Genomic DNA, 72,089 nt, shown 5'->3' with positions numbered 1-72,089 from the left:
TAAATTATGAAAAATGAAAAAAAAACTTATAAAAGATTAAATAACTAGCTTATCGAAATTAATTTAATTGAAATAAATAACAATTTCTAATAAAGTTAATTAAATTAAATACAAATTTAAATTAATTTAATATATCAATAATTTAAGGTGGCCTATTTAGAAGAGCATTTGAAATATTTATTGCTTCAAGCCTATGTTTGGACAAATTCAAAACAAATTTATTATAAAATAAAAAGAATATACCTTTTATTGTTGGAAGTCATAAAAGATAAGATTAAGTTTGTAAAAATTAATTAAATTATCACAATATTTTATAATTAACACTTATAAAATAAAAAGACTATTAATCAACATAAATGTTTTTATATAATAAAAATATTTTCAAGAATTGGATAATTGATTTTAACATTAAAAATTATAAAGATAAAATGATAAAAGGATTTGAAAAGTATCATTCATAATAATTGAATAAATAAAAATGTGTCCTTGAAAACGTATGCTATTGAAAAAATATTCAACATAATAGTTACAAGATTTACCAAACTCAATGGTGGTTCTAACTTTCTATTTTTGAAGCCTAAGGTAGCATCCTTTGTAGGGTTTTTGGTGTTGCCTTTAGCATGTTCTAGACCATCATGAGTCTATCTCAACATGCCAACAAGCTAAATTGAAGATCTTTGAGGCCATAGAGGCAAACAGTATGCAAGTCATTAGCACACCATTTGACTTGATTATCTTCTATTTTATTCTTTATGTTTTATGTTTTTATAATTAGTAATTTGGAATCACACTTGGTAATTCATTGTAGGATGAAAAAGTTTTTTAAAAAGTAACCCTAAACTTTGAAGTTTTTCATATTGATGATGAATCATGAAATATATTTCATAATATTGCTGATAAAATTATTTTACACAATCATATCCATAAGTTAATAAAGATAACTAAAATGAAAAATATTGCTAATAGATTCATTTTAGACAATCATGTCCATAAAAACATGTTAAATACTCACCTACATAATATACTCATGAGTATGAAATATATTTCAAAATGTTAACAAAAAAATCATTATCACGAAATATAATTAAAAATATTGATTAAAAATTCTTACATAATCACAATACAAAAGTTAATCAAATCAACAATAGATGGAGTGTGGAAATCTGATAGGGAGATAACTTGGAAAATTGAACTTGAAAAATATAAGCGCTATGAAAATATGATAGGTAGAGATAACTTGAGGAGTTGAAAAATTCCTTTGTTGGGAAGCACTTTCGGACCACCCTAGCAATTATTGTTTCATGATCAAAAATCCTATAATTATAAGAAAAATATGTTGAACCCCTTAATGATCTATGTAATTTTAGAGAATGATAATATTCATAAAATACTCTTATCGGCTTATTCCTTGAACCTCTTATAGATACAAGTGCTAGTTTAGTCATTCAAGAAGAATGGGGAAGTGGAAGCAAGGTTGCTCAAATGCTCTCTATCCCTTTTAAATAGAAGGGAATGTATCAATGGAATGAGCGTCATTGTACTACAAGCAAAGGACTGCTTCTCTGACATTATAACATACGAATTTCTTTTTTCAATTAATAATTTGCATACTTTATTAAACATTAAAAAGGATTCAATGATCAACATTTAGCTTTATTTTATTAGTCCCTGCCTATTTATAGGTATGGGGAGCTAATGTTTTCATTTGACCCCCCTACTATTAATTAGCATGACAAACAAAATTCAAAATTCTAATGTTTGAATGATAATATTTATAAAATCAATTTATGAAACACAATTCTTTTTTCCAACTGGTTGAAGATATTTTTGTTGGGCTTTTTTTTTTTAAGTACAAAATAATTAATTATGCTGTCAAAGATCACCAATTATAATTTACTATGAGCAACTCAACGTCGCTAAGCTAGTTGAATGCGTCTGCCACGTGACCTAATTGAACGGTTGGTCTATTTCTATATCAAGTTGACAGATTATCAAAATTAGACTCACATAGGAAGATAAAACTTACTCAATTAGCAGATTATCACGAGGTGTCGATGTTGACAAGTCATGTCATCATTCCAATAGTGGAAAAAAAAAGTTGATCATAATTGCTTAATGGAAATTAGTTAAGGGCATGTTTGGTTGTTGGAATAGGAATAGAAAAGTTGGAATACATTTTCCATTTTTTGTTTGGCTCACCACTTGGAATAGGGAATAGGAATACGTATTCCCATTTTGCCTCTAAAATGAGCTTATACCCATTCCAAAAAATCCCTGTTATTGGAATAGCCATTCCTATTCTCAATATTACATGCCTATTCTCCATTCCTATGCCTGCGACCAAACAGGCCCTAAGAATGCTTCCCTTGGAATATGTAATGCCTTGTACCATTTTTTTGCTGTCCACAAAAAGACAACAAACCATTTGAAAAATTAGATATTCGCAAAAAGGGGCAAAAATTTATTAAGACATAAAGGAATACAACAAGGAGAGCTCAACAAGGAGCTCGATCCTGAGCAACAAGATCATCAAATTCTTGCACCATCTCAAAGGACAGTTGCCTCCTATCCCTAATATTCCAACCCGAATCATGACTAGATGCCCATTTGGCTAAACAATCAGCAGTTCTGTTCCATTCGCGAGGAATATACGTGAACCTAATGAACTGAAAAGAGGAAGAGAAGAAAAGAATTTGCTTAACAACAGTAGCCAGCTGCCAACTAACATCCTCAAGCTCTTGCGAAGAAAGCATGTTCACCACTACCTGGGAATCAGACTCACAGATAATCTTACTCCATCCCCGCAAGCAACACTGTTCCACAGCATATAAAATAGCCTGAGCTTCCATGAGATTGTTAGTATAATCACCCTTATGAACTAAGAAGAAAAATTTAACATCCCCAGAACTACAATGAGCCACTCCGCCAATACCAGCCGGACCAGGATTCCCACGGGAAGAACCATCAGTGTTAATTTTCAGAACTCCACAGGGAGGAGTCCAGTGCCCATCCCGGTTAACCCGACCCTTCCTCTGATGATGAAGCTGCCTGGATATAGAAGGAAACCTATGAGTTGCAGCCCCATCCTGCAAATGAAAATTGAGGCGATTACAGATAGCAAGATCAACCGGATCCATACCCCCCATCAAGCTCACACTTCACAAGAATAGTTTCCTGAAGAGAATGTGATATTTTCCACCAAAGATGCAAAACACCAAGCCGAACATCTTGGAATATGTGACGATTCCTCTCCAACCAGATATGCCAAAGCATGAAAGATGGGCCAGCAATCCAAGCAGCATGGAGAAAAGAAGACTTGGAGGGAGCAGTACCCAAACAGGCCCAGAACTCAAGCAAAGAGGAAGCATGCCGACAAGAGCAACCCCAAGCACGCCACCAAAGGTGCCATATCTGAGTAGAATAGGAGCAATGGAAGAACAGATGGGAGACAGACTCCTCTCCATTACCACACAAAACACAATAAGAGGGGCCCTGAAATCTACGTTTACAAAGATTATCCCAGGTAAGACAACGGTTGTGAGCCACTAGCCACATGAAAAAATTGCACTTGGACCAAGAAACTTTATTCCAAACTTGCTTCCACCAAGGGACCTCAGCATCCCCAAATAATTGTCTAGTTATCTCCTGATACCCAGCAGAGACATGATATTTACCAGACAAGGTACCGCCCCAAGCCAAAACATCTGGACCAAGCAAAGAAGAACACTCTCTAGAGGCCAGAATTTGAGAAAGCTCCCGACGATCCATGTCTGTACCTCCAGGAGGCCAATCAGAAGAATGCTTCCATCTGTAACCAACAACAGGTCCCAATTGATAAGGAGTCTTGTAATGAGCCACTTTATCCCATCCAGCGGCAAGAAAATAGTCACAAAGAGGCTGAAGATGAGGGTATATGGATAAAATGGAAGGGAATCCATCCCAAGCATCAAACCAAAACAAATCCTGAGAACCTCCTTTACATATCCAAAATAGACCCCTTTTTACCAACATCGCACCTATCTTCAAAGTATGCCAAACCATTGAGCCACGACCTTCAAGAGGAAGTGCAGAAACAGAGCAAGGATCAGCACTATGAAAATATTTATGAGTGATAATACGAGCCCAAAGTTGATGTTGTCCAGAGCACCATCGCCAATAAAGTTTAGCAGCCAAAGCTTGACTACTCAATAGAGCAAATCGAAGACCAAGACCACCCTCCTTTTTAGGCCTACAAACAGTTGCCCAATTAACCAAGCTCCATTTAGTACTACGCAAATTACCACTCCAAAGGAATTGACGAGAAAGAGCATCAAACTCTTTGAGAAAGTAAATAGGTGCAGTGTGAACCATGCTTCGATAAGTAGGAAAAGCTTGGATAACAGCTTGAAGAAGAGTAACCCGGGCAACAGTAGAAAGCCATCTATGAGTCCAATGATTTACCTTTATCCTGAAGCTTGGTAATCAATTTTTGCCAGAAGAGACGTGGCTGCCTGGAAACAGCAATAGGGATGCCAAGAGAAGTCAAAGGAAGTGATCCTATCTGAAACCGTAGGATACCAACAATCCTGTGCTGAATAAAATCAGGAGTGTTAAAAAAGTAAATGGAAGATTTGTGCTCATTAACTTTCTGGCCTGAAGCTGCCAAATAAACGTCCAAAGCATGTCGAAAGGCTTCAGCTTCCTTGATCCTAGCAAGACCAACAAGAGCAGAATCATCAACAAATTGAAGATGGGAAAGAGAAGGTAAGCCATTACCCCACCGCCAGCCTTGAATAGAATTCTGGGACACCTGATGCTTAATGAATCTGCCCAAGCCTTCAACCATGATGATGAATAGATATGGGGAGAGAGGGTTACCCTGGCGAAGGCCTCTAGAAGCACCAAATAGTTGAGAAGGTTGACTATTAATAAGAACAGAAAAAGAGGCAGAAGTAACACAACTCATAATCCAACTCACCCAGTCAGAGCTAAATCCAAAAGAAAGAAGAATACTCCTTAGGAAGCTCCATTTAACTCTATCATAGGCCTTAGCCATATCCAGCTTAACAAACATGGCTCTCTCCCTTGAAGTAGCCATAGAGTGAATAACCTCAGTAGCAATAACCACCCCATCCAAAATTTGTCTGCCAGCAACAAAACCACCTTGTTCTTCTGAGATAATAATGGGAAGCCACCTTTTCAATCTCTCAGCAATCAACTTAGTAATAACTTTGTAAACCACATTACATAAGGCAATTGGTCTTAAAAACACCAATTGATTAGCACCCTCTCTCTTAGGAATAAGAGTCAAGAATGTAGAGTTCAAAGCTCGAAGCATCTGCTTGCTAGCATAGGATTCTGTAACCACCTCCAACAAATCATGATTAATGATGTCCCAAAGTTCCTGAAAGAATTCAACTAGAAAGCCATTAGGACCAGGAGCCTTCCCCTTAGGCATGCCAAAGACCACCTCCTCCAGCTCTTCCAAAGAAATAGGACACATGAGATAATCATTCATTTCCTGAGTGATAAGGGAAGGAATACAAGACAAAATAAGATTTTCTTCATTATCAGCAGAAGGAGAGTCCTCTGAGAAGAGGGTAGAGAAGTACCAAATAGCCTCCTGGAACAAAGCTGGCAAGGAATTCAGTTGGATACCTTGAGAATTAACAAAAGAAGAGATAGTGCTCTGATTCCGGCGAGATTGCACTGTTTTATGGAAAAAGGCAGTGTTACGATCACCTTCCTGGAGCCAATCAACTCTAGCCTTTTGCTTCCAAAAAATTTCCTCTTGAAGTTCCCATTCTTCTAGAACTGTAGAAGCAAGGGATTCAGCCTTGCCAAGATCCTCTAAGAAACCTCGATCTCTAATCTCCCTTGTGATGACATCAAGATCTTCTTGAACAAGCCTCTTCATAAAGTGAAGGTTCCCAAAGCATTCCCTATTCCATATCTTGAGTTGCCTTTTAACATATTGAAGCCTTTTAGAAAATGAGAACATTGCAGTACCATATGCAAGAGCACCATCTTTCCACCAACAGAAAACACAATCATGAAGAGAGGAGTCCCGAAGCCACATCAACTGGAACTTAAAAGGAGGATGCTTCGGAACATAAGCCCCTACAGCGGAAAATTTGATTGGCCAATGATCTGAACCCCTCCAATCAAGGATTTTTGAAGAGATAGTAAGGGTGCCACTAACCCAAAAGCAAGAAACAAGAAATCTATCCAGACGTTCTGAGATAGTAGCAACACCAGTCCTGCGATTATTCCAAGTATAAAGACCATTAGAAGGCTTAACATCAGAGAGATGCAAAAGAGATATATGTTGCCGAAGAAGAGCAGAAGAAGGCCCCAATCTAGCCAAACCACCATGCTTCTCCTCCAAACTTAAAACTGAATTGAAGTCCCCTGCTAACACCCAAGGATGATAAGGATGACAATTTCTAACATATTGAATATGTTCCCAAAGTTCCTCCTTTCCCACAAGATCAAGAGGTGCATACACATTAGTAACCATGATTACCTCTCCTGAGTCTAGATCAGAAGCTACCATAGAGAGAGCTGAGCAAGAAGACATCCAGCCAAGAGGAGAAATTTTTTGAGGATCCCAAAATATAGCTAAACCACCCGCACTGCCTGTTGCCCCAACACACTGGCATTGGCCACGAGACCAAATATTAGAGGCATGTTGGACCATAGACTCCACAGAGAGCTTAGTCTCTTGGATACAAAAAACATCAGGGCTATGATCAACCACCAAGTTATGAATAGCCTTTTGTCTAGGGATGCTATTCAACCCCCTTACATTCCATGAGAGAATAATCATCATTGGGTAGAATTGGGAAAATGAGAATCCAAAGGTTTCACTGAACCAGACTCAATCAATATATCTCCTGTGAGTTTAATCTTCTCTTGGTTTGTTTTGCGCCCACTCCTTAGAGGAGGAGTAGAAGAAGCCCGCTTAAAGGGTCGAGACATCAACCCCAAGGGGAGAGGAGAACCCTTGCCCTTACCTGATGGTAGCACATCCTTAACCAAATCAGCTAAAACAACATCATTATCCTCCAACACTGCAGGAGTCACCAGAGCCTCTGTCACAGGAGCTACAGGGACCTCACAGTTCTAATATACTATACAACTTGGGATGCCCCACAAGCATCATTAGGAACAGATCTCTCATCTGGGCAAACTGGATCAGAAGAGATAGGAGGAGGAATACCCTCCTCTAGAACCATACTATCCAGCACCTCAAAGCGGTTAAAACCTGAATCAGATAATCTTTCTTTCAAAGGCCTCTTTTGACCACGACCCTTAGCACGAGGGCGAACAGGGGTAAATCCATCCTTATCCTGCATTTGAGCCTTACCCTTACCTGTAGCATCTTGCGGATTCATCCCCTTAGTAGTATTAGCCATTTGAGATTGTCATTTCCCTGTAGTATCTGCCAAACAACCAGTATTGCCAGCTGTAGAACCATCCACTCCTTTGAAACTTGAGTTACGGGGGCACTGACGCAGTAAATGACCATACTCATGACAAATCCGGCAACGGAAAGGAAGAGATTCATAATCTAATTGCTGCACCCAAGAAAAATCTCCCATACAAATTTCCAAAGAATCTGGTAATGGGTTATTCAAATTAATTTCAACACAAATTCTAGCATAAGAAATAACCTTTTTATCAAGGGACTGATGTGCGATCGCAGCCGGCTTCCCCAACAAAGCAGCAATTTGTCGAAGGATGTCTTCACGCCAAAATTCCAAGGGAAGACGAGGCAAGCGAAACCAAACTGGCACTGTTGAAGGGAGATCCTCAGCAGAATTAAAACCTGAATGCCAAGGTTTGACAAATAACCCCACATGGTTGTAGAAATAAGAGCCTCCTTCAAAAACACGATCCCGATCAGACATGCAAGAGAATACAACAAAAAAAAAAAACTATTCCCTGCCAACATAATCTCCATATCGCCTTCCACCTGCCATGAGCGGCGAATCCATACCTCAAGAGCGGATAGAAAAATCCGGATTCCAAGAAATTTGCATATCAAAGCATGCTTGGTCCAATAATCAATGTCCTCCATTACAGTTGTTGGAGGAATAACCAGAACAGGGCGATCATGGCTACGCGGAAAACAACCATTAACTTTTTTCAGCTTGGAGCTCTCCCCTGAATAAAACGATTCAGATCGCATTGCATGCATAGTTGGAGAAGAACCATCTGTTGTCACCAACGGAGAAGAAATACCAGGCCCTGCCATGCAAACAATAAAACCCCAATCCAAAATTGACTGCAGAAGAATTCCAAAAACACCGACGCAAATTATGTCCAGTAGCTAGCAATCCAAACATAACAGAAAAATAGTAAAGATCCAACACGAAGAACAGGCTAGGGGAAAAACCCTAGCCCAGCCGGCAGCCAACGCTTCTCCACATTCTCTTCTCCCCAAACACCAATTTGAATCAAAATTAGATATTCAATAATGGTATTTTCAAATATTAACAGATATTTAAATTCATGGCTGAAATCCACAACGATCACGATTTAAATGGTAGTGTTAATAGCGATAAGAAAATATACAAAACCTTTGAGATGAAACAAATGAACTACTAAAAAAATCAGGTCAATGTAAGAAATGAATTAAAAATGGGTTTGCAAGGTTCAAAGGATCATTTTTTATTTGATTTTTGAGCTCATTTGTCAAAAACAAGTTTATTTTAATATTTTTTACTATTGATGACAAGTTTAGTTTAATGTTTTTTTACTATTGATAAAGGGAAATTTTCTTCAGTCATACTAGGAAAAAAAACATTATTATTATTTTTATATTTCTTCACAAGTTTAGTTTAATATTTTTTTACTATTGATAAAGGGAAATTTTCTTCAGCCATACTAGGAAAAATAACTTTATTTTTATGTTAGGACAATTCTAAACTCTATTTTTAATTATTATTAAATATTTTATTATTGATCTAAGCTATTCTTAGATGTAATGTGTTCAAAATACATTAACTATTTTGAATTTTAATACTTATTTAATAAGTCTTTATTTTACAGATATTAATGTCTTCAAATATTTTGTAAATAAATTGAAGTTTGAATTTATATATAGAATTGGTAAAATTTTAATAATAACTTAAAAATATTATTTTTAATTAGATACTTGTTTCTATAATTTAATTATTTAATTATATATTTGTCTTTAATGTTTGTTATAAGAAAAATCGTATTTTATAAGGAATGTGATTGATATTTTAAAAAAATAGAGAACAAAGTTAATTATAATAATAAGAATTATCTCTCGTCTTTCTTATGCTTCCTATTTTACATGTTACCTATAAAAATTATATAAAATTTTCTTTGCAATGGTGATTTTTGTATATAATAAATCATTGATAGTTGTTGTCAACACCTAACCACGTGTACTACTTCACTACGTTCCAACCCTTCCACAAGACAGGGACTCGAGAGGGACTCGAGCTCTCTCAGAGCTCTTGTTTTATTTTATTAAATATGTTTTGGTGTTGTGACCTCTTTCGTGTCAATGTAATGGTGGGCGTAGTTTGGCCAGAAGGCCAAATCATTTTGTTGGATACTAATGCAAATTGTAACGCAACTACGTAGTTTTTCCACTTGTCAGCAATTTCGGACTGTATTTAAACATATACGCTTGAATGAAGAGAAAGTGGGAAAACTCCAATGAGGTTATGGTAAATTGTGGACGGCCCCCGTTGGACCAAGCGGTTAAAGAGGCATTTTTACTTCATATATATAGTCATGGCTTAATTCCTTATCTTGTTCTCCAATTTGCTATTGATAATGACAGTTAATTTGAGTTTATCAGAATGACAATAATGCACTTGTAGTCCAGGAAAGAAAATTTGAGAGCAATTAACATTGAAAAGTTGAATCATTATTACATCTTCTACATGAATTTTGGGCGTCATTTCTCTTTTTATGCAAATCTATTTGGCAGCAAAGACTATCTGCTGGGATTTTTTGTGTTTAATGAATATCTTCGCGTCTTAATTTTCATGTTTTTCCCTTCCGAATCCCGTGTTCTTAAATTTCATTCATATTTATCGTTTGTCATTAGTACAAGGTGACTATGCTGTAGATCCCTTAATGTATAAAATCCGGTTTTACAGAGAGGAATACCAGACTAGCTTGAGACTCGGAAAACTTTCGATTTATACACAGCAACCGTATACTCCGAATGCGGATGGCCATTAACAATCTCAATTAGTACAATGATTATAAATTTTGAAACTTCACGTAGTACCTGTTCGGACTCTGAAATTTAATAAAGCGCCATCTTGATTTTCCATCTTATCTATATGACATAAACCAGCACTAGATATCAGTTAAAAAAACTAGTCATTTTTTCAGCAAGTTAACAATTAAATAGGTCTCTAGACAGCAAGACACCTGTCTAGGAATGCAGACGCGGGTGCTACATTGGAAACACCGGTGCTACATTAGAAACAAAGAGTCCAAAAAACAGATTTAAAGTCGGGGATATTGAGGCCAGTTCGTCTGATTGTATGACGGATATTACACGAAGAATTTATCAAAATCCCAGAAAATATAATTATTTTAGATATTGGAAGCCCTGATTGTTAAGGGCTTATACCAACAGATTTGACTATGTTCTTTTCGTAAGGTAAAGATAAGTTTTTGAAAGCGCCCGAACCCATCGTACACCAATGGGTCAGAAATCAAAGGGACTCAACGCAAACCAGCCAAATAACGAAGCTAAATGATACAGAGCTGAGAACAACAAACCATAAAAAACAAATAACAGAACCTAAATTAGACATCCCGTCAACCAGATCTAGATTCTTCAGCTCGAAAGGAGTAGGAGACATAATGTGTCACCAATTTATCGAGTGTGTTTCTAGGTTGTATCCTAACAGTCTAAAATAAACTGGAATTCTTAAACATGAAATTCATTGTTTCTAGTTGTCTACTTGACATTCGAATGTTCTATCTGTCCAACTACGTGTAATTCAGTTCTGTCCATTTAGAGTCGTTCCAGTTATCAGCCACTTTAAATTATTTCTGGCTATTACAACCGTTCCATTTAATTTTAATTTATTCTAGCGACACACTTGCATGTAGATTATACTCAACTTTCTAATACATGAGATGAATTCATCATAGTCTATTATTATTAACACACAGTAAGACAAATGAATCAAATAAACACCATCCGTTCTTCTATGTTAAACCCCTTGAATCTAACAACGTTCTAATTATATGGATGGGCCATAGTAACGAGACTCGCCCTCAGTCAAGCGAGTCATCCGAGTCGGCGAGTCAAGTTACCTCAGCTGGGTCATTATGACAAAGGCTCGGCGGGTCAACTCGCCTGACTCGCCTGACGCAGCTGGGTGACTCGGCTGACTCATCTGACTCGGCTGTTTTTTAACTTTTTTGCCTTTGTAGTTACGTAATCGACATATGTTACATATGTGATCAAATTACCTTCTATTTTATGATGTTATTGTGTTTTTAATCTTTATTCAAAAATGGGTCCATGGAATTAATTTAAATCCAAAAAAATCTCCAAATTTCAAGGGTTTTATCACTTTGCTGAGTCACTGCCGGGTCACGAGTCAAGTTACCCTTGCTGAGTCCGAGTCTCGTTACTTTGGGATGGGAACATTACAAAGACTTTCAATGCATGGGAAAAGGTGATCAAGTTACCTCAGCTGGGTCAAAATGACCCGTGACAAAGGCTCGGTGGGTCAACTCGGCTGACTCGCCTGACTCACCTGACTCGCCTGGGTGACTCAACTGACTCATCTAACTCTGCTGTTTTTTAATTTTTTTGCCTTTGTAGTTACATAATCGACGTATGTTACGTATGTGATCAAATTACCTTCTATTTTATGATATAATTGTCTTTAATCTTTATTCAAGAATGGGTCCATGGAATTAATTTAAATCCAAAAAATTCTCTAAATTTCAAGGGTTTTCACTTTGCTAAGTCACTGCCAGGTCACCAGTCAAGTTACCCTTGCCGAGTCCAAGCCGAGTCCGACTCTCGTTACTTTGGGATGGGCACATCACAAACACTTTTAATGCATGGGAAAAGGCAAGTCAAGTTACCTCAGCTGGGTCAAAATGACCCGTGACAAAGGCTTGGCGGGTCAACTCGACTGACTCGCTCAACTCCCCGGACTCGGCTGACTCCTCTAACTCGGCTGTTTTTTTTATTTTTTTGCTTTTGTAGTTATGTAATCAACGTATGTTACGTATGTGATCAAATACCTTCTATTTTACGATGTTATTGTGTCTTTAATCTTTATTCAAGAATGGGTCCATGGAATTAATTTAAATCCAAAAAAACTCTAAATTTCAAGGGTTTTATCACTTTGCCAAGTCACTACCGGGTCACGAGTCAAGTTACCCTTGTCGAGTCCGAGCCGGGTCCGAGTCTCGTTACTTTGGGATGGGCACATCACAAACACTTTTAATGCATAGGAAAATGAAGGAACTGGTCAACAAACATCCATCCATTTTCCATTTAAACTCTTTTATACTCCAATCCTAGTTGTAAACTCGCTCCCCACAATGCAATGCATTTCCTAAAAATAGAGCAATCTCATTTAGTCTACATAAGAATTTCTGGATTATATGTGATTGCGTATTGGTATATGCATTTAAATCTTGTTTCTGGCATTCAACCTTCTATTTACCAACAATATCCCACATTGTTTAACTCCTAGATGCTTTGAGCTTTTGATAGGTCTAGAATGATAATGGTCACTGATAGATCATAGAATGTCCACATATAAATAGACCAGGCAACCATCTGATCAACACTGCAATCCCATTAAAATTATCTATTTAATACCATCTTTCATTTCCATTGTTGTCCCTCAAATTTCTTTATAGAAAGAGGTCATATTTGTTTTGCTACATAGAGGTATCGCCATGACCTAGCCCAGCGACCAGCAGCCCTTATTTTGGGTAATTGGGCAAGATAGGGCAAGACTAATCCCCCAAGGGTGGGATCATCCGCCTGCAAACCGTCTCAACTCCTCAATCCTGAAGCAGATTTGAACCCTAAACTATGGGAACTACCAACAATCTCAAGCCAACTTTGCCACTCTTACGGGCTAGAAGCAAATATTAATCAAAACAATAAAAATAATAATACAATCAACACCGCTGCCAAGTGCAGACAGGGTACTGGACAGAAGGGACCAAAAGATTTAGTTCCTTGTATCAATGCTCATCAAAATGTTACATGCTTGGTATGGCTCCATTATTTAGCGCCTAATTCCCAGTTTGACAATTGTGAGCAAGAGCAAAATTTAGAGGATTGTGACAAAACATTCTCTACTATTTGCACCTTTGACAAAAATCCTACCCATTGCAGCTTCCCAGAAGGGACAATATTTTTGTTCAGTAGGGAGATGTACAGGTTCAGCTGCCAGTGCTTCTTTGGCCTTGTTATTGAAGCTCTTAATACTTTTGGGTAAACTGCACAAAGTACATTTTTTCTCCATTGGCAGAGTCTGTCATTACTGTGCAAAGTACAAAGTACAGCTCACTGATACTGGGGCCTAACTATGGACAAAATCCCACATTGCCCTAAGAAGCAGTCACATCCAAAATTCTACTACCAAATTAACAAACAAATGGAATTAAAAAAAAGAGACCAGACTACTAATTGCTCTCACAGAAAAGTTCTATTTTTCGAAATCTTTTACTTCCATCATATCCATAAAACTACTTCAAAAGGAATGTGGCCACTGGGGCAAGTATGGTGATTGTAGAAATGATGTACACAATACTTTTACAGCCCTCTTTCCTACCACAAATAAACAGGCTGCTGGACGGAAGGGGGCAAAAGATTTAAATCCCTGCAATGTTGCTCATCATAATGTTGTGTACCTGGTATGGCTCCTGAAGCTAATCTTAGTGCCTCATTCCCCGTTAAACAAAAGTGAGCTAGCGCAAGACCATTATCAACCAAAGCATTAAGATTTGGCATGGAAACTGACTGTCTAAGTTTTTGGTGCAATCCTCTAGACCTTGTAGTGTTATCTCTATCATTTGGAACTTTGTACAGATCAGCATTGGCAATAAACCTTTCTGTAGCAGCATCCCATGATAATTGGTATTGTTGTTCAGCAGAAAGAGGTGCAGGTTCGGTTGCTAATGCCTCTTTGACCTTATGAACAAACTCTTCAGGGGTTTTATACATCAGGCAATTAGGAAATGATCCGAAAAATTCATTGGATGGATGATCTGCACAAATAACAATTTTCCCCATGGCCAGAGCCTCTGCTGTTGCTGTGCAAAGGACATCACTGATACTAGGATTAATAAATACTTTATAGCTGCACAAACACAAAATATGTTAAGGGCATCAGTTGCCAATCAAATTCTAGTTACAGAAGTGAAATCTTGTAGAGGTCAAATTAAACATAGGAAAGAAGAAAGATTACCCGTGGATTAATTCATCTGCATGATCTCTCCCTTGATGAAATCTCATATTCAATGCCAGCTTCTGTGCTGCTGATTGAACCTCCATAGAATCTTCTCCATTTCCAAAAACATCAATGTTGAACCCATTCAGTTCATCTTTTTGTTTTGCAAGCAGATCCACCAGCTCCCTGTAACCTTTTCCCCAAACCATCTTCCCCAAAAAATATGCCCCTTTCGAAAATGATTGCTTCCCACCTTCCCTATCCATAGCCACCTTTCTGCCAACTTCTAGGAATTTTGGACAAACACCATGTACATTGCAAATTATAGATTTTGGAAGATCTTGTGTTGAAGCTGACAAGCGTAAAATCTGCACATCACCACCAAAGAATTAAGGTATCCAGTAAAAGATATAGGTTATTGGGAAAATGCAATATCTATCCCAACCGTTTAATTATGTTATAAAATCCCATCTCAATGATTCTGAGATATGGTGATTCTTATGAATATATGATCCGCACCTTATGACAATATGCACGGGAAACCCAATTGTTGATGTGTTTTACCAAAAATGCCTGTAAAGCTCCATTTTTCTCTCTTTTGATATATTCTAAATAGTTTGTGTGCACCACACCAACTACATGGCTAAACTTATCTGTCCATCGTTTTCCATGATAGTACCAGTTCAAGTGTTCAGGCTCCTCCAATACTGCAATATCAGCTTCCTTATCTGGAATAAATTGTGAAGTATCACCAACAGCTATTATACTCCGTCTCTGCCTAGAAAACTGCAACAAAAGATGGCATGCTTTTATGAGCCAAATAACCGATTCCTTGTTTAAAATTTACATTCAAACACATCTGCAAATAAGTAATAGGAAAAAAGTTCAATATTGACAAATAAAGAGGAGATACAGGTAATCGATAGAACCTTTCCAGGATAAAAAGCTATCTTAAAATCGGATTTGAATCCAGTTCTTGCTTCCAACCAATTCCGAACATAAGCTTCCTGCTCCTCTGGTGAGTCAAAAGTCAATTTATTTGGGTATACTATTTCTTGATCTTCTTTGCAAAGCCAAGGAACAAGCAAAGTAACATTTTGCTTTGCATTTTTAGCCAAATATGCAGCACGAAAAAGAGGATTAATAGCCGTGCCAGTCATCCAAGGTAAACTTGCAGTTGTAATTATTGCTACATTGCGCTTTCCTTCTTCCAGATTAGGTTTCATGCTATCATTCCATGGGCCTGCTTGATAGCGATACCCTGTGCTTTGTAACACACTGGCTATCCTATTATCAAGCTCATCAGTGCTTGAATTGCTCTCCCTTGTGGCTATGTCAAACTGATCCCTCCTCCTATAGTTGCATAGCAAATCCACAGCTTTCTCACATATATCTGAAAACAAGAACAATATCATTCTACATTAAATGTCACAATATAATGAATTTGAGCAAAAAATCCCATAAGATGCTACTTAAATTTTAAATATATGGAAGTGTGAAGTAAGCAAGGATATTTATTAGCCTGTCTACTTCAACAAAACATAACTACTCATGCTCCCTAATTGAGCTTTTTCTAAATGGGACTGAAATCTGATTCTGTTACTGTTCAAGTTCTGATTCTTCACGGATCCCACCTGGATTCTGGCGGTGTCCCTCACAGCCGGAATCCAAGTGGAATCCAGCAGAATCCACGGGCACCAAGGCTGTGGGTGCCCAAAATCGGGCCCCGCATGCCATTTCTACTTTATTTTGAAATCTAAAAACCTTCTAAAACTCTAATTTCTACCATAAAGACCTTGTAATTTGTAATGACATTTTGCGACTTTTGTAAAGTATGAATACGATATAATCATATATGAGGTATTTTATTTATAATTTGACTGGCAATTATGGATTTATGAGTATCATGTTTCTAACAGATTATTATCATGTGTTCAAGGTTTTGAACCAATGATGAATGAGCATTGAACACGTATGAATCTATGATGTATATATAAAAGATATTAATATAAATACACACACACACACTTACATATATACCCACAGTACCAGAACCTGCCCAAATTTATTATTTTTTTGCCAAATCCACGAGAGAGAGATCTTTAGCTAAACCATCACACAAGGCTGCAACCAAAAATGTCAATGATAAACTCTAATCACATAGATCCTCATAAAAAACATAATTCGTGGAATCACTCAACATGAAACACTTGCAAGAATCACAACCAACATACATCACAGACTCTCTCAGCGTGATGTTGTCATGGACTCTTTCAACAGGACAAACCTACAAGGTTCATACATCACAGACTCTCTCAATGTGATGCTGTCATGGACTCTCTCAACATGATGAGTTAGTAAGGTTAACAACCAGCATTTTATCACAGATTCTCTCAACGTGATACAGTCACGTACTCTCTCAACATGACTTCCAACTTCCATCATCTCTCAACGTGATGACATCATGGGCTCTCTCTACATGATGCTCACTACAAATGTCTCATAAGTGAAAGAGTTATCAAGTTGTCCTTACAATATTAATAATTTCACCTAAATAAGAACTCATAATCAACAAGAAAAGAAATTACAGCTGACTTGTTTCCAACAAGAGTCTCAAATTATACAATATCAAAATATTAATAGCATAGATAGGAATGGCGGGGATTCCATAAGAACTCCCTCTCAATCCAGAACTACTTTGATCATCGCAATAGGATCATGGTAGTATCTTCTCTCAGAAGCTGAACATCTCCCTCTAAATATGTAACATCAAAGCAATACCCCATCTCATTACTTCTTGTTGCACCCTCCAACCAAGACAGATTAAAAACTGATAAGATCAATTGTCATAGAAATCAATAACCATACACAGATTCATGATCAATACTCAAAATAAAATACTTCTCTTTGTAGTATAATCTTCTTTTTCATGTGCAAATTCCCCAATATATCCTTCTGCTTTGGAAGTGGGGAGTGTTTTCTGAGTTCTCATATTCAGACAGATTTATCACCACTTCAAGAGGCAAGCAAAGAGAGAGCTCCTCCGCTTCCGCTGATAGATTCCATGTTACACTCCATACTCTGTCTGAGAACCCTTTCAGAACCTCAACCTCAGTTACTCCGCTCCAATATCCTTTGATATCATCTTTGCCTTGTTTCCAAGCCTGATATAATATTGTTCAATGCCCAGAAATACTGAAACTTTTGCGCTCCATCTTCACAGTGAATGCTGATTCAAATAATACAATCTGGCTGTCAGCACTCCTGAAATCGCAAGACAGCTGTGAGAGATGCTTCTTGTAAAGCCAGGATTTGCAAGCAGGTATTGTTGTTACTGACATTGCATCTCATCACAAGATTGAATCTCAACTTGGGTGAGATCCCATTAAACCTACTTGCTCAAGAAAACTCTATGGACACGTCTTGGCATTTGAAGATAACAGTGTCTATAGCCATGATGGTCCAGAGAAAGTACTTCTATGGGTTAACTGAACAGAACTATTGTGCATGAGACTTAAGAACCATACATGGGGATGAAAAATCAACTTGCACATCATATCATAAGACGATATGAGAAAAATGCAGTTTCGGGTTACAAAAGTGAAACAACATGAGCAAACATGAGAAGACACCAGCATAAAGGAAATGGTCATGGAGAAGAAGGCGAAAGAATAAGGGAGACAAAAGACGGGAAATACAAGAATCCTGCATAAATATTTGCAAGAATCCTCGCACAGTTCAGGCAAGGGTCCACAATATCTTTACTCACAGTATACTGTCCATGAGCAAAGATTGAAAGCAACAACTCCCATCCAGAAAACAGTTGCCAAAAGCTCTCAAATCAATCCTCAACAATAATAGTTGGCCCCAGATTTTACAAACATGGATCGGGAACAAGCTTATAGATTTAATCAAAATGAACGGAAGCAGAGAGAGATTAACTAACCAAAGAAAGAACGTGAGATCATAATAAATCTCCGAAAGAAACATATGGAAAAAAATGGTTGAAAAAGGTCTTCACACCAGACATGACTTTTGCACAAACCTGAAATAAATATGCCTGCCTTGATCAAATTGCTAAAAACTACCACATTGATTAGAAACGATACAACCGAAAAGATAAATGTTACACTAAAAGAACAACTCACGTATATAACCAGGAACATAGACACCTCTTGTTGTTACAACAAAAGCACCTTCATTGGGTGATTCTTACCGTACCTACCTCTTCATCTTGGCCCGGAACAGCTGAATGATAAATTATTAATATTGAAATCATGTACTTAAGAAGTTCCTTCCCCTTTCAATCTTCCCCAACAGTCTCTGCCTGACTGATGTTCCCACATTCTTTTCCTCTGCTTCCAAAATGATGTAACTGTTTATGAAAAACAGTCATGAGTAATCAAAGCGCCATTGATTTGCTTTAGAAATCTATCGTATCATATCTTTAGCCTCCGATAAAAAACAAGACACGACATCAAGAATAATACTCCAACAGTGAGGATGAACTCAAACACATGCCAATACGAATAGAACAATAACAGTCCAAAAACTTGAAAGAAACTGCTAAGATAAAATAGGTGCACGACATACAAGAAGACATTAGGAAGAAAAACTCTTGTAAGCATGAACTGACGACGGTAAATTTAGAGATAACCAAGGCATGCGAATTTAGCAAAGATTGGTGGATGATCACTCAATGTTTTCCAGCAGTGACTGTCGCAGAGTCTCAAACCCATAACGGCTCGACACCAACGTATTTGGCGTGGAGATGGAATAATGAGTGTAATGAAAAAAGCACGGGCCACTATAAAGAAGAGTAACCGTCAACTGAAATGCTTGCAGAGCTTGGTGTTCATCGGTATTGATCTGTCCAAACGGTGGGTGAATGATCGTTGTTGTATCCTCTGCGAGCAGTATTTGCAGCACTCACTCCTCCGCATGATGTAGGTTTGAAGGTGCTTGAGATTACTCCAAAACAACTCTGCAAATTTCCTCTCGTGATTGCTTGCCTCCAGCGATGACACAAACTCCAACATACCAACCAAGAATGGTGCTCAATCCTTTTCAATGCCTGGAACAACATTGTAATCCTCAGCAAACATCACTATAGTAACGATGAGTCCAATGGTATAGGCTACATCTAAACTTATTTTTTTCCTACAAAATGAACATCCTTGGGAAACTTAATCACAAAAGAAAACTTTGTTCCCAGAAGAAATTTCAAACATAAAAACTTCATGCTTGCAACACGGTCATTTTTCCAATCTCTAGTCTCGCGCCTCCTAGAGTAGCCAGCGACCTTGATTGTTATCTAATTAGGCTCTGATGCCATGTTAAGTTTTGCCCAAAAATAAGAAATAAACAACGATAAGTAAAACATAACATGCAACATACGCCAAAAGTTACCCTGGGAAAACCCTTCCAAAATGAAGGGACAAACCCAGCCACACAACAAAAGATCACTTTATTGATAATAAAAATGTTCAAGTGTACAATGTTCTTTGCTTGACGCGATATTTATAACAAATAGAGAGACTCTTCACATTACAACTGAAGGTCTCTTGAATTTCCCAAAATATAACTCTTAAATTTACAAATACACAACTCTTCGTATTTCTGAGCCTCAACACATGTTGAATGACACGTCTTTAAATTTTATAGACCAAAACGATAATAACGTCCTTATTTCTAGAGATAAAGATCTCTATCACAGCTACAATCTTCAACAAAAACTAATCTGATAAATGCAAAAGGATTGATGAAAATGTGATGAGGTGAAAAATATCATTCACAAGTCATCACATCTCTTCAAGGAGGACGAGGCTAGATACTTCTTCCACCAACTCATATCTAGAGGATGACGATTTGGATAAGTGTCTGCTACAAAAGCTACCATTAAGGGTATTTAATGAGTAGTATCAACCTTTTTATGACAAAAGCTTTTTCTTAGCTTCTAATTCAAGTTATGGTATTTAGAATAGTGAATCACATATGCTTCTAGCATTGATATTTCTCTTCACGATAGGTTGATCCTATCAACTGTTACTAATCTCTCTGATATGCTTCCAGGACAGATTGATGAGCGAAAGGATGATGAGAGATTGCATTCAAGGGAGGAAGAGCTTGACGCATCCTGTGAGGAATTCATGCAAGCTGAAGAATGGAGACACTTGTTGTCATAGGGCTGAGTTGGTGGCACATACATGGAGACATCTCTCTCTCAAAGAATCTGTTCAGATTGTCTTGTAATCAGTTCTTCTAAGAGGAGGACATGACATTCAAAGGGAGTTAAATTCCGAGAATTCAAGGCACAAGTTGATAGCATTAAGGTTCTAAGATCAATAGAGGGGAGTTCACTTCTAAAAAATTTCTTTGCAATCTCTGAGGCAAAGATCAAGAGGGAGTTCTAATAAAGAAGTAAAGATGTTAGCCAAGTGGGTTGCAGTGTTGCAAGGCCATGTGCTAAAGTCTTTGGAAAAATTAGGGGAAAAAACTCTTCAAATGCATAGAATAGAATTGTACAGTCAATCTAGATTTGACATTGGTAGCTCCACAAACTTATTCTGAGTAGAGTGATCTAGGATGATTTCGAGGAGGACAGTCCTAGTCTCTAGCATGTCAGAAGTTTCAAAAGTGTGTGGTGAAAGCCATTACAGGCAATCTTGAACGAGGAGGTCAAGAGGTTGATACAAGTGCTTGAAGCTTCAAAGGGAGTCGCATCATCATGAAGATTTCTTGCAATGTATATTTCTCTGTGAGAGAAATATGAGGTTAAAGCTCCTGTAGTGTATATTTCTCAGCAAGTGAAATATAAGGTGAAAGTCCTTGTAATGCATATATCTCTAAGATGGAGAAATATGAGGTGAAAGCCCTTGAAACATGTTGCTTTTCCACGCATGGGAGTTGCCATGGTAGATGTCATGTTGAGAGATTCCATGACGACATCATGTTGAGTGACTCCATGATGTGAGCTCATGTATATGATTATTTCCAAACATAAGTGTAGCCATGGTGGATGTCATGTTGAGTGATCCCATGACATTGTCATTGAGAGATTTTGTGATAAAAAAATATTTTTCCACAAATGGGTGTAGCCATTGTGAATGCCATGTTGAGAGATTCCATGACGTTGGTATTTGAAGAAGATACCTCCTTTGCTAAGAGGGAGACTTGGCACACTGTCTCTGTAGGAGTTATCTTTTCAATTTTTCATTGAGAACTGCAGATTTAATCATCTTTGTAGCAGTAGAATCATAACCTCTGATTCACCTGTATATCTCCTATTTGTTTTACTCCATTACTAGATGTATTGGTTTTACTTTAAAGGCAAATGGTTATCATGTTATGTTCTATCACCTAATGACAGTACAACAGTTCTTGTTTTGGCAACTCTTGGAGTGGCATTGCTTGGTTTGGCATCACTGAGGTTCATGACGCTTCATGTATAACGGAAGACTTCTCCTATTCCTATTCAAAAGTTTTAATTCTAAATTATGGTTGACATTTTATATATTCTGCAGTTGCATTTTTTGATTGTTGTTGATGACATATGAATGATATTGTTAGGCATTTTGCGAAGAAGTAGGCAATAGTTGAGGTTTAACCGATCTGTCAATATGTGCCAGTGGGATGGGAGTCACAGGCAGTCTTCTTGCGCGTGCTCCAATATAGTAAAGGGCTTTCAATACCGGACATGGCATATTATTGTAGGGCTACGTTATTGTCTCAAACATTTAATGATGTTGTGAATTAGGTTTTGATACATGGTATTGCTTTTGTGCATTCAATTGTTTTTATGAGTATTGTAAAATGAACTCCTATTACTATTCAATAAAGTAACATTTTTTGGCATGGTTGGGGTTTTCCCCTTAAGTTGGAAGGTTTTCCCACGGTAACTATTGTGTCTTTTGTTTTGAGTTATATGTTCTTTGTATTGTGCTATTTCTGCTATAAAACCAAAACCATGATCATTATTCATGCTATAAGGGCACATAAGGCAATAAGCCAGACGACTGTGAAATGGACTGAGCTGATTTGTCAGAGCTTTGAAAAATTAATGATTACTCCTTGAAGCATGCCTATAGAGAAGCCAACAAGATAGAAAAAATTTTGTCCAAAGAAGAGGTTGAGCAAAATAAAGTTTTGAAATTATCTAGCAATGAGCACGCCTAGGACATTCTAAACATATTCCTACACCAAGATCAAGGATCTTGTTGATGCAAGTTTTGTTCCATTGCAACATGCAACATCAAATACTAAGTATTCCAAGATGAAATAAAATTTCCATCTCTCTTAAATAAGGATGCTCATAGGCCAAACAATGTAAATCACTTGGTTGATCAAATGAGACAACCCCAAGGTTCCTTCTAATTGTGGACTTACACTCAATATTATAATGTAATATGTTAGTTATCACAAAGGGGCTTATGTTGTTCATTCAATGGATACCAACATGACTTTAACTTCTTCAATCATGTCCAATGAAACTGCATTGGAAAGGGTTTAGAAAGCAATTCTACTCCCAGAATGCAAGAAACTGTAGATGTCTTTGTTGCTCTACCAGACTTAGTCTAGCGAAAGACATCAACCAAACTAGTGAAATTTCCTAAGGTAAATGTAAGATGTTCAAACTACCACCATTCCATTAACACCATCCATTGATGCATATCAAAGTGCAAGCATATATAGAAGTTAAGTTCATAAATAAGTCATTTAACCATGCAAAACAAACTTAAAATCAGCAAGCAGCTAGTGGTTTGGTCTAAGCGACTTCACCAAAGATGCATCCAAAATATCTTTCATTCAACTAAGCACTACTTCTACTCAACAAGAGATGAAATCCTATTCAAAGTGAGGAAAAGTAAAAACCATGCAATACTCTAAAGCAACCCACTAATTCACCATGGAGATCAACAATGAATCAACAAATACTTTGATGGCATTATGATGACAAATTCCAAAAGTCTCTTCAACCCTACTCTCTAGTCTATTCTCCTCTAATGAATCCAATCTCCAAAGCTCATGAGTTACAAATGAGAAAGCCTTTACCTTTTATGGTTGCTCAATTACAATGAAGGGCCAAGATCAATTTAAGATCACGGGCCAAGTTTATGCCAACACTGTCCTAATCTGCCTAGCTTCTATAAACTTTAAATGCTCATCAAATTACATGGAGGCACCACTCTCTGGGCCAATGAGAAAATTACAATGTTTTTGAAAGCCAATGAGAAAATAGATAAGGTAGAGGCGCTAGATGCCTTCCACATGTACATGTGTAACTGGAGCCTTTTGATTGTTTGAAGACGAGTGTGTGCCACCTTAGCATCCTTATCTCCTAGACTTGATTAATTTTTTTGGTGATAAGAAAATATCTCTTGATAGTCAACATTATCAAGCCATTAATTATGATGGTTCCCAAATTGCTTCATCTTCTCAAATTTTCTCCATCTTTTGAAAATCTTCTCATTACACTTGTAGGTTTTGGAAGTCTTGATTTTCTTGGCCATGATCTACTTGGTGATGATATCTTTCCTATAGCTGGATCCTTTGAAGTGAATTTGGATTTCCAAAGGAAATTCAAGTTTTGATAATTTTCTTTGACTTTTAGGCTTGCAAATTTTTTCCTTTGTTTTGAACTCCATCTTGATCTTAATCTCTGAGTTTGCATTTTCAACTTTGAGCTTTGACCTCAAACTATCTTCTTGCTTAAAGTTTTGAGCTTGCTTTTGTCATCATCTTTGTTCTTTAAACATCTCCTTGCTCCATATTTACCATACAAAAATAAAATTGCAATCTATAAGTTACAATGTTTCGAGTCCACATAAGGGATTCCAATCTAGTTTTCCCCTTGAAACACATTTTATTCTTATGGCAGAAATCCCAAGATCTTGGGGTCTACAATCTGATTTGAACTTGATTTCCTCTTCGTTTGTTCACAAACTTGCTCTATCCCTTTCCCCCTCATCAACTTACCCCTCTAAGCGTCCTTTTCCCAAAAAATTCATGAAAACCCTATCTTTGGTTGGCTAGGGATTTGGAAAATTGGGAATTTCGCAAGAGTGTTATTCCCAAGATCTTGAGCATTCTAACCCATATCTTGCATGTTCATTTCACCATTCTAAGTTCAATTCATGTTTGGAATGTCCTCAAAGTTCACTCCTCTACGAATTTCAATCTGATTTTGCAATCCAAGTTAGTTGAAAGGAGGTACAATTTGTTTCCATTTTCAGATTTCGATATTTTCTCCAAGTGTTTGGGTTGATTCCATCATCTTTCCCTCAATTTCGTTTTTCTTCATTGGCACTCAACTTCCTAGGGCAAAGATTTGGGGAAGTTGGGATAAGACTTGGGTAGAAATTCCAAGATCTTGGAAATTCCAACCCTCACTTAGCAAGTTGAGATTCCCAACCCTTCTCCCTTTCCCTACTTGTTTCGTCCATCAAATCTTGTCCAAACATAAAATTTCATCATCTCAAACTCAAAATCTCAGGATGCTCTTTGACTCCCTAATGGACAAAGTTGCTCAAACTCAACTCCCTGGTTGGGAACTTTGAAAATTGCTACCACCTAGGATCACTACTCTTACTACCAAAGCAAAAAGAGGGGGTTCCCATTTGCAACGGGGTGATGGTGTAAAAACCTCACAACAGGTTTAATCATAGATTCAAGGGACGTGCGAAACTTGGATTTGAGATATTGTCCCAAATCTCCTTGATTGCTTGTCATGCCATCCTGTCGATAAAGATCAAAGACTTTACAAATAAGGCACTCCACAACACCAATATTCATAAATTTAGAGCGAAGAAGAGAAACCATATTTCCGTGTTTCATCTAGAACTATACACAAATAAGCCTAAAAGAGAAACTCCAAAGAGTATTCACAATACAATTTCTCTAATGGCAGAAGCAATCCATGTAAAAATAACGGGAAAACGTTTGCTCCAAACCCATATCCATGATGCTACATTAACGAAGCTTTTCCTAATAACACACTTAGAACCCTAAAGACTTTGATCAAAGAGAAAAGTGGGGAATAGAATTATAGTTCTTGACTTTCAAATCAAATATATAAGGACCATCGCCAAACTACACAGAGGTCAAACGGAAGGGCTGGTTGGCTATTCAGTCTACATTTCTACAACATGGAAAAATGAAGACATGAAGCAAGCCATCCTACGGATAAAAGGGGCTAAGTGTGAACAATATGGAAACCTATGTAATGGCTCATCATAAAAGTCTCTTCTTTCTAGCATAGATCGAGTGACTAAAAGAAATAATAGAAGGGTTTTGCACCTCTTCTATTGTCAAGCAACTTGGAAGATTAAAAATAAGATTGGCAATACACATGAGAATCGATATTAGGCAATATGTATGAAAATAGATGTATTCTTTATATATAGTAATAAAATAGGAACTAACCCCTTGCTAGCAACTTGCAAGATTATAAATAGATAAAAATACAATTTACAAAACATGTTTGAAATTGTGTTTTATATCTTTCTATGCATAAATTATTAAATATATGTATAATTGCCATATCCAACCATATTTGTAACATGGGATCTTGAAAATCCGCCAAGTCTGTATCTGATACTTTCATTGTTTTGTGCAGTGAAGCTAACTGTCCTTGTGAATAATTACATAAGGATTCTGCTGACTTTGTGCTGAAGTAATCGGAAATATTCTTCACTCTTGGAATGTTAAGACTTAAGTACTTTTAATTACACCATCATATATATCTTAGCTTTCTAGATTCAATCTTTAAATCAAATCATAAAAGAATAAAACAATATCAAATATCTCTGCCATAGGTTACCAAACTGAAATATCACATTGAAGCTTCTAGCAGTGAGCTCTTTCTTTACCTCTTCTTACACCGAGTTGATCTAGTAATGGCTCAGATTGCTTAACAAGACTTGCCAAAAGCTCTGGAACATCCAATGGTGCCACATCCTGAACCCATAAGAGAATTTAAAATTATAAAATAATTTGCAAATATCTGAAATGAAAACAATATAATTTATTGCCCAGATGAGAAATCAATTTATATTGTGCAATAGCAAAGAAAGAAAAGTGAGCTTTTGAAAAAGGTCACATTGATATTCATTTGATTCTGTATTCTAAGGTACAACCTAAGGTGACTATTAAAGTGATATTGTACCATTTAGCTTATAATGGTAAATTTAAGTCATTTAAGCAATATAGTTAGTAACTTTCTATTCTGCATGTCAGTCAGTTTTAGTATCTTTCATTTGTGTTATTGAAAAATCCTCAGTAATCTTCTATATAAGATGTATTCCTTTCCTTTGATATTAAGAATAATCAATTATTAGAGCATAAGTTAGTTTTTGGTTATTTTTGCTAATAAAATTCAGGGTCCATTATCTATCTAGAAATTTTGAGGAAATTTCTTAAGTCTTTTTTTATTCATTTGTTCAAAAACAAAAATTGTGGGGTTTATATACAGGTTTTGAGAAAAAAAATAAGTGTTTTACCAAAAAAAAAATGCAGTTTTTGACCTTGGTTGACCTTGGAAAGCGTGGGACTCTTAATTCTTTTGCAATGTTCGCAAATTTTTTTCCACTTGTGGAGGTGTTTGCACCCTGATTCTTTCATGTTTTCCTGTGATTTTTGGAACAGAAATTTATTACAAAGTAGTTGGAAAATATTTGCTACTTATTAACAGTGATCAAGAGATCAATTTATACAAGAGACTGAATGATGTTTCCTTAAGAAACAATAGTGAAGAATAGAAATATTCTGTTCTAGAAACATACAACTACATATTAGAAACATTCTAATATTTACAGAAGATTACAATAGATAACCATTAGATACTAAACAGAGATAATAGAAACTATCTATTATCGTAATACCCTCCCTTAATGGTTAATCTATCTAGAGCACGAAGCTGTCAAAAAGCGTAAAAGGCAGATTTTGTCTGCTCAAGGTGCTCCGCACTATTCACTGTGGGCTGCGAACCAGATTGCTTAGATAGGGCAGCTAAGCGCTTCCGACATTCAACCTTCATATGCCCAAACTTATGGCAATAATTGCACTGAATGTTTTTCTTCCGGGAGCTTTCTGAATTTAGAGCAAAGGATGTTTGCTTAGAAGACTGCTGATGGTACTTTGGATAATGCTCCAAAACAAACCACAAAAAGCCATGATTTTTGAGGTGAAAAATCAATCAAAACCCAACATGCGTGCCATAATTGCAACCGTTGAACTTCTGATTTTCCTCAAGCAAAATATTAGTCAGAGATGCCATAGCACATTTTCCAATGAAAAACGTATCTATGAAGACACGTTCTTCGAGCCAAAAAAGGAAAACCCACAAAATTTGAAAGATAACCCAAAAGAGAGCTCGAAAAACCCAGAAAGAATAAGTTGTTGATTTTTGGATCCATTGGCTCAAAAATCGAGGCACGAAAATCAAGGCACGCAAAAAAATAGACGATAACCTAGTTGAGAACTCAAAAAACCCACCAAGAATCTGTAAATTGTTTTTAATCCCGTACAAAAAATTAGGGTTTGAACAAAAACGGCCCTACTGCAAAAAATGGGAGAAATGTGCAGAAAAAACAGATGGATTTGGACAGAAATGGGTTGCAGAACCGAACCAGAAGTCGGCGGATTCAAATCTCTCAAAACAGAAACCCTAGTTGGATTATAGAGTGAGTTGGAAGCAAATATGCATGTAAATAATTTCGAAAATAAAAGGCAGATAATTTCAACCAAGAAATTATATTTATTTTTGAAAAAATTTAAAGTATTGGCTCTGATACCATATTACGAAGTAATTGGAAAATATTTGCTTCTTATTAACAATTATCAAAAGATCAATTTATACAAGAGGCTGAATGATGTTTTCTTAAGAAACAATCGTAATGAATAGAAACATTCTATTCTAGAAACATAAAACTAAATATTAGAAACATTCTAATATTTAGGGAAGATTACAATAGATAACCATTAGATATTAAACAGAGATAATAAAAACTATCTATTATCGTAATAAAATTATGATTCCTACAGATTTCCTTTTAGATCCACACAAGTTCTCTATTCTTGTGACGGAGGGTACTTGTTTTTCTGGCAGAATTTTCTCACAAAAATTGTTGCTTTCTACAATTGGTTTTTGCATGGCTTTTTTGATAAAGAGGCTTTTTCATGAGTTTTTCCCAAAAATTGTGGTTTTCTTTTGCTGGATTTTGACAAATTTTCTGACAAAATCATGGGTTTTTTTATGATTTATCATTTTTCTACAAAGCAAAGGTTTTTGTCAATTTTTCCCCACAATCATATCTGATTTCAGCATTGCATCTAGGGTTTAACAATTTTTCCACAAAATCATGGTGCTGTTTTGTAGCAGCATTTTCTACCAGTTTTTAAACAAAAATTGTGGGTATAAAGTATTTTTGCACGATCATTTACAAGAAATTGTCGGTTTCAGATTTTGCCAAGTTTTTATCAACAAAATCACAGTTTTTGAGAAGCTGATTTCTATCTTGGTTTCTATGTATCTGGATAATGAGAGGGATGGCTTCGTTACCAAACATCGTGTTGGAAGGCACTCAACCTGTTCTTGTTCTTGGTCATATGACAAAGTTCTGCAGAAATAAATTGGTTGATCAAATATCCAACCCGGGAGGATCTCAACAGAAGACTCATCTAAGGGTAGTCAGATTTCTATGAGAAGTAGTCAGACTTCTATGTATTTATGACCAAAAGACCAGAAAAATCTGCATGGTAGGTAGCAGAATGACCATTAAGGTTGAGTATCAAAAAAATATTGTAAAATTTAGCCTATAAAGATCATTTAAATCATTTGAGTAGTTTAGTTAGTAACTTAGCTTTCTGCACATCAATTAGTTAGTTTTAGTAACTTCCATTTGTGTCTTTAGTTCTAGATCATTTCATCATGGAAAGATCATCTGTAATCTTCTATATCTCCTTTGTTAATAAGAACAATCAACTATTATTTCAGTGACAAATGATACATTCACAATGTAGGAATGGTAACTTCAGTACCCAAAAGATATTTAATGCCATAATCTTCATTTATAGCAGTAGCCAGACTGTGCAGGTAACTGTCCTGATTAGCCAATGTTTCTCAATTTCAAAAACAGAAAATATAGATGGACAAGAAAAAACAAGAGAAACAAATATACCTTTGGATCTTGGTAATCTGTCAGAGTAATTTTCTGTAACAAAAACAAATATAATTAGAGAACTGTTGAAAAATGGATATCACATAATCTCTAGCTGCATTGATTGCAAGTCTTCTGAATGTCTAGCTGCATTGCTTGTAAGTAATTTGAAACGAAACATATCTATAATTAAAGAACTGTTGAAGAATGAGAAGCTATTGCATAATGTCCATTGCATTCTCCCCTTTCTACGAGCAATTATAGTTAAAGCACAATAATGTTAACTGCAATTGATAGTTTAATTGAAACATAACAATAAGCCTTTAACCAAATATTGATTTCCAAATATCAAACTGATTGTGCTGATTACATCATACATTTGTTGAAAATTTAAATAAGAATATGAAGCCTTTGAACTACCACAAAGTATTTTTCATAGCAAGTACTAAATAACCACACTGGATGCTAAGATTTAGTATACTAAAAAAGCATTAGGTTATAATGAAACGGTCTATATGCCGGAAATAGGATACTGGAAAATAAGAATTCAAATATTCAAGTCAAGTCACATTACAAGAGAAAACGCTATTAGATTGAAGACTCCTTTGTAGAATCAAAGAAAATTCACAAGAAACTAACTTTTGCTGTTGTGCAACACTGATGCTGTCTTCCTTAAAATATTGTAATGAACAAGATTTTGGATTTCCATGGGATGCATTCATCTAAAAAAAGAATATCATTATCTCCCATCAAATCTTGAATAATCGTTCAATCTTTTGTGCTTGATGAAGTCATTAGTTACATTTGAGTGTTGGAGCCGAATTGTCTTTAATTATTTGCGATATATATGTATTACTAAACACACCCATAACATAATAAAGAGAACCCGTTCTTATGAAAAAACAATCATAGAATGATAACTCCTGTGAATATCATGAGATATTTGTTACTGTTATATTTGAATCTGAATCATGTGATATTTGTCAGTCTTAATTTTGATGTAATGTTACTCAATATAAGTTAAAACTTATCGAACTCTCTCTCTCTCTCTGCTCTCTCTCCTGCCTTCCTGCCGTCCCCATCCTCAATGCAATGGAACATAGTAGGAAAGACATCTCCATCTGCTATGATATGGCCTCATTTTCTGGACAATACAGAGTACTTAACTATTAATAACTTCAATAACGGTAAAATGCCACTGGCTGTCAATGGAATTGTTTGTCTGCTTTTTCTCATTTCTTTAAGAGTTCAGTATCCCATCATAACAACCGTACCATAAATATCACTTGCTCATATTGAGATTTAGAGGTCCAATAACACCAATAAGCCCTTGTTTGGGTTCCCAGGTTCTGGGGATCTTGATATACTTCTCTTCATATCATGCACATCGTTGTCAGGATACTGGTTCTTGAAACACAATAATCTCTTCAGAAATATAGATTCCTTGTTTGAACTTTTCCAATATAAATCATCTTTCAAAAAAATATCTTCACTAAGACAGCTAGAGACTACTCGAGAAGTCTAGTCAACACAGTATTTAAGTTTTCCAACATTTTGGATTATTTTGGAGTACTCATCAGTAGGTTCAACTGTTTAAATATTGAGATTTACAGGTCCAATAACACCGCTAAGCCCTTGTTTGGGTTCCCAGGTTCTGGGGATCCTAGCATTCATCTCTTCATACCATGCACATCCCTTGTTAGTATAAGGGTTCTTGAAACACAATATTCTCTTCAGAAATATAGATTCCTCATTTGAATTTCTCCAACATAAATCACCTTTCAAAAAAAAACTTCACTGAGACAGCTAGAGACTGCTCAAGAGAAGTCTAGTAAACACAGTATTTAAGTTTCCCAACATTTCAGATTATTTTGTAGTACTCATCATTAGGTTTACCTATTTAAGAAAGAAGCCTATGCATCAACAGAAGAGGAGGATAGTATAGTATGCGTATGCCATGGTGTAAGGTATGAGATCAACCTAGGCAAAGGAATGTTGAATGAATATTAAATGATTAGTGAATAATTAGAATTAATAATTTTATTAGTTAACTTGAAAGAACTAACCTAAATTTCTACTATGAGAGAAAGGTGGAGCTAAATACCAATGGAGTACTTTTCAATTTTATAATTTATTATGACTGTGCGAGAAGGTGATTGGTAGACTCAGGACTCCTATGGGCTTTTCTATTCCGATTCAGAGCACCATTGGGGTGAAGCAGGGTTGCCCACTTTCTCCTACTCTATTCGGATTGTATATTGACAACCTTGAGGATTTCCTTGTGAACTTCTCACATCCTAGTGACGGGTGTTATTTGCATCAAGTTTTGATCTCCATTCTGCTTTTTGCTAATGATGTTGTTCTCTTGGCCTCTTCTTTTGACAGTTTACAGAGACTCCTTGATGGTTTGGCTTCTCTTTGTGATCAGCGTCAACTCGTGGTCAATCTCGCTAAGACTCATATTATGATCTTTAATTGCTTAAAAACCTCTCATCTTCATTTCTTTTTCTAAGGGCAGGAGATTAAGATCACTTCTTCTTACACGTATCTCAAGGTAAAGTTTTCGAGACCCCGATTAAGTTTGAGACCGTTTATTCAGTCCAGAATTAGTAAGGGCATGGGTTCTATGGACATGCTTGAAAGGTGGTGTTTCAAACATCATTTTTAGGAAATCTCGTCCAAGTTGTCCCTCTTGGACTCATTGGTTAGATCGACCGTTCTTTATGGCTTGGTGGTTTGGGCGACTTCTCTTCTTGCTTCTGATTGGGCTTCTATTGAGTGTGTTCAAACATTGCTTTTACGGCACATCATTAGTGTTACAGACTCACCCCCCACAGCATTGCCTTAGCCGAGTTTGGAGCTCATCCTTTCAAACTTGCGGCCATTTTTTACTTGATTTGGTTTCTCCATTGGCTTCGTGGATTTATGGATTATGATGCCGACCAACACAGATACCCTCATCTCGCATACTGTTCTTCTATTCATATTATGAGATTTGACACTAGCACTAGATCTCGCTATTGGTACACCCAGGCCACCTATTTGTTGAGTTTGATTGGTATAGACATTGATAGACTTCCCCCATACCAATTCTCACTTCATGCTCCTGCTCACCTCCTCCCCTCTCATCAAGAGTTGAACGAGGATGTTCGACAGGATTTCTATAGACAGTACATTATCACTACTTGGAGTATTCCTCCTAGTAGATTACATCCTAAGATGGCCTTTTATGCAAAGAATTTTCTTGAGATTCAGAATGGTATTATTGTGCGTCCTGCTTATCTTTATCGGCATTGGTGTCACGCCCTACGATTCTCTTTGGACTCCTTCAGAGTTGGCTCTCATCGTCTTCAAGTCCGGACTGATTGTCATATGGCTAGTGAAGATTGATTTTGTAGACTATGTACTTTGGTGGAGGTTGAGATTGAGACCCGCTTCATATTCCGTTATCCTATCTGCTACGAGATTAGAGGAAGATTTTATTGTCTATTCAAAGATTGTTTCTCTCTTTCAATGTTCTTCAACTATGTTGACCAGTGATGTCTTGCCCTTTATCTTCGGGAGGCCACTCAGCTTCGTGAGCATACCCTGCAGTCAGTCATACCTCAAAGCCATACCTTGGACCAGCTCATCACCACCTTTTTCTCCCCCTTGTCTCCACCACGGGGTGTGAAAAGGCCATCCAGCATCATTCCCTCCAGATCGGTCAAACATTATACCAGTCTTTCCAAGCAGCGGCACTCCTCCAATGGTTATCGGCGACAATCCATGACTTTGAATCATCCACGTTTATATCCTTCTATGACTGATTTCTTTGTACCAAGGAGGGATCCTTAGTCCTTACCTTGGAGTTTTCTGGCCTTGTACCTTATTTTGTTTCTTCTCAGTCACCGTTTGGTGCTCTTGTTTTTGCTGGCTCTTTTGTTTGTATGCTCAGTCCCATAAACCCTTGTGGTTTTTTGTTGGACATTAATATTATTATCTTATCTTATTATGTAATGATCCCATCTTTTGGCCTTCACGTTCTCCAAAGTCTAAGTGGAGGATAAGAAAAAATTAGGGCCAAAATGAAGTTGATTTACTCAGTTTCAGGCATACTTACTATTTTTAGTAAGTCGACAGGACACAGTGCAGCTCAATTTTGGTGATTGGATTCGATACTCCTCGGTGAGAGCTTTCCGATGAGCTATCACTCGCATTATTCGGAGTCCAATTGCTAATACATTTTAATGCCTGAAGTTTTATTAAAGTAACGTCTAATTTAATTGTAAAATATTAAAGTGTTACTTTAATATTTATTTTTATGGTGATGTGTACCCAAGGGAGACATAAGGGGTATTTTAATATATGTTTTATATATTACACATCTTTTATCCCACATTGCCCATATGAGTTGAGCGGACCCTTGGAAATAGAATAAAAGGAAGCATTTGTGGCTTCATTAAGCAAGTTGAATATGAGAAGAAATTGGTGTGTGAGTTGCAGCTTTGTTCTTGGCATTTGAAGACGTCTATCCTCTCTTGTAACATTCTAGACGTCATTCCCTTGGGGTTTGGCCTTTGGAATTCTTTCTTATTGGCTTCATTATCAGGCAGTTTAGTTGCATTTCCGACTACAGGCAGATTTGATATTTTGCTCATATCTTCTTCACTACTTGTCCGACGCTTATGCCGCTTGGAGGGAATGGTATTATGAAGGTAGTGGACTGATTGGAAGACAAAGTATTGTAGCAGCAAGTTCGTAAGCATGGGCTGGAGTATTATGACAATATTGCTGAAGTAATTTGCCATGTATTTGGTTTTATGAATTCTGAAAATAACATTTTATTAGCAGCCGTTCATTTCCACTTTGCATATTATTGTAGTTTCTTTCTTGTTTATGTTGTATGATACCAATTCCATGCACGAAACACAACAAACAAATAAACGTTTGATTTACGGAGTTATAAGGGGTTTTAAAAAGTTGAATGCAAATTGTTTGACATAATTCCTTTCAGCAATTTGGTTTAGTTTTTGGGACATCCAGGGGTGTCCATTACAGTGGTATCAGAGCTATAAGTCCTGCCATCCTGTGGAGATCATATTGATAGCCGGATAAAGATGTATATTAGTCCAGATCAAGATGTGATGTTCAAACAGTTATTGGGTACATTAGAGAAGAGCCAACGTATGCAACAGGAGCAGAATAGGCGAATGGATATGATGTTGCAGCTTATGGCTAGACAGATGGGCATCAACATTGATGATTTGTATGTTGCTCCAGAGCAGAAGGTAATCGATTTCTCAGGTGGGATTGAGACACGTATAGAGCCAACCAGCTATGATGTTGGTGATGTGGGCATTTCGGCAGAGTCAGTAGAGACATGCGTGCAAAGTCAGGAGACCACATATGAAGCCTTGTCAGGGGATGATGACGTAGCAATAGTGGAATTAGGAGAATGTGAGGATACTATCATATCAGCAGCCACTTCTATGTCAGTTGAAGCATCCAATGAGGAGTTTAATGGTATAAATGCAGTGGTTGATGTATTTTCTAATGAAGCCACACATGTTAATGATTATGAGTTTTCATCAACTACAAATTCAGTTCAGTTTTCTGTTGCAGCAGTTAATGTTGTTCCTATGTCCATATATTTCGATGCGGCAACACCTATTGTTGATACAATTAGCATGAGTAAATATGGTTCACCTACAACTACATCTTTTTCAATGCATGATGGTGATAATATGCATTCCAGTCCAATATATATTATGTGGATGGATAAAGGAAAGAAGACGTTTCATAAATCTTCTATGGAGTTGCCTTATGGTGACATTCTGACTTCATCAGCACAAGTTTTGAATGCTAGGCTACAGGGGTTGGTCCTGGTGATGCGGGTTTGTAGTTGGTTTAACTTCCATATGGGTATCACATATTGGGATCCAGGTGGAGGTTGGAGTCCATTTTGTTACTTAATTGCTTGAGGACAAGCAATTTCAAGGAGGGCAGATTTGTAATGATCCCATCTTTTGGCCTTCACGTTCTCCAAAGTCTAAGTGGAGGATAAGAAAAAATTAGGGCCAAAATGAAGTTGATTTACTCAGTTTCAGGCATACTTACTATTTTTAGTAAGTCGGCAGGACACAGTGCAGGTCAATTTTGGTGATTGGATTCGATACTCCTCGGTGAGAGCTTTCTGATGAGCTATCACTCGCATTATTCGGAGTCCGATTGCTAATACATTTTAATGCCTAAAGTTTTATTAAAGTAACGTCTAATTTAATTGTAAAATATTAAAGTGTTACTTTAATATTTATTTTTATGGTGATGTGTACCCAAGGGAGACATAAGGGGTATTTTAATATATGTTTTATATATTACACATCTTTTATCCCACATTGCCCATATGAGTTGAGCGGACCCTTGGAAATAGAATAAAAGGAAGCATTTGTGGCTTCATTAGGCAGGTTGAATATGAGAAGAAATTGGTGTGTGAGTTGCAGCTTTGTTCTTAGCATTTGAGGACGTCTATCCTCCCTTGTAACATTCCAGACGTCATTCCCTTGGGGTTTGGCCTTTGGAATTCTTTCTTATTGGCTTCATTATCAGGCAGTTTAGTTGCATTTCCGACTACAGGCAGATTTGATATTTTGCTCATATCTTCTCCACTACTTGTCCGACGCTTATGTCGCTTGGAGGGAATGGTATTATGAAGGTAGTGGACTGATTGGAGGACAAAGTATTGTAGCAGCAAGTTCGTAAGCATGGGTTGGAGTATTATGACAATATTGCTGAAGTAACTAGTGAGTTGATAAATCTGCCATGTATTTGGTTTTATGAATTCTGAAAATAACATTTTATTAGCAGCCGTTCATTTCCACTTTGCATATTATTGTAGTTTCTTTCTTGTTTATGTTGTATGATACCAATTCCATGCACGAAACACAACAAACAAATAAACGTTTGATTTACGGAGTTATAAGGGGTTTTAAGAAGTTGAATGCAAATTGTTTGACATAATTCCTTTCAGCAATTTGGTTTAGTTTTTGGGACATCCAGGGGTGTCCATTACATATTAAGCCAAATAAAGTCTTCTTTTTTGCTAATATGTTGAGCGCTAAAGTTTGATACAATACAGCATCTAAAATCTATGTCCATTGTACCCCAACCTATAGACAAGGTGCAAGTTTCCTATCACATCAATTATTCCAAAATCCAAAAAATGTACAAGTTAAATACATAATCACCATGATTAAGCAGTTGGCTAGAGCAGTGTAAGCACAGAAGGATGCTATCAAAACATACAAAATAAACAAATATGACAAAGGTGGCATGAAGATAGATAGAATGAAATTGGCTTAAATGGCATATAATGGCAAAGCTATGTCATCAAATCACTAGAATACATTTAGGGGTGTTAAACTGATTGAAATGGCACATCTAAATCTAACTGTGGTAAACTCATTGCCTTTCCAAGGCAAACAGCAACCCACACAGTGGATTTACCAATTTATAAAAACACAAATTCAGTGCATAGCAATTAAAGTGACTGGTGTGATTCAGAGGTGAGCTGGAACAGTTTACCTTGTATAAAAGGATGTTTTCCAAGGTCACCGGGAGACGGGGAGACTTTGAGGTCTCCGGTACTGGTACTGGTACCGGTACGGCAATTTTTCAAATAGGAGACGGGGGTACTTGGAGACGGCAAATTTTTTTTTTTTTTTTTTTTTTTCAAATAAATTTTTAATAGTTTAAACTTAAAGAGTCTAATACTAAAAGTAAATACAAAATTTCAAAATTTCAAAATAGTAATACCGTAAGACTAAAAGACTAAAGTAAATAATAAATTAATAATACTAGTGTTGTCACATTAAAAATTAAAATAGATTCATAGAGTCAAACTGTCAAAGATTATAATAATAATAAGCGGTCAGATACAGAAGTACATTACTGAAATAGATTTTAAAACCTGAAAAATTGGCATTGCTACAAAAAATTTGTGAAAATTATTGAATTATTCAACATCAATGCATGCATAGAGACACACTTAGGATTTCTATTTTCTAACTAAGAGTTAGGATTGCTTAGTTTAAAAGGGAGTAAATCATTTTGTAATAGTGTTTTTTTTCCAGTTACACAGATTCAACTAACAAAGATTCCTATATTGGTACTAGGATATTGCCAACAGCAGATAAACAGGTATGAATAACAAATACGACTTATACATCAAACTGAAACATGATATCCTCTTGAAAAAACAGAAATATGGGACCAAATACATTCATGTTAACATACATAAAACCTCTAGTCTATCACTGTTATCGCTTAGTCTTTATCAGCAAATAGATGCTTGGTTTTCATGAGGAATAATACTATTATCAAGCATTTGCATATCAGATTTCTGTAACATACGTAATACTATCTTCTAATGCACTAACAACAGTTTTTGCACCCTAATTCCTCAGCCGCATAAATTTATGTGATTTGGGATCTTTATAGCAATCCTATACAGCTTCCAATATGTTGTCTTAGACTTGTATCGTGTTCCTATAGGTCACGTACATCACCAAGCAGTTGTTACGGAATTCATATAGTACCTTAGATTTTTGCATTAAAAACATTTAAATGAGGGCTAAAATATATAAAATTATTTAATATTATATTTTACATTTATATTTTATCAGGAGACTTCGGGGAGACTTCACTTTTTGGATTAGGAGACGGGGAGACTTCAGGAGACTTCGTCATGAAGTCTCCAACCTTTTTTGAGGTCTCCGGAGACGCAAAAAGTCTCCGAGACGCCACTTTTAGGGGGGGGACGGGTCTCCTGGTAACCATGATGTTTTCCAATTAAAATGATAATTATAGAACTTAATGAATAATAAAGAAGGCAAGGAGGAGCTTACAAATAAATATATAGTGAAGGCCCAAATTCAAATCCCTATAAGCAATGTTTAGTTATTGAATAGCTAGTTGAATGGAATGATTAACTTTAATGCAAAATTATAGCGAAGCCCAAATATTTGCAGACCTCTTAGATATTGAAAACTTAGAAGAGTGAAATGAATTTCAATAAAAAATAACATAAAAGCCATAACTCAAATATGTTGACGACAAGTTAGATATTAAAAAGATTAGTTGAATGGAATGAAGTTATATACAAAATTATAGCAATGCCCGAAAGTCAGTCCATGGAATACATGTCAGATGTTGAAAAGCTAGTGACAGGATTAAAATTAAATGGAAGGCATGTTAGATATTGAAAGCCTGGTTGATTAGAAATAAATCAAATGCAAAATTATTTTTAAAAAACTCAAAAATTCAAATATGTGGAAGATATATCAGATATTCAAAAGCTTAGTTGACTGGAATGAGGTTAAATGCAAAATATAACAAAAGCCCAAATTTTAATCCACGGAAGGCATGTTAGATATTGATAGTCGACCGGGTGGCAGCAAAGCCAATCAAATCCTCCAAAAGGCATATCAGGATATGCAAAACCTGAATTCAATTTGTCATAAAGGATGTTCAGCATTGAAAATCTTCTTGAATGGAATGATAAAAATACAGTTCAAGTAAAGCCCAAAATTCAAATCCACAGAAGAATTGTCTAATAGGAGAAGCTAATTGAGTGAAATAAGCATAAACCTCAAATTATGGAAAAAATTCATATTCACATGTAATGCATTGGAATTGGGTACTTGTTGTATGGTACCCAATGGAAGCCACAGGACTCGGTTTGAGTTTCAACCCTGGGCATTATTAGATTGTTTCCCAATCAAACAAATATTAAAATTTACTACAATACCGCATCCAACTCTACCGACCACTAAAAGGGAAGACATGTCTGGTACTGAAAAGCTAATTGAATGCAATACGCTTAGACATGATCTGATGACGAAGTCCCATTTCCAAGTTAAAAATTGGAATTGAGTACTCGTCACATGTTCCCTAATGCAATCCAAGTTCCAGGGTTCAGGTATCATCCCTGAGCATTGCGTAAGATTATTAAACAATCGATTAAAAATGAGTAAAATAACGCATCAAACTCCATCTATCGTGAAAAGGAAGAGAGAGGCATCAAAGAGAAGAAGTTGAATACCAAGTTTTTCTTCACGTTTTCGATGAATTCGGAAGCCGACTTTCCATAATCAGCTCGCTTATCAAAATCCTTAAGGCCGTCTTTGAAAGCCCTGAAAGGCTCCCACTCCTTGAGAGACAGAACCTCCTCGCTCTTCCATCTGGGGGCAGGCACCTCTGAAACCCTTGTAAGAGCTCTCCTTCTCACGTTATTCTTCCTCCCGCCATTAGCAATCCTCCCTTCTTTAGCACCGTTTTCCAAATAAAACCCATCGTCGTCAACAACCTGGTCGGCCCCAAACGCCTTCTTGATGACAGACAAATCAATACTCGAAGACGGACCCCATTTGCTCAAAATTTCACCATAATACTGAGCAGTGAAGTCCGGGCTGGTATACACACGGCGCATCTCCGTGAATTTGGGCTTCAACTTCTTGAAAAATTCCAAATCCTGCAGAGAAACATTACTCCCACTGTTGTTATTATCAAAACGCAGGTTGGTGTTGCTTGTATTCACTAGATTTTCCCACTCTCTGTCGAAAGAACTGGCCAGGCCTTTCAGAGGTTCTTTGATTTTGTTGGCCCTTGCTCGCATTAATTTAAGGTCTGCGTTTGCCCCTTCACGGACGTCCTTCCACCCTTTGGAAATGAAGGACAGAGCCTTTTCTGAAGTTGAGGGAGGACAATCTGTAGCCATTCTCGCCATTTTCTTCACTTCCTGCGTATCAATCCCATCAAGCGTGCTTCGAAGGCCTCCGCTCCCCTGCTCTAAATGCTTCGGACTCTCCTCAATTTCTTTCTTGAACTTTCTGTCAATTTTCTAGTAGATTTCGATGTAAGGCTCCTGCATTGCCACGCAATCTGCCAGATCGGACGGCTTTTGATGGCGATTTGTGCACAACTGGCGTTTTGATGCGCCACGAGTTTTGTGTGAACGGGGCCACCAATACACGGATGAATATGGGCATGTATATTCTCCTGAATATTCGCGTGAAGGGTTCTCGTCCCTTCTGCCTAAAAGCGTATATCCTTTCGACAAGAGCAATGTGCGGTCGAAATGTGTGTAAACCTAGACATCTTTGTATTTTTTCCAAAGAATTTGTCGGCTTGACTGAAATTTTGTAATTTAGCTTACAGCTGTAGGTGTCCACAGCATAAACGCCTCTGGAATTCCCGTCCAGTCGATGATGTTGATAGAAAAACGTTTAATTTCCAGGATTTTCGTTACTAGAAATAGAAACTTACGGGCCGATTGGAATTACATAATATTACGGATTCACACTCAATAATCAAGTCATATTTATGTTATGGATGTAGTTTAGAGGATTTCGGCATGTTTGAGGAATCCAATGAATATGGCAACAGGAAGCTTACAGAGAAATAACCTCAAATCGTAAAACCTGAAATTCGCCATGTGTTTTTTGAGCTCCATTTTCTATTGAAACGAAATGCATGGCGGACGAAACGAGCCCACGCGGGGAAACTGTATTCGTCAAAGTTCTTTTTACTCTTCGAAAGTGATTGCTTACTCCGATATTTTCTCACAAATCTGATTATACAAAAATTCTGCAGAACAAGGACTTCAACTATTTATTTGAGGAAGATCAAGTGAAGAGAACAGCGGAGTTGATTATCAAAATTCAGAGAAGAAGAGACAAGTTAACCAAAACTTTGCAACTGACTAGTTTGGCTCCTGACTCGGGAGGGCGATTGCATGGGTCCCATAGACTACTTTAGTCTCGTGGACGTCATTAAAATCTATCATATCATATCATATCACCGTTATTTCAATGATTTTTTATTTTATTTTTTATTTTTCTCGATCTGTTATTTTGTTATTATACAAAAGTCCATTTGTTTTGGATTTATGGTGAATCTCAAGCGTGGAATTTGAAGGTCATCTCGCCTCTCATATGATTATTAATACTATTAGCTATATATATATATATATATATTATATATTTACATAATATATAAAGAAAGTCAAGAGATTTAATTTTTTAATGTGAAGGTAATTTTTGAAGTAAATTAAAGTCTTCATATCTCTTGGCTTTCTTTATATATAGTTAGTAGCATTCAGATTCTTTATATATATAGCTAGTAGCATCTGAATTCTTGAGTCGACATGGTCTCTATCAAATAGAACTCATTTTTATGTTATGAAAAGATTTTGTTTATGATTAGGGTACAACAGGATATTTTTATATAGGTTATAATGTGTCTTAATAATCAATTATGAAAAGGGGAATACTTAATTTATATTTTCATGTTCATGTATTGATAAGATTTGGTTTGCCATATGGGTACAACACGATATTTTAACATTAGGTTTAATTTATAATTTGTCCTAGTATTCAATTATGAAAAGATATTGGGGTAGGAGGAAGGTATTTGGAGATGGCTTTAGCAAGTTGAAGACCAGACAATATCTAGAGAGGGAATAAGGGAATTAGTTTTCAAAGTTTAAATACTTAGATCTCTGTGGCCAACAATTTTCAAAGTTTAAATACCTAGATATCTGTGGCCAACAGATTATCTATAGTAGTGTTTCTGATACAACTTTGAGTGACAATGATGCAACTTTTCTTCCATCAAGCTATCAAATCAAATCATATTCAAGTTTGATTGCCATCTAGAGTTGCTAGTTCCTGGTTCCACATTATGAAAGTGATGTTGACATACCAACAGCATTGGTAGGATTCCTAAGGCTAACACCTCCTCATGGATATTGAAAGGTAATGAGGTTGAATGGTATGGTAGTAGGGGAATGGTGATAGCATGTTGCAACAATAACTGGAATAATCCCCCATCATTAGGAATGTAGAGTAGGACTAGAATGGTTTAAGAAACACAAACAAATGAAACTTTCTATGTAAATAACAATAGCAAGTCAATATCAAAAGCAAAAATCCAAAAAAAAAAAGTAGAGAAAAGATTGACCATATCCCTTTGATCCATCTGTAGACCACAAAATGCAGTTATGTTTCAAGCCTTAACAAGTCCATTGAAAATATCAGGTGGATGGGATAAGAATCGCCATTGAAAACATTTCATGGATAGGATAAGAAGCATCCACACTTTAATCTATAATCAAATTCATTCAAATTTTCTCATCTTGCACTCAGTTTGAACTTTCAACTTGAGGATTTGTACAATTTTGTATTGTATCCTTTGTTTAAGGGAGCACTTTGGTCAAATTTTCTCTATTTTAATGGAAAAGGGAATCCCTGAAACTGATACTTTTATAGATGCTAATACCAATGGACAGGACACTACAAATGTTAAGACATTTCTACTATCATTTAAACTTCGTCTATTTGTTTTAATACTTTTGTTCTAGAAAGTACACATCTAATTTTATAGAAAAGACAGGAAAGACATATTAGGATGGAATATATCGTGGATAAAGACTATGAAACCTAACATTTCTACCAAAGAGAAGAAAAAGAAGCTCGTACATGGTGCAAGGAAAGCTATGATCAATATCATGAACTAAAGAAAAAATGATCAAGCGATGGTGTTACAGTTAGAGCATGTTGATAATAAGGATGATGTAAGGATGATGTTTTTTATGATTCTTCATCTTTACCAAAGGATGACACTATATTCATCAGTACAAAGAAAAAGATGAAAAATGATGAAGTATAAGTAGAAACATCTTGAGATAACACCTAACTTCGATTTTTTGGATGATTTTGCACCTTTCTCTACCAAACTATCTTATTTGAATGTGAGAAGACATTATAAAATACCCACCTTCATTTTTCTAGTGATTCATAATGGACATGAAATTGTAATATTATTTGAGTTTATTTTTGAAAGTGTTATTAATTTGAAATCAAGATGATTTAAAAATGGAATTGATTCTTTAATTAGTATGAATTACCCAATATTAAGGACGATTCATTTTATAGTTTTCATGTACTTAGACAACATATGTCAATATTTTGAAGAGGTTAACAAGAAATATTAGTTTCACATACTTAAAAATGCATTCTATAACTTTCTACATAGATTATTTGCAACTAAAATAAGATATCTATAAATTGAAATGAGAGACTACCTTGTTTTATATTCAATAAGAATTTTTGGATTAGGAGAGTGAATATAAATCTAAATTCACAAAAGAAGAGATGCATTGTTAGTGGGAAATATTTCTAACATTTCTAAGAAACTTGTAAGAATTTGGTATAGCTATGATACCATGTAAGAATTTGCCTTAGGGCAAGATTCACCCAAGATCGTAGAACTCAAACACAAACACAACTGTAGACCAAAAAGGAGTATGATCAATATATCATAGTATGTCCTCATACATTGCTCTGTATTGTATGTATTTTCAAACACACTAGGAGTACATGTATATAAAAGCCTCTCCGGAAGCACCTAGAATGTCTCTAGAAAGAGATAGGAGATAAGATAAACATGACAACTAAGGACACGTCTTATCTATCATTCTAGATGAGAGGATAAGAATGACAAGGTGTATCTCAAGTGGAAATGTTGTAGACACCATGTGCTTAATTAGTGTGCTAACTCCTGTGTTGTAGACACCATATGCATAAAAGAGGTGTGAACTCCTATGTTGTCAACATGACAACTCACAAGAGTACACATACTCCTAGGTGACTAAATAAATAAATATTAAAATAATGCATTAACCTAAGTAAACTTAAGTAAGTGTAAATAGTAAATATGTACTTACACCAACACCCCCCCTTAAGTGCAACTTAGGGGAATGCACTTAAGTTCACAAGAACTAGGATGAAATGCATAATGGGTCTCGGCTATGAGGCCATGATAGGTACCCATGTACATAATAAAATGCAATCTCTCATAAAGTGGAGAAAGAGGGAAAACCCCATGGGAAAAACCCTCCCCCAAAAAGAGAGATGAAAAGACAAGATGCATGGATGGATGGAGTAATCAAGACCCCCCCATTACGATATATGTCCAGTATATACAAAAGAGAAATGGGAGAAGGACAAAACCCCCTAAGAGAAAAAAAGTCCCCCCCATAAAGGAGAAGGAGACGAGGTAGTCCCCCCCCCCCCCCCCCCAAAAGTAGTGTGTCAATCAATGAGAAATGCTCTAATGTAGAAGTTGATCCATGATCGTTGAACGATGTTCCTCCCCTTTGGAAGAAACAATGGTAGAGGTACAGGTGAGATGCTCCCCCTATGTGTGGAAAGAATCTTGATGATGAAAGATGCCTCTGAAACTTGCTCAACTGTCCCTGTGTCGATACTGATGGTGGCTCCTTCCAAAACGGTTGAGAAGAAGTGCAGATCTAGCAAGGATTGTTGTAGAACCTATTTCAAAGAATAATTTGTCTCCTCAAATGACAAAGAGACCTCTTGCAACTCCTATACATAAGGATCCACAATCACTTCAGCTTATAAAGACTGATCATGTAGAGAATGGACATGAGGGTCAGAGTGAGCCCTCGCAAAAATTAAAGGATCGTCCTCATTAAAGAGAAGTGGTATATCATCAAAGAAGTCTCCCAAATCTGATGTGTGTGATTCCACGAACAAACTTGAAATGTTAGTTAAGAAGTCATCACCTAAGGCTAGAATTGGAAGACAAAGTGTACCCTACTGTACTGAAGGACATGAATCGGTCATTGTGGCAAAGAATGAAGAATTCACCTCAAAGAGAAGATGAATATCATCAAGGATGTATCCCACATCTTCAATGTGAGACTCCAAAAATAGACTTGAAATGTATGGTTGGAAGTCTTCCCATGAAGGTAAAGTAGGAAGACATAAAGGTTCCTGTTGCACTGAATCCAAAGCATCTGTGGCTGAAACAGGATCAGTAGGAGCAACAGGAGCATCTGGAGGTGTGATCTCAATCTGGAGTTGAAGAAACCATAGCTGGAGTGACTGGATGTAGAATGTCCTCTAAAGATGGAGGAACACATGGATCTCCATATGCTTCCCAAATAGACATCCAAATATCATAAGAAAAACTTGTCATTCTAAGAGGAGCAAAAGATTCCTTACTCATACTATTATACAGAAAGCAAAAAAGGTGCACAGGATGTGTCCAATTAAAATGTGGTGGTAATGAATAGAGATAAGGAAGCAATTCTTGATGATCTCCTAGATGATCAAGTATCAACGCACTCCATTTGTGATAGTTCCTTGTTGTTAACTATGGTCTAATACCAGACTTACATATTAGATAAGACTACATGAGATCAATCAATGAACCTCCCAAAATGTAAAAGAAATCAAAGAACCCCCACTAAAGTATGATTTAGGCACTTGGTAGTCACTTGCCAATTTAGGGCCTATTTTTGAAAGCAGTATTTTTGTCCACAAACCTATAATATGATTACAGATCTAGAAAGTAGATAAAAAAATATGCACTTAAAAAAAAAAAAAAAACCTGATTATGTGTCCAAATGAGCCCATACTAAGCATTTGAAGTGGCAAAATTCAGGATTTGTGAGTTGTAGAAAAATTTAGGACCAGAGATCTCAAACCACCTGCACCAATGCATAGATCATGAAATTCTACCCCAAAATAAAAAAATTGCTCGCAAAAAGGAGTTTGTATGAGGGAGATATCATTGTTTGAAAATCGTTGCTGTTGTTATTTTCTATGAATTGTCGTCGTCACGCCTCCAAAAATCAAATGGCTCTAGATTTTGCCTCAGATGTCTAATTTGGATGAAACAAAATCTGATTTGTGGGTTTTTTGACCATATGAATGTGATGCAAATATTTGATTTGCACTAGCAAGCACCAATCTTCACCTGCAAAAAATCTCTCCTATGGCTCGATGGCCAAACAAATTCCAGAAAATAATGTAGATCCAAAAAAACTGCAAAGATGCAAATGAATAAAAATGTAGATCTAAAAATTAAATGTACAGATCTGAAATGATCATACCAATTTCACAAATCAGGCCTTTGGGCTACCAGTTTGCAAAAAAAATGCCTCACGATCAACTTTGGTCTAGGGTAGGCAACTTTGTAGCCGATTTTCACTGAATTGACATTCTGGATGTAATGGCGAGGTTAGATCTGGTTCTTGATGCTCTTAATTTATGCGATACTTCAGATTCGAGCTGAGGTGCTAAAGCAAGGAGATGGTCTGGAATGGCTATATGAAGAGAGATTCTCCAAGAGCTCTGATACCATGTAAGAATTTGGTATAGCTCTAACACCATGTCAGAATTTTCCTTAGGGCAAGATTTACCCAAGATTGTAGAACTCGAACACAAGCACAAATGTAGACCAAAAAGGAATATGATTAATATATCAGAGTATGTACTCATACATTGCTCTATATTGTATGTATTTTCAAACACATTAGGAGTGCCTGTATATAAAGGCCTCTCAGGAAGCACCTCAAATGTCTCTAGAAAGAGCTAGGAGATAAGATAAGCATGACAAATAAGCACACGTCTTATCCATCATTCTAGATGAGAGGATAAAAATGACAAGGTGTATCTCAAGTGGAGATGTTGTAGACACCATGTGCTTAATCGGTGTGCTAACTCTTGTGTTGTAGATACCATGTGCATTAAAGAGGTGTGAACTCCTGTGTTGTCAACATGACAACTCACAAGAGTGCACATACTCCTAGGTGACTTAATAAATAAATATTAAAATAATGCATTAACCTAAGTAAATTTAAGTAAGTGTAAATAGTAAATACATATTTACACCAACAAAACTTCCTAAGATTATTTTTGAGGTACAACTAATAGATTCAATCTTATCTATCCAAATAATTAACTATTAGATATTGAAAATGTTAGCTAAATTGTTCATTATGTATTCTAACTTGACTCTTTGATTTGTACAATAGGTTTCATGTAACTTGGGCCTAAAAAAAATATAAGTAAAGTTTAGACTTTTGTGTCTCTAATGTTCAATTTTTTTTGCATGTGCACCTTTAGACTTTACATACTTTAGAGTTTCTCTACATCTATATGCAACCACATGACTAGATACTATATGCAATAGTTATAGTATTTATTGATGTCCATTATTTGTAAAAATATCCCATCCATAGTTATCATTTTACAATTGTTGACTTTGATTATTACTATCCATACTTGAATGAAATGTGTTAATTAGATCTAACAAGTAACAATGGTGGAAATTTATTTTAGCTTTAATTAATTTCATTAGTGTAGGAACTAGTGGCTGAACAAATTAAAATATATTAATTTTGTATAATAATTTATTATGTTTTATATTAATTAATGTATAAATTGATAAGTTTAGACTTTTGTGTCTCTAATGTTCATTTTTTTTTGCATGTGCACCTTTAGACTTTACATACTTTAGAGTTTCTCTACATCTATATGCAGCCACATGACTAGGTACTATATGCAATAGTTATAGTATTTATTGATGTCCATTATTTGTAAAACTATCCCATCCATAGTTATCATTTTACAATTGTTGACGTTGATTATTACTATCCATACTTGAATGAAATGTGTTAATTAGATCTAACAAGTAACAATGGTGGAAATTTATTTTAGCTTTAATTAATTTCATTAGTGTAGGAACTAGTGGCCGAACAAATTAAAATATATTAATTTTGTATAATAATTTATTATGTTTTATATTAATTAATATATAAATTGATAAGTTTAGACTTTTGTGTCTCTAATGTTCAATTTTTTTTGCATGTACACCTTTAGACTTTACATACTTTAGAGTTTCTCTACATCTATATGCAGCCACATGACTAGGTACTATATGCAATGGTTATAGTATTTATTGATGTCCATTATTTGTAAAAATATCCCATCCATAGTTATCATTTTACAATTGTTGACGTTGATTATTACTATCCATACTTGAATGAAATGTGTTAATTAGATCTAACAAGTAACAATGGTGGAAATTTATTTTAGCTTTAATTAATTTCATTAGTGTAGGAACTAGTGGCTGAACAAATTAAAATATATTAATTTTGTATAATAATTTATTATGTTTTATATTAATTAATGTATAAATTGATATAAATTTATGTAAAAGCTAATAATAATTACTTTATCACATTGTAAAAATGTCTTGATAGCTCATCATATCTCTCAATCAAATTGTTCATAAATTACTCTCTTTTTTAAACTTTCAAACAAATTTTCTCTTTGAATTTATAAACTCATTTAAGTACAACAATCTAAGAAATAGGATACTACATGCAAAGAAGTTATAATCTCCTTTCTACTTATGACATAATATAAATCAATAAAGCCTAAAGTTTAGGTTTTTATGTTCTTATGATAAAAGATATAAATATAAGATGTAATACATTCATAACTATTAACATTTGATTTCATTCTAGCCTAAACAATTTATACAATAATAAACTATCTAATTTTCTACAATGTAATTATACAAACCTTTATTACATTAGACCAATTCCATAGAATTGCTATAAATAAATACATCATTTTTTTTCAAAATACAATTATTAATGGCACAATATAGAAATAACATTTAAATTAAGAAAGTAAAAATAATATAAATTTTTTATATGAGATGAGAGATTGAGAGAAAAAATCTGGGTAAATAAAAGGGATTAACAACAAAGTCCCACTCCCAGTTCACAAATTCATATCTCGCAACACAACAAGCACATCAATACATTCCAAATCTCTTATGAGGTAGGGCTCAATATACCATTATTAACATTATGAAATTTGTTGCCTTTCCCATATGATCTGTCAAAAACTATTGTGAGAGAATGCAAATCCAATGGTACCATTCTGGCATGGAATTTGATAGTCGCCCCTGCCAGTCATATCATTTTTTAATGGCGGCTAAAAAAATTTCATGCATTTCATTTTACGGTTTAAGAAAAAAATTGATTGTCAATTTTTTTGGTTTTAAGACAATTTAAAAGATCATTTTACATTTAAATATTTTATAAATGAAAATAATAAATTATTATTAATAATATGTGTAAAATTCTTAATAAAGATCTTAAAATTATAAATTAGTAATATATCCAAAAATCTCAAATAAAAGAAGAAGTTTCTAAGTTCATTTTACTTTAAGTGATTCTTAAATTAATAAAATTATGTAATAAGCAATATAAAAAATACATAAAGTAAGTATTAACCATTGAGAATTGTTCAAAATTTATATCAAATTCGAATGCCATTTAGTATATATATAATACTAGTTGTTTACAATATCAAAATGGTGAGTCTTGAAGGTTTTATACAAAGCTTTACGTAGATTATATATACATATCGATTGAGAGTCTAAAATGGATAGTCATAATCTTACTAACAAAAGGTTGCTTATATATAACCAAAACACTCTATGCTACCACTTTTGCCCCTGGACACCGCTTAGATTCGAGCCGATCCCCTGCCTTCCTTCCAGTGTACCATGATGACATCAGTAATGTCGTTGAAATTCTCCACCAAGTAGTTGAGGGGGATTTCAAAGTCAAATTTCCCTCTGCTAGTCTTCTCAGTGTTTAGAGTGCTGAAATCAAGATCATCCAAATTGTTGAAAGTTACCCTTGGCTGGATATAGGCTTTGAAGAGGCCAAGATAATTGGTAAGCCATACCATATTATCTTCTGCTATGATTCCTCGCCAATGAAGGAGGAAGTGTAGACAAGCCTACATTTTAGCCCATTCTTGCGAGAATGTCATGTTCTCCCATATAACCAAAGACTAACGAGGAGGAGCGGTGATTAAGTCCGAGTGGCCTATAGGGAGATTCATGTATTTTTCAGGCAAGGGTATCCAAAGCTTACTATCTATGCTATATACTGCTTGATCTAAACCTTTCCTCCAAGTAGGCACAAACAAATCATGACAGAGCCTAATAATATCATCTGCAGGCACTTTGGCTCTAACCAGGTAGCCAATGAACGTTCCTATGATATCATTGTTAGTTCTCCATGTGTATTCGTAGTCAAATACTCCTTCACCCAATACTTTGTTGATCACAAACCGAGACATGTCATCTACCAGGTATAATAAGTGATTCCACCTTTTTGGTTTCATTGCTCCACAGAAGGCCATGGTTCGATTCTCAGATGCATGAAAAAGGACAACATTGGACTCCATGCTCAGAGAGATCTGTGTAAACTAATGAGCCTGAAGGTCGACACCTCGATGTAAAGCCATAAACTACTAAAGAGGAGTAATAGACGGAATGATGTTAAAACGTGAGAGCAGGGCAGAAGATGTAATAATGAAAGGCTGATTACCCAAACTCGTGTCATGTCATAATGTGGGATATAATCACATGAAGCTCTAGGCAGGAAAATATATGCAACTGACACTACAATGATGAAATGGTACCGAGACCTATTAACTTGAATTAATGATGCAAGTTGATGAACTAGAGTCGAACTATGAAGAAAACTTAAGATGTAATAAAGAAATGTGAATGACCACATATAAGGAAATAATTATAGTAGGTTCAATGAGTGAGGGAAAAACCCTTGTTTACTTGTAAGGTATCAAACCCATCTGCTCCCATATTAGCTAATTGATCTTGATCTGCGAGATAATTACCTTCTCTTTAGATATGCTTGATTCTATAATCATCTAACTTCTCTAATAGAGAAAGGACTATTTCTAATTGTGAATTTAGAACCCAATTAGGAGTTGATTTATTTCTAATAGCATTTAGTATAATTGGGAGTCACCTTTGATAATGACATTCGATAGGTTAAGCTTCTGGCATAACTTGATCCCTTGGCAGAGGGCCTCAAGTTCTACCAAATTGTTAGAAGTAGGGTGAATTGACTTATCTTTTTTGGCAATCCAAAACCCTTCTGCATTTTGAATGATGCATCTAATGCTGGCTATACCTAGGTTACCCCTCACTGCCCCATTGAAATTCAATTTAGCCCAGCTTGCGGGAGGAGGCTCCCATTCACAGTTTTTTCTAGCTTCATTATTACTCTTAGAATAGAATAAAGGAGGATTGATCAAGTTAGGCCATACTTTCTTCATGAGACCATCCCAATTAGAGAATGAGCCTTCTTCAAATCTTGACCTCCTCAAATAAGAGTTGATTGTTTCTACAATAGTAGCTTCTATTTTGGGAATAAGAGCTTCTGGTTTGAGCTCTAGATTACGAACGATTTGCCAATTTCTCTCCTTCCAAATTTCCCAGATCAAAATAGAAGGAGAAATATTCTAGAGCTTGCTATAAACACCTTTGACCTTATTCGAGGGCCATCCCCTAAGTAGTTCGGGCAGGGATTTTGGGAAGGATGTGGACCATTCCAACTTCTGCCTAAGCCACTCCCAACAAGTTAGGGAAAAGGGACATTGATACAATAGATGATCCAAATTTTCAGAGCTTTGAAGACAAAGAACACATCTAGAAGGGCCATGAATGCCAAGGATATGCAATCTGTCCATTGTTGGTATCCTATTTTGAATCGCAAGCCAAAGAAAGAACCCGACTTTCGGAAGGTGGGAGGGATCCCAACAAAGCTTTACTAGGATAGCCACTGATTCTAGCTTGTTAACTTCAAGAATAGCCATATATCCATTTTTGACATTATACTTCCCGTCATTAGATGTTGCCTAAATTAAGGAGTCTCTTTTGTTGGAATGCTTGAGATCCCTATCTTTCAGGATTTTCTCAAGATAATTAATAGACTCATCATCTAAGTCAAGTCCTCGAGGAGATTTCCATTTCCAAACAAGCAAACCATTAGAGTATACCAGGGTCCTGTAGTTCTTGACTTTATTACCCCATAACTCAATTAATTTTTCTTTGAGAGTCGGAGGGATCTTAAAGGCGGAGAGTGGAGGTTTGCCTTCCCAAGAATCTTTCCAAAAGAGGGCCTCCTCACCTGACCCAATATTCCATGCGAGGAATCTACTAATCAAATGGTGACACTTAAGCATGAAATTCTAGCATTCTGAACCTCCTGGCGGAGAGATGACTTTGAAGATCAAGAGAGGGTCATCTGCATTAAGGTATTTATTATATAGGATCTTCGCCCATTTGTGATTGCTTTCGTGGTAGAGTTTCCAAATTAGTTTTGCCCCTAGGGCTTCATTCTGCCATTGTAGGTTTTTAATTCGAAGACCTCCTAATGACTTCGGTTTACATATGTTTTCCCATTTGATAAGGGCCAATTTGTTATCATTGTCTCAGTCATTCCAGAGGAAATTCCTCATCTTGGTTTCAAATTTTCTAAGATTTTTCTGTGAGAGTGGAAGGCACGAGAGAGGATAGGTTGGAATAGCTGAAAGGACTACATAGATCTTAATGCATTTTCTTTCCTTTGTGAGCCATTTGTCCTTCCAAGAGCATACCTTAGAGTCCATCTTCTCCAAAGTGTTATCCCAAACCTTACTTGATTTTGAACCTTTCTCAAGAGCTATACCTAAATATTTGTACGGGAAGGTTCCTTTCTTAAAGCCCATAATCCTACAAATCTATTGTTCCATTTCTAGTTTAGTGTTCAAAAAGAAAATTTCTAACTTAAGGTCATTAACCTTTTGGCCTGAGGCTTCCATATATTCGTATATAATGCTTTTGAGAGAACGGGCTTTTGTGACCATGCTCTTCCCAGGAAGGACAGTGTCATCAACAAATTGTTGGTGAGTTATATTGGGTAGATTTTTAGTGACAGTAATTCTCGAGATTTTTTATTTGTTATAGGCATCTATCATGGCTCTCCCAAACACTTCAGCCATGATGATAAAGAGAGAGGGGGATAGAGGATCCCCCTGTCGGAGACCTCTTGAAATGTCAAAAAATCCTTCAGGGGTGCCATTGACAAGGACCGAGGTTTTGGGGGTAGAAATTGTAATACCCCAAAATTGGCTCATTGCCATCTCAACCAATTCTGGTCTATTTTTGATCAATCTTAAAGTCCTATTCTAATAGGCAATTCTCATTTTGCTATTCGCTACTTGACTTAATTGTCAAATGCAGAAAACTTAAATCTACATTCATCATACTTATTATTTAATTCCTATAGTATTTACTCATATTAGTCACATTAAACCTATTGATTAATATTTTATTTAATTATTAAGTATTTATACTTTAATTAAATTAAATTATATCCTAAGGCTAATGTACTATGGAATTAAATTTATTTAATTTAATAAATACACCTATTTTAATTAATTAAATGTAATTATTTAATTAAATGAGAAAGGTATTTCTAATTAATTAAAAGAAATTATTTAATTAAATGGAGTACTTACTTCTAAATAATTAAACAAAGTTATTTAATTAAATGGGAAGCCATTCCTAATTAATTAAATGAAGTTATTTAATTAAACGAAAGTGTCTCTAATTAATTAAAAATTATTTAATTAAATAGAAAAAGTAATTATGAGAGCATATCTCATTTTATTAAATTAAATATCTCAACAAAATCTCTCTTCAGTTCAAAAAGGGAAATTTCCAGTTCACTATTGATCAAAAATGAGTTAAATCAATTAACTCCTTTTTCTACTCAAATTAAAACAATTAACTCCTTATTTTACTCAAGTTAAGTCTGTTAACTCCCTTTAATTTGGGAATCTCCTTTTATGACTGAACCTCATCTTCAATCCTGACCGTTGATCTGAATCGATCTAGACCGTTGATGGATTTCAGGAGAGTCTATTTAAGAGACCCTCATCTCCTCGTTTTGGAGGAGGAATTTGGAGAATTTGCATTGAATCGCTGCTGAAATTCATGCTCACGTTTGCTTACATTTCTTGCATACATTCTCATTCTTAGTTTAATCTCATTTTAGTTTAATCATGCATATGCTTAATCTAGTTTGCTTTATTTGTTCTTAGATTACATTGCATCTTTCATTTTAGATTAATTTGCATTCTCATTCTTAGCTTAATTTCATTGTCAAATCCTTCATTCTTAGAGGGTCTAGTTGCCTACACCTTGATTCTGAGGATATTAACAGGCAAAATCCCTTTAGATAAAAGGCAACAGGTCGCTTTGCAGGGCAAATTTCGAATGAACAATCCAATGTTCATTCCGAGATGAATCCGCATGCAATGACCGTGTTGAAGTGTGTGTGTTAGCATAGGCCGCATTTTCACATATACATTTCTGGCGCCCACTGTGGGGCACGAAAATCAATTTTTCTGGCCTCTTTCTGTATTTTTTAAATCTTTTTTTGTTCTCTGTCCGTACTATTCTGTATAGATTCAGGAATCTTCGCGCGAAACTGTTCATTTTCACGCAAGGATATAGAATCTTCGCGCGAATATTCTTTCCGCATCGCGCGAGAAAGTTCTTTGGCCCGCGAAACTTTGCGTGAGCCGATTTTCATTTCGCGTGAGCCGAATTTGATTTCGTGCGAGCCGAATTTGATTTCACACAAGCTGAATTTAATTTTGCGCGAGCGGATTTCTATTTCGCGCAGGCCGTAAAACTTCTTCACGCGAGATGAATTTAATTTTGCGCGAAACTCTATTGACAGAGGCATTTTTTTGCATTAATTTGCGTGTTTTCTGATTTTTTTGCTGACTGTTCACGGTTTCTAGTGTTTCTGTGTTTTTTGATTTTTTTTGAACAGCATAGCAGCGATTTGTGGAACAATGGGAAAAGCGTGCTAAAGTTGCCAGAAACAGGTAAAAATCTACTAAGCACGTTGCAAGGATTACTGTAGTGCCTCTCCCATCTGACTTTTGTAAGTCATCCTGATGGACGCAACCTTGCTGATCTTTTGTTGTGATGGATCATGATCGTGACCCTGAGTGGTCTACACCATTGAGGTGTTTGGATTTATGTTTCTGTATCAGTTGCTTTGTTTATGCTTTTGACTGATCTTTGAGATTATGATGTGATTTTTTGGTTCACTGAGGTTTGTGCGAGTGGTTACCAGGATCGATGTGGTATCATGAGGTTGTTTCATGATTATCCTGAGATGTGTGCAGAGATTGCACTATGTACTTTTTACCATGCTACACTGGACTAGGTTCCTGTAGCAGTGGTTAGTCATGTTTATGACTATGGTTGTTTTTGTATTTTAAATGCCTTTTTAATGCAGAGTAAACAATCATTATTAAATGCGTAAGTAATTAAATGGATTGTTCATGTGAGATTATTTGGTTATGTGCTGCGAACATTTACCTTGTTATATTTCTGATTAGAGAGATATTTTTTACTCATGTGATGTTTTACATTTGAGATGACCTGAGGGTCAAATGTTACTCTTTGATTCCAGTATCATAGATATTAGACTACTATGTTGTTCAGTTAATCATATTGCATGATGATGCCATTTTGAGATGACAGTGTGTTTTATGATGATATCTGGTTATCTGGTATTTGGACATACCTCTGATTATGTTATGTGATGGATTTAATGCTATGGTTATTTACTTCATTCCTATGTTGTTATGCTTTTTGCGAACGTGAGTGATGTAAATAGATTATTTTAATATAATTAAATAAATGGTTAAATTAGGTGATTTAATGCATTTATTGCTTCGGCTATGTTATTATATGCAATTGCACTTGATCGTGTTGTTTAGTGTGTAGGATTATATCCCTGGCAGTGGCACATGGAGTTAGTGATTCAGCCTTTCATATTTTACCAATGTCGTCCTTGTATGGTCGACGTATCCTTTATTAAAATGTTTAATTTAAACCTTTCGATGATTATTAAATCTGAACTCATTGCATTATGTGATTAGACCAGTAAGCGTGTCTGTGCATTTAGAGGTTCGCATTGTCGCGAAAGTTGTTTAAGGTGATTTCTGTGTTTTTTGGGTTTTCGAGTTTTTTAATTGATTTATTTTAATTTTTGGCAGCTTTGCCATAGATGAATTCCTATTTATAGGAATAGCCTATTTTCGTTTAGGTCGATTCAGAGTTTAACTAGATTGGTTGGTTAAATGCCCTAATTGATTATTCACCCGAAAAGTGAATAAGTATCCAAAGAGGAATTTAATTCCTCACTTCTCACTTTCAAATTGGAAAGTTGGAGAGTAAAACCCAAAGTCCTCTTCATGAGGATTTACTATTTTGTTCGTTGTGGGAGCTATGGGCATGGGATCGTTGCGAGGTTGGGCTCGTTGGATCCAGCTCGGGGAAACCTTGGATTGCTGCGATTTTCAGCTATTTCTGCGAGATATTTATTTTATGGTCCTGATTCCCGTTTTGCCCTTTTGGCTGTGAGGTAGGGCTTTCCTGTTTTATTGTTTCTGCTCCATTTCTGCTTCTATTTTTGGTAGCCGTTTGTTTGGAGGCTGAGAACTAGTGTTCCCCTCCGTTTCTGTATGCTAGTTCTACCCGGTTGGGCGGGTATGAACATTTCTCTATTTTTTGAGATGAGGGTTTGGGATTTTACGCCGTTATGCTGGCCGTTTTTGCATACGGTGTCCGATTTCATTTATTTTTGGATTTTTAGAGTTTTTGAACCCAAAGGCCAAATGGGTTTTAATTTTGAAGTTTTCTAAATTTTTGGAGTTTTTACCTCGTTTTGCGTGCCGCCCTATTTTCTTGAGTTTTCTTGGCACAATGTGGGTCGTGGACCTTGATGATCCATTTGGATATCAATTAGACCACTTTTGCACTTTTATGTTGCATTGGGATGCGTGTTGCATCCGTACTCCCAACGTGTTCGGTTGAGTGATTTTATACTTGTTATGGTTTCGTTTAGACCTTTGCTTTTGTTTCATGAACGCTAGGATTCATGTAGAATCCATACTCTTGGATTGAGGCCGGTTGAGTGAGTTCATGATGTTTGGTCTTGTTGCATCATTGGGATTCGTGTAGAATCCATACTCTCGAATTGAGGCCGATTGAGTGATTTCATGATGTACAATTTTATTGGCTTTGGGATTCGTGTAGAATCTGTCCTTCCCGTGTTGCTTTCAGTTGGGTGTTTTCTTTGCATTGTGTTCTCATTCCTGTCCTTGTGTTATGATCTTTGTGATGGTGGTGCGCCACACACATGTACGTGCGCGTATATTTTTTGGGTGACTTGCGAGGCCCAATCTTTTATGAATTTGTTGAAAGTTATGATCATTGGGGTTGGGATGGGAGTATGCATGCCCACGGGCACTTGTTGTAGGATGAGCATGGGTAGGGTAGGGTAGCATCTAGAGGGGGCTTCTATCTCGCAGCTCGGTGTTCATGGCGCCGGAGGTTGACGGAGGATAAGAAGTTTTAAGCAAGTGATAACTAAATAAAATGTGTGATTGTTAATAAAACTTAAGATAAGTAAAATGTGTGAGCACCCGATTAAGTTCGAGGACACAATGTGTGAGCACCCGATTAAGTTCAAGGACACAATGTGTGAGCACCCGTTTAAGTTTGAGGACACACGATCCGAGCTTGGGCTTTTTGATGCCAAGCGACTCTCTAGGATGTTAGCCCCTACATAGTAGCCTATTGAGTGTCTGACCAGGACCTGTACTCCTTGCATTGTCTTAGGTTCTTGGTTGCAGCCATCATACTGTCTGGCGTGAGTGTTAGCCATGGATGTTCTTTTGTGTGTTTTTGGTTGGATCATTATCTCCATCAGCATGGCAGGTGTGGACCTACAAGTGCCACATGGTTGGGAGGCGTAGCTACCTTCACCATTGCTAGGGATCGGTGTACAGAGATGATCTTTTGTCCTAGTGCGACCGTTGCTAGATGTTTTCACTTGGTACTTCGGGTTTCGGAGTATGCTTTCTTGTGATTTATGCTTTCATTGGAATGCTTGGATATCATGTTTAGATGATGTTAGTTTACTTGATGCATTCCCTTATCATGATGTTTAACATATAATCAGATGATGTTATTTGATTTGGTAGTATATCTGTTGCTTATTGTTGTTTAGCATGTAATAGGAGATGTTATCTACTATAGGATTATCTTATGCTTTTCTACTAGAATGTTAGATTTCCTTATGCTTTTATTGTTGCATGTTTTAGTAGTGACATCCCTATTATGACAGTACTGACGATCTAGTCGGTGGCTTGGGATGTTACGCGCGGGGGATGGCTAGGATCCACGATGGTCTTATGATGCTATTGACGGTTGGGAGGAACCACGCATTTGTTTGGTTGTTTAGTTCTGAAATGTATTTTGTTCATTGTGATGTTTACTTCAGTATGTGCTTTGCTTTTATGTTTTAGATGGTTAGATGTTCCTCTTTCCTTGCTGTTAGTGCTCTCGAGTGTTCATTCCTCGATTTACGTGGATTCGGTACTCTCCGATGTGGAGGTTTCCTTGTTTGTTTAGCTTTTTTATTGTGTTTTGTGTCATGCTGATTTGTTTCCTCACACGAGATTGTATTTTGCTTGCGCAAGACTGGTTCTTCCTCGCGCGAGGTTGTTTCTTCCTCGTGCGAAGATCAGTAGTCCTTGCGTGAAGTGCGCACTTTCTCGCGCGAAACTGTAGACCAATTTTCTTTCTCGCGCGAAACTGTAGACCAGTTTTCTTTCTCGCGCGAGAAACAGTGGCTATCTAGGCTTGTCGGATGAAAGATCGAAAGTTGGTTTTGGACACCCTTTTGGTTTTTACACCTTCCTGGTTCAAAACAGATTTCGTAGGGGTTTAAAATATATCGTTTAAGTATAAGTTGACGTATATTTAATTCATTATACTTAAGATATATTTTAATATATGCGACAAATCGTTTGAGATATGTTTCAGACCTCTCGGGGATAAGTTATGGATTCTAGGAAATTTTAGGGCTTCAGAAATCCAGACTTAGCCAATTTTCAGGGCTTCAGGATTTCAAGCTTAGCCAAATTTCAGGATTCTGCATATTACCCCAGCTTGGTGTTTTGTTGATGAGTGGTTGTTTCTTGTGCCCTCATCATGTGCATTGTCATTGTTGGCTTTGGTTGTGTGTGTCAGTTTGGTAGTGGCGTTTGGAGATTCATTGGTTGTCAGGATGGTGGTGAAGTCTTCCATTGCGATCGTTGTGATCCTCGTATGATGTTGTCATGTGCATTCATACTTGTAAAAAAAAAATGTATATATCTTGGCTTGATTTGAATCCTTGTTTCCAAGGATCTCCGGGCGGGGCATTACATCTGGTATCAGATCCCTGTATGATGTTGTCATGTGCATTCATACTTGTAAAAAAATAAAAAAATCTTGGCTTGATTTGAATCCTTGTTTCCAAGGATCTCCGAGCGGGGCATTACAATCACCAGGTAATCTTCCTCAGCTGATAACACTTCATTTGGATCTAGAACGAACATCTTTCGTGTTGAGCTTGTGTGTTTCCTTCTGTATTTTCATTTTACAACACATGCATAATTTGATACTAGGTTGTGATCTCTATTAGTTTCATTTAGCAGGCTTAGTCTTTAGTGATAGATCTAATTAGCTATCTTGGGTTATTAGACTCGCTAATTCGCCAGCCCCTCGTTCCACCCTGTGGTTGCAAGCTCAGCACCACGTTAAATAGGGGAGGGGTCTACAGGACATAAGCGTTAAAGGCTCCACAAGGCAACCCTTTTGTGCTTTCTAGAACTCACTAATTTCTAAGTTGTGGACTCGTTTTGGCTTGTGTGAGGGGTTAAATGTTCCGCATCTTTGGAATCACCTCACATTAGTTAAAGCGTTAAGTGTACCACCTTGTGCTTTTTGATTGCTTTTAGATAGATTTGTTTTTCAGGAATTAACATCTATACTCACATAGTAATTAAGCCCCCATGAACACTATTCGTGGATCTTGAGGGAGTGGGTTCCTAGTGAAACTCCTCTCTAAGACGGATTCCTTATGGGTGGGGAGGATACTTTGAGCATCTCGTAGATAGATGAATCTCTGACTTGTTGATTAAGGCATCCTTTCTCTGGAAAGGTTGATAGATCACAAGAAGACGATATCATAGATCTTTAAGAGATAATCTTAGTCTAGCGTGTCGGATTAATCTGTTTGTTTTGATTGGGCTAAAGGTGAAAAGGTGTCAAAACCTTGAATCTGGAAGCTAAGTCCCCTTGTGGTATACTATTGTGAGTCAGTCACCTTTAGAGAGGGTTAACCGTAGCAGACAATCCCTCTACAAGGAAAATTGTGATGATGGAACCTAAAGCGGTAATAGCCATTTTTTCCATGGTAGTGACAACCGCTATATAAATGTCCTTGTGGAAGAAATCTCCACGGGTGTGGTTCATTGTGGGTTGTCAGATCTCCCTAGCAGCTCTTGAAGATTAAGTTCTCAGACTGTGTCAAAACCTCAGTGCGCCGGGATTGGAGGTCACCCCTGTGAGTCATAAAAGTTGCAAAGTCAAACCATTACTAAATACCTTAGAGAAGCCAACTTTTATTTTCTAGGAATGTGTGCAATGATTGCAAAACCTTTTGAAAAATGTACACAAATAGCTCTCTTAGGGATTAGCACAAACTAAGTCACTTGATTGTTCATGCACAAGGTTGCTTTTGCCCTTGCTCATTATTTTCAAATGTGCTTGAAATCACTTGCTTGATGTTCTACGTGCCTGTTTATCTGCCTGGTTATTGGATTGATCAAAATTTTTGTCAAAATCAGTCGCTGTTGTGAAACTATTATGTCCTTTCGCGTGAAATCATTTTGGTCTCGCGCGAAATCATTTGGCTCTCGCGCGAAGCCATTTTTTCCTCGCGTAAAATTAAAGTTTTGTTGCGCATCTTCGCGCGATCTAGAAAACATCCTCGCACGAAATTAAAAACTGTTACTGATTTTCGCGTGAGACAGAAACATCTTCGTGCGGCCTGTAAAACTTCTTTGCACAGCCCGTAAAGGTTTTTCACGCGAGATTTTGTATCAACATTTACAATCTGGGTCTATTCTAGCTATCTGTGGCCTGCACGTTGTCCTTTTCTGCGTCTGTTTATTGATCTCTATTCGTAAACAGTCCTGGAACAGCAACACTTCGCTTAACTGAAACTTGTGTCTTATACCTTGACTAGTCTCGTCTCATACGTAATCTTGGTCCTCGTCTTAATGCTTCTCATACTTTGTGCCGCAGTGGTCATAATCTCTGGTTGTTCTGGCCTTTAAATCAAACCATTTGTGCCTTAGTGAACAACATTCTTGCTACTATCTTGTCCTTTTTGAGACTCAGTCTTAGTATAGTCCTTGTCTAGGTTCTAGCTTCTTGTCCTTGCCTATGACTGTCACAACTAGAAGTGGCAACGTGTTTTATCCTGATAACACTAGATGTGGTCATGCTAGGGGTCGTAATCGCGACAGAGATAGCTTACCTTTCGCTACACAATCTATATCCAGTTTGGCTAGTGAGGCGTCTTCACGGTCTTCCTCAACTGTAAGGTCATCTCAAGTTCAACGAGCATTTTCCAATTTGCAACAAATTAGGAATCCTTTTTACCAAAAGGATACTGAGACAGGTAGGAGTCCTGCATCCTCAAACACAATGTATGATCCTTTCTCCATGGACCCTTTTGAAACACAACATACGAAAATTGAACAAGTTCCTATAATGACTAATCGTGAACCTGAACGGGATAGTCATAGTCGATATCAAGAACAACCTAGGGATGACAAGGAGAAAGATAAAGAAAATGACACTGATGAAGAACAAGAAGAGGTGGAAATCCTTCCTGAACACATAGCAAGATGTCGAAGAGACAAAAACTTTCAGAAGGTCATGGGAATCTTACTCAACGAAGAGAAAGAAAAGTACTTTCTCAAACTCGCCCAAGAGGGAGCTAAATTGCCCACACATTTCAATGTGGAGACCATTATCACACGTGAAGAAGAAACTGAGACCACTAAACTCCAAAAAAAACTAAAAATTATGCAAGAACAATTGGCTCAGATGATGCATGAGAAAGAGAAACCCAAAAAGACATACACATTGGATGCTCTTTGTTCATTTCCATTTGACAAAAGTATAAACATGTCGCCTTTCCCAAGAGGCATAGAACTACCCAAATATGACAAGTACTTTGGTACTATTGATCCCCAAGATCACTTGCGGAAATTTGGTGCTTTGTCTATGGAGTTTATACACAATCAAACATACCTCATGCGTTTATTCCCTAGAAGCCTAGGTGGTCAAGCTTTGGAGTGGTTCTCACATTTACCTCCTGGTATCAAGACGTTTGACGAAATTGCTAATTCATTTGTTCAGCAATATTCTCTTAACATTCAACATCCTGTAAATATTCAAGATCTATGCAACCTTAAACAAAAGGTTGGTGAGCCTTTCCTCACTTTCCTCCAACGGTGGAGACAACTTTATACTAAGTACTCCCGTAAAATCCTAGAAACGAAAAAGCTTGACATTTTCACTGATAACCTCTTACCTGATTTCAGGTATTGAGTTCAACTACAAGGTCAATGTACCTTCGAAGACATAATTACACAGGCTATATGTATCGAAGAATTTATGGTTAAGAAAGGTGAGCTCACTCTTCAGAGAGACTCAAAACAAGGTTCCAATTCCAACAGGGATAAAACCAAACATGTCAACAAGAATCGAGAAATTGTACATGATGGTGTTGTTGATAATGTCACACCAAAACCTGCTAAAGCAGCATTTAATCTCACAGACTGCTTCAAAGCGACCAAAAGTGCTGAGAAGCCTCCTCCTGACAATAAGGCGTCTGGGAACAAATCGAGAAACTCATGGGCAGCACGACCCAAGCGAGAGTATACGCCTTTAGGAGAACCTTTGGATGTGGTTTACAAAACATTGCTACAACACAAGCTTATCTCACCAATGGATAACCCTTGTCCCTATGATCCACAACCATGTCCACCATGGTGGAATGAGACCTCATTCTGTGAGTATCACCAAAACAAGGGACACAAAACCAGCAACTGTATAAACTTACGTCATAAAGTCCAAGACATGATTGATGCTGGTGAACTTATGGTAGATGGACATAACAAAAACTCAGACCACAAGGCGTTCAAAGAGCCTTTCCTAGCTTATGAAAAAGGAGAGACTTCGAAACCAGAACCCTACAATAAGGTCAACTATACGTATTCCAATGATGACAATGTCATTCACATGGTTGAACCTGTAGATTCTGAATACTGCGACGTTATTACTATAAAGGGGAAGCAAGATAACGATAAACCCAAGACACCATTTGTCTTGAGAGGCCCTACTTCCAATAACATGGATAATGTGTCTTCGCAATACTGTGCTAATGGTGTTACTCGCTCTCATGCGAAATTGGTGCTCAAAGGCCCTACACCTCCTACTTCAAATCTTGAACAACACAAGGACAAAGCCCTTGCTGGTCCATCTAGTAAAGGTGCAAAACACACGACGAACTTGACTGCAACCAGTTATAGTGTTCTAGATCAATTGAAACGAACCAATGCTCACATTTCCATATTTGAGTTGCTTAAAATCTTGCTTGCTCATAGGCAAATTCTGGACAAAGCCCTCACTGAGGCAAATGTTCCTCAAGATCTTGATCTTGAGTGATTTCAATCCATGGTAGGTCACTTGACCTCACCTCATCTTATGACCTTCTCCGAGGAGGATGAAAACTCACTAAATCACCCACGCAATCAGCCTCTACACATTGAGGTTATGATCCACCAGACACGTGTTTGTCGGGTACTCATTGATAATGGCGCCGGCCTAAACATTGTTTTTGCTACTCTGCTTAGACAATTGGATTATTCTGAGGACTTTGTTGATCCTCGACGAAAGATCACTATTAAAGCGTACGATGAAGTAGAACGAAAGTCACTAGGTCTTGTGACTTCACCAATTTGCGTCGATCCTGTCGAAAGGGATGTCACCTGTCAGGTGCTTGACATTCCCTTAGCCTACAACATTCTGTTGGGATGGCCATGGATACATGAGATGCGCGTTGTGCCATCCACATACCACCAATGCATCAAATTCCCATTTCATGGCTCCGAAGTTACCATTCCTGCTACTACTAGCTATACTTGCAATATGCTCAAAGCTATTGATTCTTTCGTCCCTGCTAACCGTGAGTCTACTGATTGTCACAACAATAAGCTGAAACAAATTGAGTAGTCATTTAAATTGAAATAAACTGGTATGGGAGAGTACCACATGGAACCAATGCTGTCATTAACATCTATTCTAGAGTCCCCTCGACATTTTGGGAGACCCTCACTAGAAAAGAAGCCATTCGTGTTGACACCTCAGACCAAGTTTAATGGATCTTTTGTCAAAGCTACAGTTCCCTTAGAAGATGAAAGTGAAAACAAAGCCATTGCTGCATGGCTTTACAAAGAAGAGTCTCCAGTAGACCTAACAGAACAAGCTCAAGAAATCACTCCTAAGAAGTATGGACCTGGTCTTAAGCTTATGAAGCGTTTTGGCTACAAGGGAACCGGCCCTATTGGGTGCAATAACAATGGTTTAATAGATCCTATCAAAGCAACAACTCGAAGCAACAGTGACACAACTGGCCTAGGGTTCAAGAAGGTCCCTTTCCATTTGGGATCCAATAAATTCATACCCGTACCTGAGATTTCATTTGAAATGAGTCACAATCTGAGTCAGGTACTCGAGAGGAAGAATCTGATGATGAGGATTCTTACCCTCATCCTATTCCTTATGATCTTGCTAAATTCTTTGCTGAGCTAGATGACTTTGTGCCACGTGTTAGCACTGTGGATGATACTAGTGATTCTTCTGAGGACAATGCTGAGCAACTCAAATATCATTTAGAAAAGGGAGAATCTAGTTAGTCATGCCATATTGAGTATTTGTGTAAGAATCCAGAGGCTGAAGGAGAGTATGTCCCTATCACTGTTGGGGAGTTCTATAGTCTCTCACCATGTAGCACTGATTCTCATGAATATGAATTTGACAATCTTTCAGAAGTGACTACTGATAAAGACATTGACCAAGTGCATGTCTATGAAAATCAAATCGAAGTGAGTGAAACGTCTAGGGATAGGTCATAGGGGTCTGATCCAATTAGTTTCCTAGAGTCGTCAATTACTAATGTTCGTACTCCGAGGCATTTGAATACACCTGTGGGTGAGGTCGTCGTAGGTCTCGAATTGCTGGTCCACGCATTTAATGACTATACTGTGAACGCAATTGAACTGGCTACTACTCTCTCACTCGCACATCCCGAGCTTATAGACTGGAACCCCAATGCACCTAATGAAGTCCCCACATTCCAGAATGACTATGCTCTTACCTGTTACTTAAACACTATCGAACCTGTAACGTCTTCCACCAATGAGCAGAGCATCAACATGACTGAGGCTGACATCAAATATCTCAGTCACAAGATTAAAAAGAAAAAATGCAAGAGGTCCGATGGTGAAAACCACATTGTGGCAGTGTTGGATCCAAAAAAAGTAAAAACAAAAGACATATCCAAGGGTGAAAACCTCTTTGAGGCGCTCGCAGATGAGATATTTGATGTCCTTCCAAGTCATTTTTAGGAGAGATCATCAGTGTTAATAGAGCTGACACAGCCAATTAACCTGAGCATAGAAGAACATCCTCATCTGATACATTTGGCACAGTCATTTTCGCTTGAAGAGAAAGAACAATTCATTGCCTTTTTCAAGGGAAAGAAAATAAATTTTGCCTGGACATATTCTGACATGCCAGGATTGGATCCTGATCTTATTATGCATCACTTGTCCATAACACCAGGCATAAAACCAGTTAAACAGAAGCTTCAAAAAATGCATCCTCATGTTGCATTGCTAGTCAAAGCCGAATTAGAGAAACTTCTGAAGGCTGGTTTCATTCGTGCAATTGATTATGCTGAATGGATATCCAATATTGTCCCTGTGTCCAAACATGATAAGTCTATCAGAGTTTGTATAGATTTTCATGATCTTAACTTGGCATGTCCTAAAGACGACTTTCCACTCCCTAATATTGATATGATTGTGGACATCACGGCTGGCTATGAGATGTACTCACTTATGGATGGTTTTTTTGGATACAATTAGATAAAAATTGCACCAGAAGATCAAGAGAATACAGCCTTCACATGTGCATGGGGAACCTTTTGTTGGAATGTGATGCCATTTGGTTTAAAGAATGCTGGAGCTACATATCAGCGGGCTATTACTATAATTTTCCATGACATGATGCATAGAACTATGGAGGACTATGTTGATGATAATTTGGTCAAAAGCGCTAAACGCAATACTCATTTGCACGATTTGGGACCAATCCTAGATTGTATGGAAAAGTTTAGTCTTCGGCTCAATCCTAAGAAGTGTGCATTTGGTGTCACATCAGGAAAACTGTTAGGATATATTGTTTCTGCAAAGGGAATTGAAGTAGATCCAGAAAAATTACAAGCAATAATGGACATGCCACCACGTCGAAACATCAGTCAGATGAGCGACTACAGGGAAGGCTTCAATCTATTCGTAGGTTTATTTCACAATTGGTGGATAAATCACAATCCTTCACAAAGACCTTACATAAGGGTGTGAAATTCAATTAGAGCCAGGATTGTGAGCAAAGCTGAACACAGATTAAACAATATCTTGTCAATCCACCAATCCTGATGCCTCCTATGCATGGGAAGCCTTTGCTTTTATACATTTCAACCATTGAAACATCTTTGGGGATCTTGTTGGCTCAAGAAGATAATGATAACAAAGAAAGGGCTATTTATTACTTGAGCCGAACATTGGTCTCTTATGAGAAAAATTATAGCATTATTGAGAAAGCTTGCTTGGCAGTTGTCTTTGCTTCCCAAAATTTGAGACCCTACATGCTTGCCCACACTACACAACTTGTGGCTAAAATAGATCCATTAAAGTATTTGCTCAGTAAGGCAGCTCTCACAGGAAGATTGGCTAAATGGGTCATGATACTAAGTGAGTTTGACATCCAATATGTTGAACACAAAGCTATAAAGGGACAGGCAATTGCAGACCAATTGGCTGAGGCACCCATACAGAGTCTTCTACCAATAAACATTAATTTTCCAGATGAGTCAATTCTAACACTCACTCATCATACATGGGTTATGTTCTTCGATGAATCCTTCACACAACAAGGATCAGGTGCTAGATTACTTTTCATCACACCATAGAGATACTCACTGCCCAAAGCGTACAAAATTCTATTTCCTTGTACAAATAACATTGCCGAATATGAAGCTTTGATCAATGGTATGAAAATCACAGCTGAATGGAGAGTAGATCAGTTGGATATCTTCGGTGACTCTCAGCTTGTCATCAACCAAGTAAATGATGTGTATCAAACAAAGGATGAAAAACTAATTCCTTACAAATGCATGGTTGATGACTTGACAAAATATTTTGCACACATCACCTTCCAACAAGTTCCACGCGTAGATAATAAAGTGGTTGATGCCATGGCCACTCTGGCCTCCCTTCTACAAATGCTAGAAAATGATCTACAACACGAGTTCTTGGTGGAAGCATTACACTACCCAACCTATGACACACCTGATTCCAAGATGATATGTTCTATTATAGGACAAGAATCATCCCACTACCATCACATCTATTCCTACCTTCGTAATCAAACCATTTCGGAAGGTCTGACCCGGAATGAGAAACGTTACCTAATCCGTAACGCTTCACATTATGTCATTATTGCTGACGATCTGTATAGGAGAGGTCTCGACGAAACACTCCTTAGGTGTTTAGAACCCGACGAGTCAAAACGTGCACTAATTGACATTCATGAAGGCATTTGCAGATCTCATTCAAATGGCCTAACACTAGCTCGCAAACTCCTTCGTGCTAGTTACTACTGGCCTAAAATGGAGCAAGAAGCTATTAAATATGCTAGGTCCTATAAACAGTGTCAGCTACATGGGAATCTCATTCACGCTCCAGCTAGAGAGTTGATTCCCTCTACTACAACATGGCCATTTCAACAATGGGCCTTTGACTTGGTGGGGCAGATTCACCCAACCTCTTCTAATGGACATAAGTTCATTATCACCACTACAGATTATTTCACGAAATGGGTAGAGGCAGTCCCTCTCACAATTGCTGATGGCAAAGCTGTAGCGCTTTTTATCACAAACTACATCATCTGCAGATATGGTATATCGTCCTCAATCATTACTCACAATGGAGGACAATTCAAAAATAAAGACCTTAAGGAACTGTGCAAGAAATTCAAAATTACACAACATTGGTCTTCCATTTATTACCCCCAGGGTAATGGCCAAGCTGAGGCATCCAATAAGGTGATCCTCAAAATTCTTCATCGCACAGTCAGTAAGTCAGGGAGAGATTGGCATCTCCAGATCAATCCAGCCCTGTGGGCATATAGAACAAGCATTAGAACTCCAACGGGCACGACTCCTTTTGCGTTGGTATATGGGGCGGATGTTGTGCTTCTGATAGAGGTCGAGATTCCTACCTTGAGAATCTCTATGAAAGGTCTTATCACAGATGATGACTATAGGATAGCTCGGCTTCAAGAGCTTGTGTTGCTGGATGAACGACGACAAGTGGCCCGTGATCATCTACGAGCATATCAACAAAGAATGGCACGAAGCTACAATAGGAGAATTAGGCCACGTGACTTCCAGTTGGGTGATCTTGTCCTGAGAGAGAATCTTAAGAATCAACAACAACGAATGAAAAAGGGAAAGTTTGAACCAATCTGGCTAGGTCCTTACATCATTACTGCAGTATATGGATATGGCGCCTATCAACTTTCGATAACCGAAGGATAAGTGCTTAAAGATCCTATGAACACTCTCCGCCTGAAGCGATTTTATAGTTGATTCAATCTCAGCAAGCTCTCTGTAGATATCTAAATGTCCTAAAAAAAATCCTAAAAATCAAAAAAAGTCCTGAAAAAAATTGTTACCCTGGTGAAAACCTAGCAATAGGTGCCTTCGTTACACCAAAAAAATTGAAAAATCTCAAATATACCAAAAAAAAAAAGAAAAAAAAGCGCCATTGATGAAAATCTAGAAATAGGCATCATGGTAGCTGAAAAAGGAAAATCCTGCCAAGAAGGTGAAAACCTAGTAAACAGGCGCCTCTTGTTCCCAATGCTCCATCTTGCAGCGCATCTTCTGGCTACTCTGTATAGTCGCTTTCATGCTTTCACTTTCCTGCTTTTCTTTCTCATGTATCCATGGATTGAGTCTTGTCATAGCTCGGGGGCATTCCCCTCTAGTGTCACTCATCTCGAGATTCTCCTCATAGAATCTCTTTCGTAACGGTCACCAGTTGTTACAGCTGTGTCTGCCTATCGTTGCTCGGGTCATGTCTCAAGATTCCTTTATGGAAGATCTCTTTTGCATCAGTCACCAGTCGTCCTGGCTGTGTCTGTCTACTGTCACTTAGTTCTTCTTAGGTTCTTCATCGTGAAGATTCCTCTTTGACCTTAGTCACCAGTCGTTCTGACTGCGTCTGCCTACTGTTGTCACCCTATTGAAGAGATTTCTTTCTTACATGTTTTGAACATTGACACTTGACATTAATCCCGAAAACATTGAACTCAAAAAAAAATAATGATATACTTGTTTGGATATGCTGAGCATTTTCTTTGTTTACTTTGTTTTGCTTTATCATATCTCCTCAAGCAACTCGATGATTTCATCTTCGACTAGAGAAGTAATGACTGGGGGCATGATCTTTTTCTTTGCTTTCTGTTTGTGGTTTAGTTCTAATAAGTTGATCTATTCCTATAAGAGGGGTGTCCACTATAAGAGCCTCCATCTCGTATTGGATGGCTGTGTGTACCTCGACTCCTTTTATATAGATACGTCAATGACATTGGTTCTTCTCCTTGTTTGTTGGAGTGAACTCTTCATGCTACAGTAAATATTGATACTCGTCCTGCTAAGTGAACGTATGGGTCACTGCGAGTATATCTAGCACACTTCTATCTCAGGTTACGAACGCAAGGGTCGTTTCAGACAATGAATATGAATACTTAGCATAAGAGGGATCTCCTGCGTGTTTGGTGTGCCTATTATGCAAGCAACATTCAGGTCATCCTAGCATTCATGCTTTGATGCTTATGTTAACTTGCTACATTAAAAGGGACAAATGTTCTGGTCATTCTAGCTTCTTGTGCCTCGAATGCATACATTTAATCCCGACATCTCAATAACATATGTTATATTCATATTTTCATGATTGCAATGTCAGTGGAAATTGTATAACATACGAGCTTTATTTTATATCCAATGTTGATAAATCATCGAGGCTTGGTAACCAGACCTAGGGTTGCATTTAACATAGTCTTGCATACTTCATTTGCATTAGCACGTGATTCGATGGTAATCCTATTCATACTCCACATGCATCAGATTCCTCCACGGCTGCACAAGCGTTTGGTTCATCAATTCTCGCTCCTTAATGGAATACCTATGACTATCAAATAAAAACACACAACACTACGTCAGATGTTAGTTCATACATATGCATTCTATCTAAACATACATCTCATGTACATTAGAGCAAAACAAAACAGACAATGACATGTACACAAAAATACTCGGCTCAAAATCTTGTATATATATATCAAAGAATGGGTCAGTATAAAAAATGGGCGCTACTCGAGCGCAATCGATCAAAAATGATACATCTGGTGCTGCCACACCAATCGATACATAGCTAGAGATCAAAATAAAAAATCAGGCATAGAGCGTCTAACTCTGTCCTGAACTCTCACCTCCAGGAGGAGCAGGAGGAACAAGGGCAACAGGTGGCAGAGGTGGTGGTGGCATATCCGGCTTGACAGGAGGTCGTGCACCTCCGGACTCTCGTGCGTACTGAGAGAATAGCTGCACCTGCAATGTCTCATTAGGTACTGCTCTAGTGTATGCAGCATAATAATATGCATCTCGAGTAGACTAGAAGTGGATCTCATCCTATGCCAGCTCTAGCCTCCGCTCTGCAGCCTCCGCACGCTCTCTCTGACGATCTGTCTCTCTCTGTCTCTTTACTAGCTACGCATCCCTGACTGCCACTGCAATCTGCAACTCTCCCAACTGTCAGGAGGCTGCACAAACCTGCTCTCGGTACCGTCGTATTGCATCCTGTACCCCACCTACCGGCTGATCTGGCATATCCTCATCGACCATCTCTGGTGCATGCTGCTGTGGAGGTGCCTATTGCGGTGGAGGTGCCTGTGGCTGTGGAGGCACCTTCTGCTATGGGACTCCTACTGAGGGGCCTGCTCCTCTGTCCTCTACCTCCTCCATCGACTGTGTCTTGCTCCACTGCCCCCATCACCTAGGTCTAATCCCATCTGACTTGGGGGAATAGGTATCTGCTGTACCCGGTGCTGGACCTGTGGTGGCACCTATGGCTGTGCCTGCTGCTGCTGAGGCACCTGTCCCTGCCCCTGTATCTGCCCTGCCATCCCTAGTGGATCTGTGAAGTGTGGGAATGGATGGCTCATCAAAAATGCCTAATATGCAGGCGTCATCCCAGCATCTACTACCTCTGGCAGGTAGTCCCACTGAACTGCAACTAGGCTGTGGATATCTATCATGGATCATCCTGGATCCATCCGTGGAGGCCATCCCCGCTCTATATCCTTCTACACCTTGGCATAGGCACAACACTCAGCTGAAATGTCCTGTGGTCGACCATACTGCTGCCAC

The 72,089-nt window shown here is 37.1% G+C and overlaps 1 protein-coding gene across 1 annotated transcript; it reads right to left on the bottom strand.

Annotated features, from left to right (window-relative positions):
• Positions 1-13,663: 13,663 nt before the first annotated feature.
• DGD1 (UDP-Glycosyltransferase superfamily protein) lies at positions 13,664-40,382 on the bottom strand. The gene is made up of 7 exons (XM_089811391.1): positions 39,663-40,382; positions 29,603-29,635; positions 26,294-26,381; positions 15,356-15,819; positions 14,946-15,212; positions 14,445-14,794; positions 13,664-14,336 (listed from the first exon to the last, which is right to left on the bottom strand). The coding sequence occupies exons 1-7, from the start codon at positions 40,344-40,346 to the stop codon at positions 13,805-13,807; spliced, it is 2,418 nt and encodes an 805-aa protein (XP_089667517.1). The 5' UTR covers positions 40,347-40,382; the 3' UTR covers positions 13,664-13,804.
• Positions 40,383-72,089: the final 31,707 nt, after the last annotated feature.

Source organism: Cupressus sempervirens, chromosome 11 (assembly GCF_028749045.1).
Source record: "Cupressus sempervirens isolate cs-2001-9-10 chromosome 11, ASM2874904v1, whole genome shotgun sequence".
Lineage (NCBI taxonomy): Eukaryota > Viridiplantae > Streptophyta > Pinopsida > Cupressales > Cupressaceae > Cupressus > Cupressus sempervirens.
This window is presented reverse-complemented; position numbering and strand designations above follow the sequence as displayed.

Coding starts and splice junctions, on each gene's coding strand:
- DGD1 (XM_089811391.1), bottom strand. CDS start 40,346: ATGGCGAGAATGGCTACAGATTGTCCTCCCTCAACTTCAGAAAAGGCT. Junction 26,382..29,602: donor CAGATTACCAAGATCCAAAG/GTATATTTGTTT, acceptor TTATGGGTTCAG/GATGTGGCACCATTGGATGT. Junction 14,337..14,444: donor GCAGATGAATTAATCCACGG/GTAATCTTTCTT, acceptor GTGTTTGTGCAG/CTATAAAGTATTTATTAATC.